This window comes from Miscanthus floridulus, chromosome 4 (assembly GCF_019320115.1).
Source record: "Miscanthus floridulus cultivar M001 chromosome 4, ASM1932011v1, whole genome shotgun sequence".
Lineage (NCBI taxonomy): Eukaryota > Viridiplantae > Streptophyta > Magnoliopsida > Poales > Poaceae > Miscanthus > Miscanthus floridulus.
The window spans coordinates 61,689,647-61,761,735 of NC_089583.1; the positions used below are offsets into that span (position 1 = coordinate 61,689,647).

The following is a 72,089-nucleotide window of genomic DNA, read 5'->3' on the forward strand; positions in this document are numbered from 1 at the left end:
TCGATAAAAATTAGTTTTCAACCCTACTTGACATAACCGGAGCTATTAAATCAATTTTTATTTAACATTTTTATTATTCATTTTAGATTACAAAAAATTTATCTACACACTCTATCACATGCATTATCACATAAACATGATGCTCGTGACATGATTTAGTAGTTTGTTTAGGACATAACACCGATGGTGTTACAAACACTGAGTTCACGACTTGATTTAATGTGATTCTTCGTATTTTCTTGGATTAATTCTAGAATTTAGCGACACTATCCTTTCAGTGATAGGTGGTGTGCTTGTTGACATCAATGTCTTAGGGCATGTATAACCCATAAACTCCTGTTGCTATATGAATTCTTTCCATCTCACCTAGACAACTGAGCATGCAACTTGTATAACGCAATTTTTATTTGACTGTATGTAAACTATTTATTGCTTGTATATAGCCATAATAAAATAAATATGATTCATGTCACCATTGTGTTGCTTCTTGATATAAAACAAATCAAGCACAAATTAGATGAACACAATTTCAATACCTTTTAGAATCATTAATATAAATATAAAATGGTATATTAATATACTTATATATATATTTGTACATATATAATGTAGGCAAATTTTGCTTTGGATCACTAAACAAAAATAGAATTGGCTAGTCCACATCACTAATATCAAAATTTGCTAGGTTACCATTATGATATTATTTCATGAGCATTTGTTGTGGGACACCATAATAATTATTTTATTGATTTTCTCAGATATGAGGAGAGCAAAGGTGGGAAAATATCGCTTTTGCCCTTGTCTTCGTCTAACATTTGTTATAGGACATCGCAACAATTATATTAAATTTTTCATATCAGAGGAGAGAGAAGGTGGAGAAATGTCGATTTTCCCTTCTGAGAAAATCAATAAAATAATCATTGCTGTGTCCTACATCAAATGATCACGATTTCATAAGGTACATAGCAAATTTTGACATTAACAGCCCGTGTACCGCCAATTCATCTTTGTTCAGTATCCTAGGGCACAATTTATATTTTATATATTTTTTTAAGTGCGTATACTTGCATTGCAACTACCCTTGCAAGTGGGGCGGGTTGTGGACAGCCACGAACCCGCAACATTTGCCGCAAATTAATCTAGCGGGTTTGCGGCTGTTCGTTTCTTCAACTGTGCGGCTCATATGTGTTTCGTGGACTTCATGGCTGATACATGCAAGCCCGCGTGACCCGCAAAGATCTGTGCTGCTGCTGTTGGACCACGCAGAATAGCGACTGCCCATAGATGCCGGGGGCCCGTGCCGCTCCTCGGAGGCTCGGACTCCTGCTCCCATCTTGCGAACCGGAAGCCACTCGTTTAGCGTATGGCGCCTCTCCTGCTTAGAGACATCGCGCATGGCCACAAAGTAAGAAAGTTCCAGTGCCTTTGCTTTTTCACTCTATTCCAAGCCTCCAACGACTGCAATGACGACATGAAGGCCAAAAGGCCATGTTTCTGAACCAAAACAAAGATTGAATTGTTGTGAGACTTTAAGGCCCCCCGTTCGCTGGTACGAAACTGACTGAAAACACTATTCTAGCCGAATTGTTGTGAGACAAAAATACTGTTCTAGCTGAAAAACAAGCCGAACAAGCCGAATATGGGATAAGCCGAACAGGGCTATCTCAAAATGTGATCAATCAGCAATCAGTGAAATCCAAACGGCTTTGAAGAAGACGAGCGGCAAGTACGACCACAACTCAAAACAAAAGCTTGGTTCAATCGCACACCTAGTCACCTTCACATATGATGGGGAAAGAAGATGTTCGCGATGGTTCGTCGGGATCCACCTCAAGGTAATATTGGCGAGGGCGGTGGCCGGTGGCCGACGGGAGCGAAGTAAGTCATCTCGCTGCCAGCTTCCGCCTCCAAGGAGTGCGATGCCGACAAGGGCGCGGCGGTGGTAGCCATGGGATTGGAGAGAGGGCGACGCGGATAGAAGCGGCGGCGATACTTGAAAGGATCTAGGATGTCGCCTAGAGGGGGTGAATAGGCGTTTCTGAAAAATCAACACCTTTAAGAGCGGAAACGATTAGTAATAGGAGTTTCCAAAATGGAAACTCCAAATCAAAGTAATACAACCCCTCACAAGTTAGTCACAAAGTATATAAAAGATACTAGATAAACCTAGGGAGCCAAACAACGGCAACCAAAGAGTTGAATCAAAATGCACTAGTCAGTTAATGTCAGAAGTCCCGACAGTTTGGGTCAGAACTTCCGACGTGTCAGAAGTCCTGACGTTTGGGTCAGAACTTCTGTCGTGTCAGAAGTCCTGATAGTTTGGGTCAGAACTTCCAACGCAAACTGTCAGCACTTCCGACCCCTACGGGAAATGAACTACAAGTGCTAAAATGAACTTTGTGATGCCGATAACTTACAAACCCACTTCCTAGTGGTAAGGTAAGGTGTTGGGTCACTCTCTTGACATTGATAAGCCACCACTCCATAGATCGAGGCCCAAACCCTAAGAAATAGCTAGAGAGAGGAAGATAACCAAATACATGTAAATTCGAGCAAATCACAACAACAACAAGCACGCGGGAGACAAGAATTTATCCCGAGGTTCGGTAGCCCCACAAAGGAGCTCCTACGTCCTCGTTGTTGAGGTGACCACTTTGGTCAGAGTCTCTTCCACCTCCTTGCCTCACTCAAGGATACCACAAAGGTCACTTGAGTTTCTTCACTAGAAAACAAAGGTAATACAAACTTCCCAAGGCTCTTCCACAAGATGGAAGCTCTTGGGCGACGTCTAGCCGGCTAGGGGAAAATCCCCAAGAGTAACAAATGCAAATCAAACCGGCTTGACGAAGAAATCAAGTGCTCAAGCTTGCTCAAAGTGTTTTTCTCACTCAATCCACTCTCCAATCACTCAAACCCTTTGGGAATCAAAGTTGGAAGCAAAGGAGTGAAGAGAGGGGAGCCTAGAATGCTTGGGGGCTATTTTGGCCGAGTGTTCATTGCAATGAAGTGAGTGGGCAACGGTTAGAAAGGAGGAGAGGGGTATATATAAGGCAAAAACTAACCGTTCAGATCTACGTCGGGAGTTCCAACGCAGATCTCGGGACTTCCGACGTATGAAGAAAACACTGTTCATGCGAGGTCAAAGTCCACCCGAGACAGCCAACGTCGGAACTTCCGACGAACGTCGGGACTTCCGACGTGCACAGTCAGTAGGTCAGTAGAACCATCGATGCCGGGACTCCTGGCTTGGGTCGGGACTTCCGACTGTCGGGACTTCCGACTCACGTCGGGACTTCCGACGTCCACAGTCATTGCACAGGCAATGACTGGGAGTCAGCACTTCCGGCAAGAGTCATGACTTCTGACTGTCGGGAGTTCTGGCTTACGTCGGGACTTTCGACACCGACAGTCACATAAAATTATTCTTTGTGCTCGTGAAGTGTTAGAGTGTCTCTCTTTTGATTTAATTATTATGCTTGAGCACTCTATCTTTCTTAGACCACCTAAACTTGCATCCCTCTTAATAGTACGGCATACCTATTAACTCAAGATCAAAAGAAAAACAAAATTAAACCTTTTGAGTTGATCTTCTTTAAATTGATGCCATGTCTTTCAATCTTCATCAAGTGAGGGTGCCAACATGTCAATATTGATCTTGTCACTTGAGCATAGCCATCTTGAGCACGTGACTTGATTCCATTCATCAAATATGAATAACTCCAAATGCATCAAGTCACTTTAATCAACTTGTCCAATATAGATTTGATCCTTCACATCAATATGACCATCTTAGCTTGATTAGTACCTCAACTAAATGCAAGTACTTTCTTTTTCACCCTAGCTAGGTTCTTCGGCCGCTAAGCCATCGCTTGCCCTTCACCCTTGCTTAGTACCTCGAAGCCTTTCCTTGCTATCTTCACCATCTCAAGCCATTAAGTCACATCTTGTGTTGAATCATCCATTCATATGTATTGTTATCTTTTTCATTTCAATTTAGCAAGTTTCAAATATGAGACCATTCCATATGCAATCCCTTATGTCTCATTAACTAATACTCACGAGCTTGCTTTCACATAGTACATGGAAATCCCACAATAAACAAGCATTTACATGAATTCTATTTGCATTGTTGTCTTGTGCTTGAACTAGATTGTTTATACAACAACACATCATTTTGGCTTTAATTAAGTACCTGTGAGATAACCTATTACCTGTCCACACTTAGCAAACGGGTTAGTTCTTTAATTACATTGTCATTCAATCATCCAAAACCCACTAAAGGGCTAGATGCACTTTCAATCTCCCCCTTTTTGGTGATTGATGACAACTTGATTAAAGCTTACAAAATGATATAAATATTTAAACTTTTGGGTTCAATGATTTATGAGAGGCTACCCCTTAATATGTGCTTATGATTAGAATTCACAAAATGACCTCAAATATCAATTGCACATACTAAAACATATAGGAGACTCCCCCTAAATCATTGCATCCGTGGGGTGCATGTGTGTGTGACAAAGTGAAACCATGATGCATATGACAAGATATATCACAAAAGAATAAATATAAAGGCATCACATCAAATATTTTCATTCTAGCATGCATAGTCCTTATAAAAATAAATATAACACATGTAATTCACACATAGCACTCATTATGCATTTTCTCAAGTCCACAAGCCACTAAAATATAAATAAAGATCATGTCTTCAAGAGATACATAGATAAAGCATAAGTAAGTCTCATCTCTCACATGATACAATCTATCTCAAATCCAAGATACATCAATGAAGCTCAAAAATAAGAAACGACAGCCTGCAGTACATATCTTCAGGTACAAAGATAAGCAAATGAAACTATCCTGAAGCTTTAATCAGTCTCTCTCCCCCTTTGTCATCTATCACCACAAAGGTCCAACAACGATATACTAAGGACAAAGGGGCTACAAGCTGTCACACAAAGCACAAAGGGTGCTTAAGGTTCAAACTTTGTACTAATCTCTCCCTTTGTATTAAACTCTCCCCCTTTGCCATCTTAAAGAGGTTGTACTTGTCACTTGTTTGCAATTCAAAATAGATCAAATACATTGGTTTACTAGCTCATGAACAAACTCATACACTAACCACTAGATTATATAATCATTCAAGCAATAGTGGTATTCTATGAGTCTAAAAATTTTCATTTGTAATGCATGATCCTATAAGCATGTACTATATGCACTAACCGCATATTAGTAAGGGATGAAAAATGATCATGCATAATACAATGATACCTTTGCTATATTGGAGAGGAAGATAGTCATATAGATTTCAATTCATTTCTCCAATAGCACCATAAAGTCCAATTATAAGCTTGGTGAAGACTAATAGATACCAATTCTTTGAATTCCTATTCTTCACCCATATGAATTGAGAATCACTAATGATCAAGTGCACTCTCCTTGTTGTGGTTGGCTTGCTTCTTCTTTGATCATTGCTTGCTTGAGAGTACTAAAAGATGCATCACTTGTAATACCACTTGAAATTTCATGATATCACTTGAAATTTTATGACTTGTTCTTTTTTTGGTGTTGCTTGCTTTCTAGACCAATCTCTTAATTTTCTTCAACCAAGTACCACAAATGTCCCTTTAGATTACCACTTTGATTTTAGCCATCCAAGCCTAGGGTGAAGTGACCTCTCTCCAAAGAACCATCCTTGATACTTACTTGAAATAACTTAAAAGAAAATCACTTGATCCACTTGAAAGATTTTGTTTGATTGATCCATATTGTTGGACTTAATTTGATGAATAACTTTGAATCCTTCTTTAAGTCCTTTTCTTTCTACTTATTTAAGTCCTTTTGTTTCTATTAAAAGATCTCCAATTATCACTAGAACTTAAACTTCATCTTCATCTTGATCTTGGTCTTGATCTCTAGCTTGAGTACCAAATGTGTACCAGATACACTCTTCAAACAAATTGTCTTGTACTCATTATTTGTCATGCTTCTATCACAAACCAAAACCAAAACATAGGTACCTCAATCACTTATAGATATGATTCTAATTTGAGGACCTTTGAATCTAAGTGACTTTTGATCAATCCAATAATTGTCACTTTCCTGGTAGATTCTGTACTCTTCAAAGAATAAATCATATCTCCCAAAGTACATATCCAAAAACCACAAAATTTGGTGAAGATGTGACACACTAAGCCTTCTAGTAGCTGTAAAAATTTTAGCTTCTTTTGACTTCTATATTGCTGCCAGATTTCATATCTTTCCACACTGCTACATGCTGAAAACTGCTGCACTATAGCTGACAAGATCTACTGTAAATCCGAAGTATCACTTATCCAAATCTCATGAAATTTGCACAGCAACTAATACCATAAGTGTAGAGCATGCAGACCGGATTTCAAGTCAATACAAATAGATTTGGTTACTCAAACATGTCTATGATCACTGCTACCTCAGATTTTCAATATTGGACATATTTCAATAATTGAGCTATTTTTCTCCAATTTGAACCAAACTTGAAATCAACTTGTTTGAATACTCTCATAAGACATATGTCCATTCAAACCACTTACTAGAAGAAATCTTATGAACATATTCAATCAAACCAACTTCAAACTTGATTACTTAAGCATTTAATCCATTCAAACATCTCATAGCAAGCAACATATGCATATATATCCAATTCAATTAACTCATATGCACCCAAATAAACTTTGATCAACAAGAGATGTACCTTGATAGCTTATGATCATCTTTGGAAGCTTCAACTCCACTTATTTGTAGGCCTTCAAATATATCAATAAATTCCCACAACTTGAATATGACACTTGTATATTGATAGCATATGGACTTCACTCAATTTTGACTTGGCATTGGGATAAAATTGCACTAGGCTTCAATACTTGACTCAACATAAGATGAACAATAATAATTCCATTAAATCAAGTCTCCAATGCCATGGTACCTACAAACGATCATCCACTTTTCGATAGTACCCCCAAACTAGTTTGGGTCCTCTCATGTTAGATGCAACATACTTAGGCATAGCCTTAGTATGAATAGCGGAATTTTTACAATACTAACCAATAAGGTACAATAACAAACCTTCCTAGGCATAATATTTGCATCAATTGAAATAGGCTTAGGATTCTCACTTAGGGGACATGAATTAGCCAAGAATTAATTTTCTCTTTTTCGAATATTTGGCAAATTTATGATTTTCAAAAACTTGAGAGAGATTTTAGACAGACATAGGGATTTTTATGGACTTGAGAGAACCATGTCACATGTGATTAGGCAAATAATCAACCAAGGGTAGCAATAATCACAATATGACATGACTAGGTCACAAAGACCCAAAAACCACATGATTTTCAAAAACCACATCACCTACACATGCTAGTTAGGGATTTTGAAAAACATCTATCCTATATCACACTAATGCACACACTAGCATATAAAGGGCCTTAGATGCACTTACAATGTATGTATGTAAATACATACCTTTGCCTTGAGCCCACAATATCACCACTGAGATAATACATGGCATGACAACATCATGTTGACCTCACTTGTCAAATAATCATACCATATATGAAATCAATTTTCATCCAAAGGACTACAAATAATACTAGATAAATTTGTTAGTCCACAGTATCACCACTGAGATAATACATGGCATTACAACATCATGTTGACCTTACTTGTCAAATAATCATACCATATATGAAATCAATTTTCATCTAAAGGACTATAAGTAATGCTAGATAAATTTGTTAGTCCACAATGGTGCAAAATAGAAACTGAGCTCCCCCTAAATAAGTACCACAAGTAATTTGAATGACTTTCAACAAGCACTTTATTCTTTTAAGAATTTGGGAGTCAATTTTCTATTTTGACCCACACAAAGTAATTTGCCATATTTAAATTTCATTGAGACATACTCACAACCCACTTAGGTTTGATAGATCACAAGCTTCTGAGCAAATTAAGGATATATGAAATCATATGGATCAAACCTCAATTGCATCCCAATTAGTGCTCTGGTTCCTACCATACCAGACACGTCCGGTAGACATACCAGACACGTCCGGCATGTGAAGAACATAAACACTTTTCCTTTCTGCCCTGGCCATACCGGACATGGCTAGTAGGCGCAAGACAGAAACAATTGAAGCGCTGCTTGTGATTCTTTGTTTTAGCTCTAGTACTTCTTGTATGCCTGTATCTGAACAAATGCATTGCTCTACTAGAGAGCCATTAAAAGCATCACATGGCAAATATGATAATGATTAAATAAAACTAATTAGTCACTTCCAATTCTTTCACAAATATACTTATTTGTGAGCCATTGAGCACTAAACACAAAGTGGCTATCCTATAAGGTCTTTAGTTACTTGTTACCAATGGTAGAGATGAAGTAAACAATATGGTCATTGATTTATCATCGGGTCAACCATATATGAGATTATGATAAGAATTGATTGATAGATTGAGTGAATATTTTCAATTTACTTGCTCAACCACCCCGAAGCTTTTATCTCACCACCAAGTACCTACATTATCAACCTAAGCACATTTTGGTACTCAACTCTTGTTGGGTCCTTTTGGGTTAGTCAACAAGTGCTTAGACACCCAAATGGCCTTAGTACTAGTTTGTGGTGAACACATCACCTTGCTAGTGCTAACTCCTTTTGTGGTCTTCCTAAGCATATTATCATAAACAAATGTGTTCGGCTTAGGGATGTTACCATTTGGGCAATCATAGCTTAGATGCCCCTTTCTTTTACAAGCATAGCATATGCGACCTTTGTTTGTTTTATGCTTGTTTTGCTTGTATGGACATCTATCAACCTTGTGGCCCATCTCATTGCATCCATAGCATCTTCTTGTTGCAACTTGGGCTACCTTTCTTGACTCTTGATATATTGGGCATTTCTTGGTAGGATGCCCCAATTTCTTGCTCATGAGACAAGCGCTTTGTCCATCACTCTTCACTTGCTTGGCCTCCTTGATTGAAGCCTTTTGAGTGGCGGCTTCAACCTTGTCGGCCCAATTCTTATGTGGACACATAGCCCACTCATGTCCATACAATCCACAACCATAGCACATACTTTTTCCATGTTTCTTGCTCTTGGTTGTGTTGGCCTTGCTTGAAATGTGATTCCTTTGTTGGGTTTTGAAGGAAGCAAGGTTTGAACCCTTCTCAAGCTTCTTCACCATGTTATCACGGTTATCTTGAGAAGGTTGTGCTTTCTCCTTACCTTTCAATCGAATCACATCTTTCTTTAATCTTTTCACCTCTTCTTTGAGCTCTATGTTTTCTATAAATTTTTGCTCAATCGAAGATTGGCTTGCTTGAGAAGCACACTCATTAGCACAAGAAATATTCAATTGAGATTGTGTACAAGTGAGTGTGTGAGTAGGAGGTTGAGATGATTTTACCGTTGTAATCACAACCTCATGAGCCACCTCAAGCATGATGCTTGATTCTACTAATTCTTCATGAGAGCACTTGAGATGAACATAGTTTGCTTGTAGCACATTATATTTGCTTGAGAGTTCATCTAATTTTGCCTTGAGCTCAAAGTTTTCCTTCTCTAGTTGTGAAACACTAGAAGAGGAGTTAGTAACTAAAGCATGCTCAATTGATAATTTTTCATACCTCTCATTTATGGCCTTTAGCTCTTGCAATTTGGAGATGAGAAACTTTTCTTGATTTTGAAGTGATTGCTCTTGTTTCTCATTCTCTTCCTCTAGCTCATCATTCTTCTCAACTAGCTTCATGAGAATGAGCTTGTCTTTGTTGCTTAGATGATCAAGAGTGTAGCTATCTTCAATTTTAATATCACTCTCTTCTTGATCATCTACTCGTGCTATCTCCTTGGCTTGATCTTTCTTGCTAGCCTTCTTCTTGCTTTTCTTGGCCATGAGACACAAGTGATGAGTATCATGAGATATTGAGGTTGACTCATCACTTGGCCGCCACCGAGCTTGAGCCTCATCATCATAGACTGCCTGCTGTCCGGCTGCCTCAGCCATACCGGACATGTTTGGCAGGGATACCGAACACGTCTGGTATGTGCTTGCAGATAGCGTAGTCGCCTCGGCTTGCACCTCTTGCTCTGGCTCGACGCTCTTGAGGTCTTGTGAGGCTTCTTCACCGCATGAAGACATAATGGACATATTTTTCATTGACTCGACCTCAAGTGCATCATCGCATTTGGATTTTCCATATACCTCAACGAGTTTGGTCCAAATGAGATGATCACTCTCAGGAGGTGGTTGTCCATTGAATATTGCCTCATCTTGAACCTCTACACTCAATGTACTCAAAATGATATTAATAGCTTGAGCATTGAGTTGCACGCATATTTCTTCCTCTTTTGATAAATTCTTAAAGTTGCTCCAATCAACTATAGGAAGAGGTATGCTTGCAAACATAATATGCTCAATAAGAGGACTAATATCTTTAAAAGCATTGAGTACATGAATTGACCAAGATAGAAAGTTTGAATCATCATTTTGGAGAAGCATCGGCTCCAACTCGATAGACGTCGACATCCTTTTCTCACGGTGGTGAAGCTTTAGGTGAGAACCTCGCTCTGATACCAATTGAAAGGATCTAGGATGTCGCCTAGAGGGGGGTGAATAAGCGTTTCTGAAAAATCAACACCTTTAAGAGCAGAAATGATTAGTAATAGGAGTTTCCAAAATGGAAACTCCAAATCAAAGTAATACAACCCCTCACAAGTTAGCCACAAAGTATATAAAAGATACTAGATAAACTTAGGGAGCCAAACAACGGCAACCAAAGAGTTGAATCAAAATGCACTAGTCAGTTAATGTCGGAAGTCCCGACAGTTTGGGTCAGAACTTCTGACGTGTCAGAAGTCCTGACGTTTGGGTCAGAACTTCCGATGTGTCAGAAGTCCTGACAGTTTGGGTCAGAACTTCCAACGCAAACTGTCAGCACTTCCGACCCCTATGGGAAATGAACTACAAGTGCTAAAATGAACTTTGTGATGCTGATAACTTACAAACCCACTTCCTAGTGGTAAGGTAAGATGTTGGGTCACTCTCTTGACGTTGATAAGCCACCACTCCGTAGATCGAGGCCCAAACCCTAAGAAATAGCTAGAGAGAGGAAGATAACCAAATACATATAAATTCGAGCAAATCACAACAACAACAAGCACGCGGGAGACAAGAATTTATCCCGAGGTTTGGCAGCCCCACAAAGGAGCTCCTACGTCCTCGTTGTTGAGGTGACCACTTTGGTCGGAGTCTCTTCCACCTCCTTGCCTCACTCAAGGATACCACAAAGGTCACTTGAGTTTCTTCACTAGAAAACAAAGGTAATACAAACTTCCCAAGGCTCTTCCACAAGATGGAAGCTCTTGGGCGACGTCTAGCCGGCTAGGGGAAAATCCCCAAGAGTAACAAATGCAAATCAAACCGGCTTGACGAAGAAATCAAGTGCTCAAGCTTGCTCAAAGTGTTTTTCTCACTCAATCCACTCTCCAATCACTCAAACCCTTTGGGAATCAAAGTTGGAAGCAAAGGAGTGAAGAGAGGGGAGCCTAGAATGCTTGGGGGCTATTTTGGCCGAGTGTTCGTTGCAATGAAGTGAGTGGGCAACGGTTAGAAAGATGGAGAGGGGTATATATACTCCAAGGCAAAAACTAACCATTCAGATCTACATCAGGAGTTCCGACGCAGATCTCGGGACTTCCGACGTATGAAGAAAACACTATTCATGCGAGGTCAAAGTCCACCTGAGACAACCAACGTCGGGACTTCCGACAAACGTCGGGACTTTCGACGTGCACAGTCAGCAGGTCAGTAGAACCATCGATGCCAGGACTCCCGGCTTGGGTCGGGACTTCCGACTGTCGGGAGTTCCAACGTCCACAGTCATCGCACAGGCAGTGACTGGGAGTCAGCACTTCCGGCAAGAGTCATGACTTCCGACTGTCGGGAGTTCTGGCTTACGTCGGGACTTCCGACACCGACAGTCATAGAAAATTATTCTTTGTGCTCGTGAAGTGTTAGAGTGTCTCTCTTTTGATTTAATTATTATGCTTAAGCACTCTATCTTCCTCAGACCACCTAAACTTGCATCCCTCTTAATAGTACGGCATACCTATTAACTCAAGATCAAAAGAAAAACGAAATTAAACCTTTTGAGTTGATCTTCTTTAAATTGATGCTGTGTCTTTCAATATTCATCAAGTGAGGGTGCCAACATGTCAATATTAATCTTATCACTTGAGCATAGCCATCTTAAGCACGTGACTTGATTCCATTCATCAAATATGAATAACTCCAAATGCATCAAGTCACTTTAATCAACTTGTCCAATATAGATTTGATCCTTCACATCAATATGACCATCTTAGTTTGATTAGTACCTCAACTAAATGCAAGTACTTTCTTCTTCATCCTAGCTAGGTTCTTCGGCCGCCAAGCCGTCGCTTGCCCTTCACCCTTGCTTAGTACCTCTAAGCCTTTCCTTGCTATCTTCACCATCTCAAGCTATTAAGTCACATCTTGTGTTGAATCATCCATTCATATGTATTGTTATCTTTTTCATTTCAATTTAGCAAGTTTCAAATATGAGACCATTCCATATGCAATCCCTTATGTCTCATTAACTAATACTCACGAGCTTGCTTTCACATAGTACATGGAAATTCCACAATAAACAAGCATTTGCATGAATTCCATTTGCATTGTTGTCTTGTGCTTGAACTAGATTGTTTATACAACAACACATCATTTTGGCTTTAATTAAGTACCTGTGAGATAACCTATTACTTGTCCACACTTAGCAAACGGGTTAATTCTTTAATCACGTTGTCATTCAATCATCCAAAACCCACTAAAGGGCTAGATGCACTTTCAATACTTTTTGCGGATCTCGCGGGTTTGCGTGGAAATTCACTTGTGTCCAACGGGCTGAATGTTAACTCACTTTTGGCATGACAATAGTGGTCCGCAATCAATTGGCAGCTGGTCCGCAACAGCCGCATACAACTATTTTGCGGGGCAGGGCGAGTGGGTAGCGTTAAGAACCCACCCTGTCTGCATTCTTAATTGCAACACTATGGGCTATGGCTCATAGGAGTATGCCCTTATCGTTACATGGTCACTTGGTCAGTATGTGTGCATGTGTCAGTCAAAAAACACTGTGGCATTTGACCTCACACAACTTAACCACAAAACAAGTTCACGGGTCCTTCTCTGTGCACATAAACAAAAGAAAATGCACTGCTCATTCGAGAGGAGACACCTGGTTGGCTATAGTACATCACACGAAGGCCGAAGAACTTCAACTTAAGAGACTTCGTTTTCAATCGTGTCTCTCGCAATTTAAACATCAAGCTTGACCATTTCTCTCTCTACAAAGACGTAATCATAATAATGGACAAAACACATCAAATTTGCAGCCCGTTCTTCGGGACTGATGACTTTTCTTTCTGTTGGTTAGAACAAGACAAGCACGAAAGCTTGCCGAACAATCGAATCAAAGCATCGAACAGCAACAACATCTAGCACGAAGCACCGGCGTTGTACGCATCCAGGAATCGCGGGCCCACCACTGCCCGCAGGCCCCCGCATTCGCCCCGTCGCGGCGTCGGCCCCTTCTGCCCCTCCCCCCCGAGCCGAGCCGTCCACGAACCACCCGCGCTACCTCCGATTCTTCACGAGACCCCGGGGCCTTCTTTCTAGAACCTCCTCCGCTCCGACCAATCCCTTGACCGGGCCACGCCCGAGCGAGACTAGCGGCCGGCGGGGGACATGGCGCTGGAGCTGAGCCTGGCCTCGGCTTCGCCGCCGGCGGGCGGCGGCTTGGCGCAGCCGCCGCCCGGGAAGGAGCAGCAGGTGGCCGGGGTGGGGATTCTGCTGCAGATCTCCATGCTCGTGCTCTCCTTCGTCCTCGGACACGTCCTGCGCCGCCACCGCTTCTACTACCTCCCCGAGGCCAGCGCCTCGCTCCTCATCGGTACATACGCACCACCATGCCTTACCTACCTCCCTGGCCGCCCTCCTACGGCGTGTGAATTTGGAAGCAAGGAGTCCCAATGGGACACGGGAGTTATTTCAGGGAAGTAGGATGGTCGAAGGGATCCATCACTTTTGTGCACCTGCACCAGTAGGAACTCAGGGGTATTCTGGGCTGAAATGTTAGGCGTAGACGCATGGTGGCCACTCACTGTGGTACGCTGTGGCTGTGGGCGATGCATTTAGGGCGATGATTTTAGATGCTACAAGTCTTCGTTCTCAAGTTCATTTAGTATGCTTCGTCGAGTTTCTTACAAAATTGGAGCGTGTCCATGTCGGAAAACTTATAAAAAACATAATGGTTAGTTCATCATTGCTTTTGTTCCTTGACATGTTGACTATCATCAGCACCTATCCGAACAGCTTTTAAGTCAGTGGCCTGTATCCTCAGGATGCAATGCCTGCGTTCAGTTCAGTTTCACATCTCTAGTCTCCTCTTTTTTTCAAGCAATCATCTCTAGGATCCTTGCTCCTTGACACACTGACGAAAATAACGGCTGAATGTTAACTCACTTTTGACTTGGATAAAGGAGATTTCTGTTTTGTTGCTACCATTTCTATTTGAAATCCCTATTTGCGATGTCATGCTAAAAGATGTTGATAGTGCAAGTTTATTTGAGGGTAAATGGTTATGGTAATCCCCTTGAAGAAAGTTATCCAAAATGTGCCCTCTAGCTAGGCAATGTGAGTCATTGAACTATCTCTAAAGTATGGAAATAAGAACCTTTGGTTGAGTGAAAAGATGAAAAATAATCTTTGTGGGGTATGTAATCTTGATTACTGAAATTTATTGCAGTAATACACATTGAGTTGTACCTTTGAAAGAAAAAAAATTCTTCTATTGAAGCCTATGGCTCTGTCATGGTTTTCTGTTGACTGATGTCATAAGGTAGCTTGTGTTAAATGGTACATGATGACTAGATTATATCAGAATCATCTTTTTCGTTCATCCTCATATCAACAAATGGGGTGATGGGATATTGCCTAACTTGAATGGGGTGCTAGTGCTCATTAGGGAGGAATTACAGCTCTGGTGTTTGGCTAGGGCTCAACGGGTTTCTTATCTCCTTGCTCTTGCACCAACTGACAGTTGATTTGTTGGTTGAGGTCGTTTTTTGACTTGCGATTATTTTTAGTGGCGAGCATGTATAAACGGTGTGTGGTGTCTGTATGGGTTCTAAACCATTTTCTTCTTCTTAATATAATCATATGCGTCTCTCATGTTTGACCAAGAAAAAAATTATGTCAACAAATGCATACTTGTAGCTGTAGGGTAAAGCATGCTGGGAGGTTATATCCATTGCAGTCAAGCAAAATTGCTTCCCAAAACATCACACAAGAGGACTTAAAAAGGTTTTTTTGGTATTTATTATGGACTGACAAATTTCAACACCCAAGTTTGATCACCAGAAAAAAAAAATTAAATGCACAATTCCATGTAGTGATTCACAATAGCTTCTGTTGTTTGATCAATGAGAACCACCAGAAAAAGTAGGCTTCTTGTATGTAAAGTGTGCTTCTGTGAAGCCAATTACTCAGGTCACAGGTCAGCCAATCAGAATCAGTAAAAAGAATGTAGGGAGAAACAATTGGGTGCTTTCCATTATTCTTGTTGTTATTGTACTTTCTTAAATTGGTGCTTCCCTCAAGGTCTATTTATTTGATTTTTGGCTCATGCATAGTGCAGTCATTCTTTAACTGTGGAACTTCAATGTTTCTATTGCAGGCTTAGTTGTTGGTGGCCTGGCTAATATTTCAAATACAGAGACCAACACAAGGTTTGCATTGTTTTTGCAATTTTATTTGTTATACATCTTCAATATCTGTTCGTTCATTGTGATTTAAATTTGCACAAGATTTGAGCATGCTACGATTGATTATGTCCTGTTTACTTCAATTTGCAGGACATGGTTCAACTTCCATGAAGAGTTCTTCTTCTTGTTCTTATTACCTCCGATAATATTATATCCTTTTTTGCAATTATTTTCTCCTATCACTTGGATTTTCTTGATGAAAAGAAAGGTCTACTACCTACCATAATGCTTATCCATAGCATCCGTACTGGAGTACTTTCAAATATTAAATTTGTATTCCTTGACTTCAATATACCCAGTCGGGATTCAGCTTATCTCCGGTTAGTACTTCACCATGGATACATTTTTCTTTATCTAAGCTACCTTTTGAAATCTCTTAATTGGTTTACAGAAACCATTCTTTGCAAACTTTGGGGCTATCGTAACTTTTGCAATTCTTGGGACATTCATTGCTTCTGTTGTAACAGGAGTTCTTGTGTAAGCAATTAACAAACTCTATTGACGAGATTTGCTGAAATATTTTGTTTCCTGAGTCTATTCTTTATTATACTGCAGCTATCTTGGTGGGCTGACGTTTCTAATGTACAAACTTCCACTGGTTGAATGCCTTATGTTTGGTGCTCTTATATCTGCAACTGATCCAGTCACAGTGCTATCAATATTCCAGGTGCCTGGATTTGTTTTTGTTGTAATTCTTGAATTTGTAGTTCGATATCATCTTCAACACCATTTTATTGAAATGTTTTGCCTTATCCCTATGTTTCTTATCTATGAAATTAATGCAAATTTTGGCCAGGAACTCACCAGTTAATAATTAAAGTTGTCTCTGTTCTTCGAAGAAGCTCCAGTGTTCTAGTTTCTCATTTATGAAACATTACATGCTATGGTTTATTGATACTTTAGTTGTTAGTGATTTTAAGTATGCTCTTTAGCCTAGGTTTATTGTAACTATCAGTAAATCATACCTTACACATTAAGTTGGGGATTTGAAAGAGAGATGCGGAATTTATTTTGATCATCCCCGCCTTGTAGCATTTTTAAACCTAACTGGCGCAATTATGCAGCCTATTATTCATTTGTTCAAAATAGAAAGCTAGTCATAGAAAGTTTTGCTGACTACTAAAATAAATATTAGCTTATGCAGTTGCATGTCAGATAGTAACCTAAGCTGCAATAGGAAATGAACAATAGATGGCTTGATACTATCTGGAACTTAAGGTTATCTGGAAAGGAAAAGGCTCATTCCCACTATCTGATAAAAAGTGAATACAAAATCTTAGTGCCATTGTTTTCTCATAGAGTTATGACTGTTTATGGTAGCTGTAAGTTTCAAAATGAAAATCCATGATAATCAGTATATACTGATGATTCATCAGAACAGATGTCGTCTTTAGCTGTAAAGTTAATGTACATTTCATCAGTTTAGTGAAGTTGTGCTAAGCAACCATTCTTACATGCTCTATTAGACGTCCTTCCTCCTTAGCCTTTCATTAAACAGATTCTGTTCCATTGCTAACCATGGTCCAGATTTAAGTACACATTAGGCTGGGAAAATGTCTGATTCTGAAGATGTTGTCCAAAGACTGATAATATACAACTCTTTGAATTTGTTTCTGTACAGGAACTGGGCTCTGATGTTAACTTGTATGCTTTGGTGTTTGGAGAATCTGTTTTGAATGATGCGGTCTGTTTTCACTTCTTTCCAGTTTACGTAAGAATAGTCCATACTTGTACTTATGACTAACTTGCCTGTGTCCCTGTTTGGAATGGACAGATGGCAATTTCTCTTTACAGGTCTGCCCTGGCTCTGAGCTGATGCGTATTTTTTCAAAACCATATGCTTCTTGCTTACATACATTTCTTCAGGACAATGTCATCAGTCAGAAGTCATGCAGCAGGTGGCGAGAACCTTTTTATGACGATTCTCCAATTTCTTGAGACCTTTGTTGGTTCAATGTCATCAGGTTGCACTTTTGCTCCACATTCAGTTGCACATGGCTCTAAAGTTTACAAAATTTTGTCCTCTACTATCGTGTGCATATGGAATTTGGCACTTCACGTATTGCAAGTTTTAGTACTGGGGAATTTCCATTTCTACCATTTTTTAAAATCTAAGGCTTTGTCTCTTGCTGAACCTATAAATAGGCAATATACAAATGTTCTAGGTGCAATTTTGTTTCAACTGAATCTGCTGCAGCGTTTGCCTGTTTGGTTGTTTTTACATCTACAGTCTTACAATAAGCATTGGTAAAATATCATGTCACCAATCTAACATCTAGTTGAATACTGGGCTACTCTTTTACCTAAAGGTACACGGTCTCACAGAAGCATGTTGTTCCTGTTCGCTTTCTTTAAACTGTCCTGGGTCAGTTTCCTATTTTTAGCTTCCTATCATATTTATTTGCACCTTCACTTTTGGAAACAATATCGATTTGAACAGTGAGTGACAGTATCATGTTGAGCTGCTGGACCTTGCAGTATCATGGAGTAGTTTTGTTTTAATGTTTCAAGTCTTTGGTGATCAGTTATTTTAACTACAACAAATGCATATCATTTCCTTATTTTTCTTCTGTCATTCTTGAAACAACAAACCAAGAGAGACTCTCTTGCTTAAATGATATTTGTTGCATGTCTCTTTTGATTCAGGGATGGATTTTTTCTGGGAATAAGCATACTTTTCACTCATAAAGTTTCTCTGATTTTTGTATGTTTTCCCTGTCCTTATTCATTCACGAGCTTATATAACCATTCCATATCCTGTTTGCAGGTGTGGGAGTTGGATTTATCTCTGCTCTTATATCCTTTTTCCCGAGTCTTAAATACAAAAGTTTGTTTCTATTATTTCTATCATACGAATGAATAGCTATACACACCTATTACAATTGATCTGTTGATCTAATGTAATGTGCTTTTAATTTTTTTGTTAGATGTATGGTGGAGCATATTTTGATGAACTCAATATATTTTGTCTTTTAGCCAACTTACACAGCAAATTTGTTGGCAACTTGGCATACCTTTTTTTTTTTACTATGTTCTTGCCTAATACATGTAGTAGTTAGTGAATCTGTAGTGTTGATTTCTAGAAAGCTTGATGCAAACTTGGAGCATTTTATTTGCTATTGTACGCCAACTGCTTGCTCTACTGCGCATTGAGTTACTATATGATCTTGTGAGCCCTTGACCACTCAATACCTATTCAAATATGCTGGATTGGACGTTGATAAGTAAGTCACCATGCTGCCTGTTTTCACTTTTCAGTATTTCTTTTGTTTCTACTGACTGATATATGTTAATTTATTTACTGATCTGCTTACTCTTTCAGTCTGCAGAACTTGGAGTGCTGCCTTTTTGTTCTCTTTCCATACTTTTCGTAAGAATACTTCTAAACTTCAATGTATTTTCCCTTTTGGGAGATCTATTTCAGTGGAACTTTGTGAACTATATACAGGTACATGTTAGCAGAAGGACTCGGCTTGTCAGGGATTGTTTCTATATTATTCACAGGGATGGTAAGTGCTATTGCCATTCACCATATTGTATCATTCATGCTTGTACTGTGGCTACAGCTGACACATTTCATATTTATCCTCAGGTTATGAAGCATTACACATATTCCAATCTGTCAGACAACTCACAGCGCTTTGTTTCCGCCTTTTTCCATTTACTGTCATCTTTAGCTGAAACATTTGTGTAAGCATCAGGAGCACTTTTAGTTGAGTAATTGCCTAATTGGAAAATATAACCATGCACTTTGTTCCTTATTTGCTGTTCCTTTTCTTTTAGGTTCATTTATATGGGATTCGATATTGCCATGGAAGAGCATAGCTGGTCACATGTTGGCTTCATCTTCTTCTCAATTGTATCCTTAAAAATCATTTCATCTTTTTAACTAAGAACAATTACTGGTTGTGGACTTTCAATTGTTTAGCTTAACTTTGGTTCCTTGACTTATTCAAAAAACAGATATTCATAGTTGTTGCAAGGTACTGCTACGATATCCCTTTACAACTGTAGTAGTTACTAGATTAAATAGCCACATATCTATGTTTGTTCCTCTATAGTTTGTAGCAGTGCTTATCTTGGGACTTACATGAATTTTATCATTGTGCAATGCCTATACTGAGATTTGAGGTGTTTGGTTTGAGGAATCGGGTGATCCATCACCTTCTTGCTTCTTATTTTCATGTTTGCTTTGAGGAATAGAATTGGTTGATCCGTGAACACTTCATCCTTGACAAGATCTATTTTATGTTTGCTTTGAGGAATAGAAGCATGCGGATGGAGTCATCATTGTGTGTCTATGGCAGTAAAGTACTCTAGAAAAAATGATCTATTCCTAAATCTATTCCAAAAATTTGATCTATTTTATCCAAGTTAAGCCTCAGTGCATGTGACAATCTGCTGCATTCTTACTGCTTTCATTTGTTGGAGGAATTTATATCCAATATGCCATGTTTTTTTTTATTTTGCTTTGCTTCAAGATAAACTTATGCATCTTTTTAATGTGTAGGGCTGCAAATGTCTTTTCTTGTGCATACTTGGTTAACATGTCTCGGCCACAACATCGGCGTATACCTCTAAAGCATCAAAAAGCACTCTGGTTCAGCGGTAAGTGCAATAATAGTTATGATTTGTACTGTAAACTGACACTATGAATCTCATTGCTATTTTTTTTGGCAAACAGGTCTTAGAGGGGCCATGGCTTTTGCACTTGCTCTCCAATCTGTGCATGAGCTTCCTGAAGGACATGGAAAAACGATATTCACCACTACCACAGCCATTGTTGTTTTGACGGTAATTACTTAGTTTTGACACTTCGTTTTGGCCACAGCACACCTCACATAAAACAGTGCCATATGTGATTAAACGCACCAGTGTCTTTGTTACAGCTTGGTAACATACATGTTGATAGGAACCCTAGTCCTATCGGGAACTGATCTCAGGTTGTATGAGTGGGAGGGGGGGAAGTCGAGGCTTGAGCGAGCGAGGAAGACGGCGCGGAGGCGCCGTGGCTGCGCAGGCGCGAGAAGGCAGAGGGCGGAGGTGCTACAGTACCGCCACTACAGTACCGCGGTACTGTTCACGGAAGGAAGAAGAAAGAAGGCGGCTAGGGTTTCTCTCGGCTCCCTGAGGAAGCCGGAAACAATAATTGTTTCTGCTTAATTAATCCCAAAGGGTGTTTACAATATATATAAGCCTCTCTAATAAATAATAGGAAATTATCTCTAAAATACTATAAAATAGAATAACTATGGGCTTTTAGCCCCCTCTGACCGGCAGCCTCCCTAGCCACTGTTGGGCCTGCGCCTATAGGGAATGCCGGTCATAACATCTCTCCCCGCCTGGACAAACAGCTCGTCCTCGAGGCTCGAGCTGGAACTTCGGGTAGGCCATCTTGAACTCAGCGACCGACTCCCAAGTGGCGTCCTCAACAGGCAGGCCACGCCACTGAATCAAAACCTTCCAGACACCGCGGCGCTGCTGGGCGCGCAACGCATGCTTCGGAGCAGGAAGGATGCGGCCATCCTGAGTCGGCAGAAGAGCACCGGGCGCTGCAGGCGGGTCGCCGCGGTGCTGCTTCAGCAAGCTGACGTGGAAGACATCATGGAAACGCGCACCATCCGGAAGCTGTAGGCGATACGCCACGCGCCTGATACGTTCGAGGACGCGGAAGGGGCCAGCCCACCGTGGCCCCAGCTTCTGCTTGGCGCGAGGGTCCAGGGACTGCGCGGTACGGTGAAGAAGGCGCAGCCAGACCCAAGCACCGACGTCGAACTCCACCTCTCTGATGAGCGTCGTAGTAGCGCTTGGTGAGCTGTTGAGCTTGGACGAGACGCTGCCGGACTTCGGCCAACATCTCATCCCGGCCACGGAGAAGAGCATCGGCCGCCTCTGTACGGGCAGTCTCCGGCCGGTAAGGCAGAATCGGCGGCGGGGGACGCCCGTACACCACCTCGAAGGGTGTCGCGCGAAGAGCCGTATGGAACGAAGTATTATAGCAATACTCCGCCCATGACAGCCAGTCCACCCATGCGCGAGGCCGATCACCTGTCACACAGCGTAGGTACATAGCAATCACCTTGTTGACCACCTCCGACTGGCCGTCCGTCTGAGGATGGAATGCTGTGCTCATACGAAGAGTCACGCCCGCCATTTTGAAGAGATCACGCTAGACGTGACCGGTAAACACGGGGTCCCGATCGCTGACAATGGATGTCGGGAACCCGTGGAGGCGGACGACGCCGTCGAAGAAGGCGCGGGCGACGGTAGCAGCCGTGTAGGGATGCCCGAGCGCAATAAAATGCGCATACATGGAGAAGCGGTCCACGACGGTGAGGATGACGGACTTGCCGCTGACCTTGGGCAAGCCCTCGATAAAGTCCATGGAGATGTCCGCCCATACTTGGGACGGCACCTCCAGGGGCTGCAGCAGCCCCGCTGGGCGCATGGCGTCGGTCTTGTTGCGCTGGCACACCTCGCAGGCGCGCACCCAGTCTTGGACAAGTGCGCCATCGCCGGGGATATAGAAATCCGAGCGAAGGCGGTGCAAGGTCTTCTGGATGCCCTCATGGCCGGCCCCATGGGCAAGCTGGACGGCCTGATGGCGAAGGTCGCTGGCGTCGGGGATGAAGATGGGGCGGCCGTGCAGCAGGAGACCGGCGTCCACACGCCAAGGAGCAGACAGCTCCCCCGCTGCCAAGCGTTCCTGCAATAAAACGGCGTCTGGGGCAGCAGCAGTGGCTCGGCGGACGTCGTCGAGGAAGGCGAACGAAGGCCCCGACGTGGCAGCCGCGGTCGCTGAAGCATCACGCGCCGTGGTCGGGTCAGCGTCGTGGCGGGACAGCGCGTCCGCCACTGTGTTCAGGCGCCCCGGCCGGTACTCCACGGCAAAGTCGAAGCCAAATAGCTTGCTGACCCACTGGTGCTGAGGCACGGTCGACAAGCGCTGATCCAGAAGGTACTTGAGGCTGTAGTGATCCGTTCGCACAACGAAGTGGCGACCCCAAAGATACGGCCGCCAATGCCGCACCGCCTGCACGAGCCCAATAAGCTCACGCTCATAGGCAGCTAGCTTGAGATGACGCGCCACAAACGGCTGGCTGAAGAACGCGAGGGGACCGGCGCCCTGGTGAAGGACGGCGCCGAACCCCGCACCCGAAGCGTCGTTGTCGACCATGAACACCTTGTTGAAGTCGGGCATCTGCAAAACCGGCTCGGTGGTGAGGGCGCTCTTGAGTGCCGAGAAGGCCGCCTGGGCCTCGTCGTCCCAGGAGAACGCGTCACGGTGCAAGAGGCGCGTCAGTGGCGCCGCGACGACGCCGAAGTCCCGGATGAACTTCCGGTAGTAGCCGGCGAGGCCGAGGAAGCCACGCAAGGCACGGGCGGACTGCGGGGTAGGCCAGGAAGCGACCGCCGCAATCTTTTCCGCATCCATGGCGACCCCCTCGGCGGAGATGACGTGGCCGAGGTACGCCACCGACGTCGCCCCAAATGAGCACTTAGAGCGCTTCAGGTGAAGTCGATGGGCGCGAAGAGCGTTGAGGACGACGCCGACGTGCTGCAGGTGCTCCGCCCAGGATGAGCTGTAAATCAAGATGTCATCGAAAAACACCAGCACGAACCTTCGAAGGTACGGGCGAAGAACATCGTTCATTAGGGCCTGGAATGTTGCCGGGGCGTTGGAGAGCCCAAATGGCATGACCAGGAACTCGTAGTGACCCTGATGGGTACGGAAGGCCGTCTTGCTGATGTCATCAGGGTGCATCCGCACCTGGTGATAGCCGGACCGCAGATCCAGCTTGGTGAAGAAGCGAGCGCCATGCAGCTCGTCTAGGAGCTCGTCCACCACCGGTATAGGAAACTTGTCCTTGGAGGTCTTCGCGTTAAGGGCGCGGTAGTCGATGCAGAACCTCCAGGAGTTGTCCGCCTTGCGAACAAGGAGGACCGGGGCGGAGAACGGCGAGGTGCTGGGCCGAATAATGCCCTGGGCCAGCGTCTCAGCACACTGACGTTCGAGCTCATCCTTCTGCAATTGCGGGTAGCGGTAGGGGCGCACCGCCATCGGCGCAGTCCCGGGAAGCAGGTGGATGCGGTGGTCGTACGGGCGCTGCGGAGGGAGCCCCGTGGGCTCGGCGAAGATGTCGTCGTACTGCAGGAGGAGACGGTCCAGCAGCGGCAGTCGCGGGTCAGCCGCGACCGCGGCCACAACCTGCTGGGGGGTGGGCGCCCTCGGCCCGGGCACCCCCTGCCACATGACGCGGCGTCCGTTCCGCCAGAACGACAGCGTGAGAGCGTCGCAATCCCACAGCACGGGCCCCAGTGTCCGGATGAAGTCGAAGCCAAGGATGAAGTCGAAGGCACCCAAGCTGAGGCCGACGCAGGTGATGGCGAGGTCCTCGTCGCCGATGCGGATGGGCACGTCACGTGCGATCCCTTCGCACGCCAGGCGATCACCATTGGCCACGGTGACACGTAGATGCTCGCCACCAGTGGGAGAGAGACCGAGGCGGCGCATCGCAGCCCCTTGGACGAAGTTGTGCGTCGAGCCGGTGTCGAGGAGGGCGAGGAAGTGCGCGCCCTTGACGGCGACCGGCAGCAGCATGGCGTTCGGTGGCTGGATACCAGCAACGGCGTGGAGGGACACCACAAGGGCGTTAGCCGTGCCCGAGGTGTCGTGGTCAGCCGCCAGCTCCTCCGCATGGGCGGCTGTAGGGCCGTCCGCAGCCGCTGCGTCGCCCGACTCGTCGTCGATGTAGTCGGTCGTCTCGAGGAAGAAGAGACGTTTGCACACGTGGCCGCGCACAAACGGCTCGTCGCGATTGAAGCACAGTCCTTGGCGACGACGTTCCGCCTGTTCGGCCGGTGAGAGACGACGGATCATGCGCGGCTGGCCGGGAATAGCAGGGGCAGCCGGCTGGGCCGGGGCCAGGGCAGCCGGCGTCGTCGGCGCGGGGCGTGGGCCGCGGCCCCCCTGCTGCTGCAACTGCTGGAGGGCAGGGAGGAATGCCGCCGTGCGACGCTCGAAAGCCCACGCGTAGTACATCGCCGTTTGCAGGTCTTGCGGGTGGTGCATCTCCACATCGCACTTGATGTGCTCGGGAAGGCCCCCCACATACAGCTGGGCCTTCTGGCGGGCGTTGAGCTCGGGTTCATGACAAAGGATGGCGTTGTAGCGTTCGGAGTAGTCCGCCACCGTAGAAGTGAAGGGCAGCCGGGCAAGCTCCGCCAAGCGGGTGCCCTGCGTTGGAGGACCGAAACAGAGCCGGCACAGCTCGCGAAACCGCTCCCAGGCCGGCATGCCTTCATCCTGTTCGAGGGCGTAGTACCAGGTCTGTGCCGCCCCACGGAGATGGTACGACGCCAGCCACGTGCGATCCGAGGCGAGAGTACGCTGGCCGCGGAAAAATTGCTCACACTGGTTGAGCCAGTTGAGCGGATCGACGCCCCCATCGTAGGTGGCGAACTCCAGTTTGTAGAACCGCGGCGGAGCGTGGGCGTCGGGGTGGCCGCTGCCCCCAGCGGCAGACGAGGCAGGAGCGCCGCCGTAGAGCAGGGACCCGTCGGTGCCCCCGTAGAACGTCCCGGACGCCGTGGCCGAAGGCACGACGGTGGTGGACACGGCTGACGGCGTCACGGTGGTAGCCGACGTGTAGACTGGCGGCGTCGTGCCCATCAGTGCCCACGACGGGATGGGCGACGGTGAGGCTGGCCACCGCAGTTGACGCAGGGGAACCCCCTGGCTGCCCTGCGGCATGCCGAGGGAGAAACTCGTGGGAAGGGACGTCATCGGCGCAGGCGGTGGCGGGGGCGGCTGCGACGCGGGCGGTGGAGGGGGCGGCGGAAGGAGGCCCGCCACAGATTGCTGCAGGGTGGAGACGTTGAGGCTGAGGGCATCCACCGTACGGCCGATCTGATCCATGTTGCGGGCAAATTGTTCCATCACACCGGCTAAACCCTCGAGGGTGAGAGCGGTGCCAGAGGTCTCCGAGAGTTCGGAGGACGCGGACGGCAGCGGAACGGACGACACCGGCGTCGGCAGGACGCCGGAGGATTGCGGAGCTGTGGACATCGTCCTGGAAATCTCTGATACCAAGGTGATAGGAACCCTAGTCCTATTGGGAACTGATCTCAGGTTGTATGAGTGGGAGGGGGGAAGTCGAGGCTTGAGCGAGCGAGGAAGACGGCGCGGAGGCGCGAGAAGGCAGAGGGTGGAGGCGCTACAGTACCGCCGCTACAGTGCTGAGGTACTGTTCATGGAAGGAAGAAGAAAGAAGGCGGCTAGGGTTTCTCCCGGCTCCCTGAGGAAGCCGGAAACAATAATTGTTTCTGCTTAATTAATCCCAAAGGGTGTTTACAATATATATAAGCCTCTCTCTAATAAATAATAGAAAATTATCTCTAAAATACTATAAAATAGAATAACTATGGGCTTTTAGCCCCCTCTGACCGGCAGGCTCCCTAGCCACTGTTGGGCCTGCGCCTATAGGGAATGCCGGTCATAACACATGTAGATTGCAGTTCCATGAGATAATGGACTAGGGTTGTAATTCAGTTACAATTACAACTGTCACAGTGCTTGTAGTTTGGTGCACTCGTAGCATTTGCTGGTTGCCTATTGCAAAGCTAAAATGTAAATTCTGCGAAGTCATATATATTAAATTTAGTAGCATGCACATTCTGTTTCTGTCAAGCAAACATGTTTTCTTTGTAAAAGGTTGAAATTATAGGCTTTCTGAAATGCCATATGTTATGGCCTCACCATCTGTGAATATGATGGTCAGGACGGTAACCGAAGAAAGTACCATCTGGTGTGCTGCTGGGCCAGGGATCTCAGGAACTTGGTTGTGGGACAAGCGTGGTTTCCCTCCCTGGTTTAGATTGTTGCTCACCTATCTTCTACCTGTGGCGTGATTTTTCTAATTAACTAGTATGTGTGAACATGTTGCTTTCATATTTTTATTCCTTCTTTAATAAAATGACACTCTACTGTCCTGCATGTTCAAAGACAAAAAAATGCTATATGTTGGAATGATACACAACATAACCATTATATCTTTACAAGTCTACTTTATTGCTTTTTTTTTGAAATCTCTACTTTATTGCTGTGATCAACTATGACTAATCACCCAGGTACTTCTCATTGGAGGGTCGACAGGAACTATGCTTGAAGCTTTGGATGTTGTTGGAGATGAAAACACATCAATAGAAGTAAGACTTGCTTATCTTATAGCTTACTTGTATGACACGTGTGACTATGGCCATTATATGGTATTTGGAATATCTAGTGGAATTCACATTTTGGTATGAGTTCATAGACATTCAATTTCCCTACCGAGTTACTTGTATTTTAATATTTAATAAATGGAAGAATCTGCCTTCTAGTCTCCACTAGAATGGGCACTGGTAAACTTCTGTGCAGTTTGCTACAGCACACTCTGGCTATTGTACTACAATAACTTTAGTTTATGACATGGTTGAGGGGAGGGGGCTATTCTTTTAATATTGTGGCGTCTGAGTGAGACAGGGAGAATACCATAAAGGTAGCCAAAATATTAAAATTACAGTACCAAAATTTGGCTATTTTGTTAAGGGTTTATTGGTACTGCTCCGGACAGACCTAGACTATGCTTAGTGGAAGTGTGGTTGATTATCCACCTTTACTCACACATTTAAATGATTTTAGGTTATTTTACTCTTTTGTGTCATACTATTTCCTTGCTTTTAACACATATGAGGCCCTTAAAAAAACGTCTGAGGCTACTTTAACATTTCTATTTTCACCATTCTTAGAATTACGAGGACAATGGTTATATGCCTCCAAGTTATGAAGAAGGTACATCATCTGGGGGAGGATTGAGAATGAAACTCAAACAGCTCCACAAAAGGTATTTGTTCTGTGTTTTCATTTGCTTACAGATCGTGTCACAGAAACAATAGCTTATCCTTTTCTAATGATGATGCAGCACGACATCATTCACTGCCCTTGACAAGAACTATCTCACTCCATTTTTCACGAGTCAAACAGATGGCGACGACGACGACTTCAGTGAGTGACTTATTTGTTTAACAATTGTGCAGTAAATGATGTCACCAAACTATGGAAATTGATAGTTTGTGTGCTACTTATGATTACTTGTGTATCATAATTATCTCTGTCCTCTACACTAAATCTTGTCAGTTTACTTAGCAATTCATGATGAGCAATTAGTTCTATCTACAAACACTGATTCTCCCACTTATTTCTGAGATTGTTTGGTCTCTAATTCATTGTGGCAGGTCAGCAACCCCAAAACCGAAGGATAGCGTTTTATGATCAATAGTAGAATTTGACACTCTACATATCAAGCTAAATACACGGAGCAGAACTGACGTGCATGACAGCGTGTGTGAGATTTGGTTGAACAAAATATAGCAGGAGCATACTTAGTTGAGTAGCATATGGCAGAGCATATCTGTATACTGTAGGACAGAAATCATAAGGCTCGAATCAGTTGTTCCCCTAGGGGATGAGGATGGTGATAGCCAGTCAGCATGTATATATTCTAGGCCGCCTTGAGAATTTAGTGGGACTCAAGATGAAAAGCAGTGTGTTGTTGGAACTTTGTCTGGTTATACCTTGTGTTAGGTTGACCATTGTTCAATATGTCGGTTATTATGCGCTTGTTGTAAAGTGACGCGTTGCATGCACCAGTTGTCTGGCTGGTTGCGGACTACAATGGTGCCATGGCTGAAAGTACGCTGAGTTTAAGCAAAATTATTTTGGCGTTAACATTTGCTCCTACTTCAACAAAGTAAATGGTTGGCGTTGTTAAGCTGGAACTGGAAATTTAGCTCAGGTATTGCAATTAGCATATACCTACTGAGCTAAGCTAGTGAGCTGGAGCCGATGATGGAGGCTCCGGAAAGTTGTCCCCTACCATTCTCTACCATTCTTCTTGCGACAGGAAGGGGCAACATGGTACGTACATAGATTGTGAAAACATTTTGAAATTGCTAAGATCAATATAATAGAATCGAAAATACAGCTATCTAAATTTGCTAAATATATACAAGGTTCACCATGGAAGGGATACGAGAATAATGTAATAGATGTACTCTCGCAATAGTAGTGAACTCCTAGCTAGTATCTGAACTGTAATGTATACAGGGTCGATAGATCTAAGATCATATATATAAACATATAAGCGCTATAGCTACTTGACAAATTTCTCCACTTCGCTTATGTCAACAAACTCGTTCAGTCCACTTGCCAGCAAAAGCCTAGAATCGAGAAGCACAAAATTAATAATTTCTAAAAGTTAATTGAGGATAATTAATTAGGATCTGCTCAGGGTTATATATGTGTCTGTAGTCTGTACCTCTGATGAAGATCCTTTGCCATGGATTTGCAGCCACCAGGAACATAGGACTGCATGTTTAGTGCTATATTGGGGTTATGCACACTTTGACGAAGGTGGACCATGCCTATTGCTCTCTGCTGATTCTCGTCGTAAAGTTTCGCTCTGCTTTCACAAAATATATAGTAAGTAAAGCATCCGATAGTCATCGTGATGGCAATGCATGGGGACGACTTGTGGTGAGTGGTGAAACATGTATGCATGTAGATGATACCTGTACATGTATGCATCAACATCGATGGGCCGATCATTTGAGTCCTCAAGGCATCCCTCGGCAACTGAGCAATCCCCGCAGTCATCCAGCACCCAACCGGAAAGTTTGTCCTCCTAATATGCATATTCATTAATTAATTAACATTCTACTCCATCGACTGATCGACTACGAGAATTAATTTACGGTGAAATTAATTCTTGCAAAAACTTTAATAAAATATATAAAATCGGGGGATGATTATGTTATACTCCATTGCCGGAGTTGAATTACCTGGATGTATTTCTTGAAAGCCTCCACTGCCTGTGTAGCCCTTTCTTTGGCATGCTTGGGTTCACCCAGGACGTCCATCCTGAGGAGCACGGACTCGGCGGGCTCCTGCAGATCCGCGATGAGGCTCCCTACCCCTCCGTCCTACCCCTGCCAACTTCATCCGGACCATCTCAATGATGATCTTTACCACCATGTAGGCGCCGTCGTCGAGGAAGTAGTTCTCCCTGAGCGCGCCGTGCCCGGTGGTCTCCATCATCAGGTGCGTCTCCACGCCGTCGGCGTTGAGCTGCACGCCCTTGTCGATGACGTTGCGGTAGCCGACGCGGTACAGGCAGTGGCGGCCTCCCCTGGACTCGATGAACCTCGTGAGCCCGTCGCTGGCGCGCGCGTCCGTGACGACCATGGTGCCCGGGTGCTCGTCCAGCACGATGGCCGACATGAGCGCGATGAGCCGGTCGCCGTTGATGGCGGCGCCCCCGGCGTCCACGACGCCGCTGCGGTCCACGTCCGTGTCGAAGACGACGCCCAGGTCCGCGCCCTGCGCCAGCACGGCGCCGCGGGTGAGCGACATGGCCGTGGCGTCCTCCGGGTTGGGCATGTGGTTGGGGAACCGCCCGTCGGGGTCCAGGTGGAGGCTGCCCGTGGTGTCGGCGCCCAGCTTCTCCAGCACGTCCCAGGTGAAGAAGCCGCCGCAGCCATTGCCGGCGTTCACCACCACCTTGAAGCCCCTCAGCGGGGTGTCGTAGTGCTCCGGGTGCGCCACGCGCTGCTTGATGATGTCGCGGAGGTGCTGCGCGTAGGCGCTCATCAGGTCCACGCGCATGACCACCGGCGGCGTGCCGCTGCCGCCGACTCCGAGGCCCATGTTCCGCGCCACGTACTTCTGCGCCGCGCGGTCGCAGATGGTCTCGACGTCGCCCGAGGTGAGCCCGCCGCGCTTGGTGAAGAACTTGAGGCCGTTGCGGGTGTAGGGGAGGTGTGACGCCGTCATCTGCATGCATGCAACGGTAAACGCCCGTGACATGCATGACACAAACGTAGTCAAGCGTTAGTATTAGTTTATTATTACCATAATAGAGGCGTCATAGTTGAAGCGTGGCAGTATGGTGCTCATGAAGCAGGCCGGCGTGGTGGCGAGCCCCATGTCGAAGACGGAGCAGCCGGCCCTGGCGAGCCCCGCGAAGAGCGACGCGCCGAGCCGCGGGCCCGACAGCCGAGGGTCGCGGCCGACGGACACCCGCAGCTGCTGGGGCTCCTGCTCCTCGCCCCGGAGCCGGAGCTCCTCGCGCAGCCACTCCCCGAAGCTCTCGGCGATGACCTCGACCGCCAGCGGCGTCAGGTCCACGGCACGGCCTTTCTCGCCCTTCAGCGCGACGCCCCGCACGTCCGGCCCGTTCTGCAGCCGCCGGATACTGTCGCCCTCCTCCCCGACGGCAACACCCGCGACGCCCATGGTGGGCTGCCCACGGGAGCTCGCCGCCGTGGCCCTTGTCGTCGTTACCTGCTGCTGGCCGCTGCTTCGTCTCTTCCACGACAGCAGAGGAGGAGGAGGAGGAGGAGGGCAGCATCGTGCCGCGCCGCTGCTCGTGGGCTTGCATGATGATGATGGCTGTAGAGTGGCCGGCGAAGTGGTGACCATGGCCATAGCCTGCAGCAACGAGTCAGAAATGGCACAATGCCAATGCATGAATCATCGGACACCGGAGAAGATATACGCGTCGCTCGGCCTGGCCGTGGAAATATCTCGGCAAGAAAGTAAAGAGATATTATTTAGCAAGCAGGTCGACTCGCCTCGCCGGCGGAGGGATATGGATATTTTGGCCGGGTGCAGTCCAGGCCAGCAGGGAGGGAGTTCTTCGTCGTCGGGATGCTGCGGACTTGATGATAGAGCGTGTGGGGTGGAGGCGTGTGATAGCCTTTTGTTTTTTGAGAAAGAGGCGTGTGATAGCTAGTTCTGTGGTGCTGAGAGATAGTAGCTATATAGCTGCATTAGAATGCCCAAGCTAGGCGCCAATCTGCCACGTCCCACGCGTGGGCGAAAGGAGTTTTTTTTTTTGGATGCAAGATACCTCTGCTTATATTGAAAGCGATTAAAGGTTAAAAGCTGGAGATACTAGCGCAATCAGAAAGCGAAAGTGCAAGGATAAAGCAGCTATCGGGCTTCCCCAACGCAAGGATGTGGCGTACTACCCTAGATTTTATGTTGGCGCAAAGCATCCACGTCAGCCTCACAGTGCGCAGAGTGACCTGCAGAAGCAATAGTGGTCTCGTCAGTCCAACAACAGCTGAAGCTACTACCAGAGATGCATTGGGTGAGAGAGGCTTTTGTGCTGTTCAGTATCCGACGAAACAACTCTTCTCCAGCAGCTTGCGTTGTGAAAGTATTTGTCTCAAATACTCCGCTGTGAACATGGCATCTTTTTGGGTAAAACTACTGGAGTATTAGCCTCCATTGGTCCTGCCCTTACAAGTCTACTAGGCAGGATCAGATTTCTCCAATATCTGAAACATTGCTCTTTGAGGGGAACAAAGTCATGCCGCCACTTCACCGGCTGCTCCACATCAGCTGATCCAAAGTTCTTAGCTCTGTATAGAAATGTCTTATTGGGGGGAAATAAACACGTTCAATAGCCATTTTATTACGATTGTTTCAAATGGCCCATGTAAAACCTGCAAAAATGAACAAGCAAAGATTTTGCAAGGCTTTAAACTTGTTTATTAACCATCTGTCCCAAAACTCTGCACAAGATACTGGGCACCCATTCCAGTGTAGAATGTCCCCAAGGCAGCACCAGAGTACCCTTACAATGGTACAGTGAAAGAAAATATGATCCAGATCCACTGGCTCTATATTCCCACATAAACAGCATACTTCTTTACCCTATTCCAGCCCCTCTTTAAAGTAGCTGCCGTCGGCTTTTTATTGTGTAACATTTGCCAGAGAAAAATTCTGATTTTTAACGGAACCCTGCATGTCCAAATGATTGTAGCATGACAGTCAATAACTCCTCCATGAGATAGAAACCTGTACAAAGATTTAGTCGTGAACCTGTTTGACTTATCCATGTGAAATGGGGTATTCAAGATTACAAGAGATATACTCTGCAACAGCCTAACAAACATCTACTTGAAAAAGTACAAGATATGTCTAACGCCTAACAACCTAGCACTATCGGAGGCGGCTTCTTTGCCGAGGCAAAGGCCGATATACATTCGGCAAAGCCTTTGAGTTTATCGGCAAAGACCTCTTTGCCGAGTGCACTTTATCGGGCACTCGACAAGGCTTTGTCGAGTGCCAATCCGACACTCGGCAAAGAAAAGTGGCCGTGACGGCGAGCGCCACCGTGACGGCGACTTTGCCGAGTGTCAAGGTCAAGCACTCGGCAAAGGTACCCGATTTGCCGAGCGCCATTGACTTAGACACTCGGCAAAGGTGGTCACTTTGCCGAGTGTCGCCGACAAGGCACTCGACAAATCTGTGATGTTTGCCGAGTGCCTGGACCGTGGCACTCGACAAATCTGTGATGTTTGCCGAGTGCAATGGCCATTGCACTCGGCAAAGCATGTTCCCAGGTAGTTCCCAGATGGTCACTTTGCCGAGTGTCATGGCCATTGCACTCGGCAAAGTGACTGAAAATAGCCTTTTTATTTATTTTTTATATCCCATCCAAACAAACAGAAATTATATATAACAAACATCACCAACATCACATATATATCATCAACATTACATATATATCACCAACACCACATATATATATTACAAACGTCACATATATATCACAAACGTCACATGTCTCACAATATATCACAAATAAGTTCACAAGCAATCCAAGTGCTCCATCATCGTCAACCACAATTGCAAATAGAAGTATCATTAACAACCACAAGTATCATCACTGATTTGGTGAAGGATTCGCTGAAGCATGAGGATCGTTCGATGCCGCCGATTGATTCTACACAAAGGAGAAAAGATTGCATGTGTGAGACAAGATAAATATATACCATACATGAATAAAACTTTCATACTCCACTAGGTTTGACCGTAAGCATGAACATACAAACTAAAACATTTATACTCACAGGAGTAGAATGGTGAGGAGGTGGAGGTGGAGCGAATCGCGAAGGTGGCGAAGCTACACCCGTAGTGGCGGCAAGACTTTGCATGTACTGAAGAATCTCCGCCATCCTCCGCTGCTCGGTCTCCCACTCAGCCTCCACCCTCTCCATCTTCGCCTGTATCTGCTCCCGTATTCTCCTCTCTTGTTCCAGCTGGGCCTACAATATATTCACCCCAATGTTACAATAATGCAAAGAAAATATATGAAAAAACCAATGAATGACGAATAAACTAGAAATAACCTCGAGTGCCTCCACCCTGTGGTGTGAAGTGTCTTGCCGAGGTTGTATGGCTGAGCTCCTGCTCGTGCTGCTTGCTCGAATCTGGGAGAGACTGGGAGTAGCGGCCGAGTCGATTGCGCCGTCGCCAATCCAGTACCGCCCATGCTTCTTGCCTCCTCCCACCCTCATGACGACTTCTCCATCAAGGTCCTCGGTGCTCGGATCGTACTCTGACCCATAGACCTCCCTTACCATTGATGTGTACTTACTGAGGCGGTTGTGGACGGTCGCATTGCTGTACGCCTTGGGCCCATCCTCCGGGTTGTAGTCGACATCGGACGTCGCCTTGCCCTTGTGGGCCATAGCAAATGCCTTGAAGATGGAGCAAGGCTGGCCACTATGTGACGCCGACTACAAGAAAAAATGCAAGATGATTAGAAATCATGCAGAATTGAGCGTTAGAATAAATAAATGAATTTGCGTACCCATGTTTCTGCGTATCCGCTAAGGCTGTGGCTGCCTTGATGGTGTGCTACACCTGGCATCATCAAACGCCGCTCCTGGCACAAGTTGTGAGTCTCCTCCCACTCGCGTGAGCACCACCTATCCACCATCTGTTCCTAGCACTGGGGATGCGCGACGCACCAATAAGGAATCATCTGCAGGTACTGGTCCCGAGTCAGCATCATGGATCTTGCGTCCCTTTTGGTGACCTTCATTCTAAGGACGGTCCCGTGGTAAGTTACGACAGCCTGGATACACGCCTCGTAATGCATGTCCACGACGAGTTTTTTGTAGCATTTGGTAGCCACCGTATCCGCCCTGGCCTCATGTCTGTCCTGGCATCTAAAGAAATCCTGCATACAAACATGATGTATCCATTCATTATTTCAAGAATGTATTGAGCAATGTAGTGCGAGGAAGGCTTATCCACAGCTCTTGCTTCACTCGCTCCGCCTTGTTGTTGAATACCTTGTGGGCCTGATCTGCAGCATTGGGGGCGGCGGCATAGTGGTCAAACGAGTAGACCGGCCCTATCACTCCGGCGTACTCAACCAGGCTAGGGAAGTGCTCCTTGCACAGAAGACCGAGGATGCCATTGACTTGGCATGTGTGACCACCTCCACTCGCCACAATCGTCCAGTTCCTACCCAAGTGATTAAGAAAAATTATTAATTTCTATTTTGATTTTCAACATATCATATAAAGTAGTGATAACATCTAAAGTTACTTACTTTTCCCCCTCGGGTCGAATCAGCGGGCGTTTCTCACGAGGTATCGGTCGTTGAGGGAGGCTCGTGGGACCTCACAAGTAGACACTCGATGAACTAGAGGAAGCAGAACCCCCCGCTGTCGCCTCGTCCTTGTCATCCTCCTACGCCTCCTCCTCGTCCTCCTATGCGTCCTCCTACGCCTTCTTGGCATCCTCCTAGGGCACTTGCTCCTCCTCCTCACGCGATAGGGTGGCAGGCGACGACTCCCTCCTACGGCTGCTCCTCCTCCTACTCTCCCCCAGTGCAGCGGTCCTTGTCCTTCGGTACAAGGACGTTAGCTTCCTCATCCCACCGCCCACCATCTTTGTTCAATCACCTGCAATTAAAAAGAGTAAACTAATAAGCACAGATAAACAAGAAGTACTTAGAAATAGATGCAAAATAAACAAAACATAATTACAAAATAACATAGTATTACATGTATTAGAAATAATCTTCATGATCGGGATTAGCTGGATCATAAGTCTCATCATCACTATCAATCATGTCAAAATAATCAACACTATCCAAATGAGCAATGTTGTTATTGTCATTGTCTAAATGTAATCGCTCAAGCATTTGTAAGTCCTTCACATTTTGCACCTCATCTCCAGCGTCCTCTTCAATAACCATTTCATTGTCTACTTCCATTCCGATCGTTTCGGTTAAGTCTATCTCAAACCTCCCTTCTAGTCCCTCTTCTTGAAAGAACTCTCCGCCATGTGTTTAGGTCTAAGTTGTAATCTTCATTGTTTGGGTCAGACACTTTACCATGTGGCAGGGTCGATGCAGTGGCGAGGCGACACGGTGTAGGCAGACCCGCAGCGGTGAGGAAGGCGATCGGGGTCACCGAGGTACTCCGGCTCCGCTCCGACGAGCTCTTCTCTACAAAAAAAAAAAGAAACATAAAACTGTCAATACAAAATTTTGGCAGCACCTCCCCTGCACGGTGAGGTTTTCAAAACCTGCAAGAAAACCAACGGCACAATGGCCGACATGCATATATATATGAACGGCATGATGGCCGACATGCACAAGATTATATCCAACCACATATATATAACAATGTCACAACCACTCCTACGACTACCACCACTGCTACTCTACCACTACTACTACCGCAACTACTAGTAATACTATGATGACGACGATGGTAGGGCATACCTAGTGGGCGTCGTGGGGCAGCGGTGGTGAAGGGGACAGGGCGCCGGTGGACAAGGCGATGACTGGGGAAGAGGCCGACTTCGGTTTGCAAGCATCGTACGTGACAACTTGCGCAAAACCTCCTCAAATTTTTATCACAGCCTCCACATATGATATCTTGACAAGTTTCATAATTTTCGGACTTCGTTTGCTTTTTTATGGAATTTAAAAACAACTCGACCGCAAGTTCATGGTCATGTTTCATGAACAAGATGTTCGAAATTGGTGGTCTGTTCCTGGATATGGCCTCACATTATACTAAATAACATGAATATCATTTTCCATTCATTTTTTTCATTATTCGAATAACTAGCAGTTATAATTTGAATTATCCAAGAAAATTCAATTAAATGAAATAAATTAAAGAAATATAGAAAAAGTTCGAGAAATGTGCCACATTGGAACATGGAGTACCAGGTATTGTCTGAGGACTGCGGAAAAAGTTTGGAGGTCAAAAGTGAAAAAATATGGTTTGCCGAGTGTTAAAAAATGACACTTGACAAAGGAGCCTCTTAGTCGAGTGTCAGGAGAAGACACCCGGCAAAGAATTAACGGCGGCTGCCGGCCGTTAACGGCGACAACCCTTTGTCGAGTGTTATTGTCTAACACTCGGCAAACCTGGTCTTTGCCGAGTGTTATTCTTTGCCGAGTGTTCGGCACTCGGCAAACCACCTTTTTGCCGAGTGATTTCTCTCTGGCACTCGGCAAACAACCTCTTTACCGAGTGCCCGATAAAAAACACTCAACAAAGTCTGGGACACTTGGCAAAGAAGCCATCTCCGGTAGTGTAGACGCCTAGATGTGTATAGGTTCATCCACCACGTACACACGTGCGCATAACAACCTGCGAGGAATGAATAAACCGAATATCAGGCAACCTTTGCGCCACCGTTTCTCTGACAAAATGGAAGTATATTTCAATATGCTTCGTACGTGCATGAAACACTGGATTTGCAGCAAGATAGGTAGCTCCAATATTGTCACACCACAGAACCCCCAACTCATCAAGTAGTTTATGTATCCACATAATTTCTATTGTTGCATTGGCTAAGGACTTGTACTCAGCTTCAGTACTTGACCATGAGACCGTGGCTTGTTTCTTGGCACACCAGGAAATCAAATTCGAACCAAGGAAAACAGCAAAGCCATCGGTTGACCTCTGATCATCAGGACATCCAGCCCAGTCCGCGTCAGAAAAGATGCTCACCAACATAGACTATGACCGGCCTATCTTGAGTCCCAGATTCAGCGTCCCCTAGACAAATCGCAAGATCCTTTTCACAGCACTCCAATGCACGGTTGTAGGCTCTTGAAGGAACTGATAGACTTTGTTCATAGAGAATGGGATATTAGGTCTTGTCAAAGTGAGGTATTGTAATGCCCCCACTAGCTGTCTATATTTTGTGGAGTCTTCAGGCCCAAGTTTTCGTCCTTCATTAGCACTAAGCTTCTCGGTAGTGGAAAGAGGTGTGTTTATAGACTTACAGTTCTTCATCCCTGCTCGTTATATCACATCAACAGCATATCTTCCCTATGATAACCTCAATCCATCCCGAGATCTATTCACTTCTATTCCCAATAAGTAGTGTAAATCTCCCAGATCTTTTAGTGCAAACTCCTTCTCGAAATTTCTGAGCAATGCATCTGTAGCTTCCTAGGAAGAGCTCGCTACTATTCTATCATCCACATATACCAGAACAAGCATGGTGAGTTTACCTCTATGGAAATAGAATAGAGATGTGTCACCCTTAGAAGGAGTGAAACCCAATAATGGGAACAGGGGATCTCGATCTTCTATTAGGTAGTGATAACTATCGTTGTGGCAGAGAATGACACATCGATCCGGCTTCAGATTGAAAGATCGAACCCTATAATCTTAGCACCACAACTTCTCTGGTTATCAACCGAGACACGGATCCGGTTGATCTTGCTAAGAAGGCTAATCCCTGCCTGCGCAATGAAGAACACAAGCAAGAACAAGAAAGAAAGCAACCAAATTGTAGATGAATGATTAATCTCACGAAGTTGGGGTCTCACAAACCGATGAACGTTGAAACTGTTCTTGACAGATTAATCTAAGCAAAACCCAAAACCTAATGACGGCGGCAGCGTATGATTATAAAGGTCTTAGGGTCGTCGCCTACCCTAGACGCGCCCCCTAATGGGCCCAAACACGATACATGGTCCAACGGACCAAAAGACGGTGTCGCAGCACCCTGGCAGATTCTGGACGCTGACTTGTTTCAATGATTCCTGTTGATTTTGAAGGTCTTTTGATGTGAGACCACTTGGATTGACTTCCTTATCAAATTAGCTTTCCAACCATATGTGGATCGTAAAAAACGGAGTCTGGATGCGTCCTAGGTGACCAGTTTAAGGCAGGCTAGTCCTGAAGACCGAGACAGACTCGAACTTAAGTTGCTTTGGGCCTCCACCTCGGGGACTCAAACCAAATTAGCCTCGGGCCTCCTTCTTGACTTGGACACCATTGCTAGCCTCCTACCCCTCCATACCATGTGCCAAACATGGTCATATGCATGGGTGCCATGTCCTCATCATCTTCCCCTTCTTGACAAAAAGTCGTCCTCGGTGTCGATTATGCTTGAAACTGATCCCGCACAACATAAAGGAGAACGGGGTTGCGAAGACAAAGGGAACTGAAATAAGTGTGAGAAGAAACATGACCATGTTTCCAAGAAATTTCAGTAAGCATGTAAACTCCATGATCTGAATGCACACGATGTATGTCAACACTATCATACAAAAGATTAGAACTAACCAAAGACAATGCAGGAATAGATGGTCTAGTAGACATAGGTAGCCACCAATAATGCTCCCCTTCTTGGAAGTGAACTTGTTTCTTTGAGGAACATGAGACAATGTTTGTATTATTATGGCTGCCCTCTAAATGATCATAACCTTGTACAACAAAAGGAAAATTCATATTACTACGAATGTATACTCGATGTATCATATATTGTCCCTTGTTGTTATATTTGCCAATAACATGATATGTGTGTTTAGAAAACTAAGGCAAATCAGCATATTTTAAAAGTCTCTCCTCCAAACAATCTAGGTTATACAAAACATCAAATTCAATATAACCCAAAGTATGTAAAGAAGACAACAGTTTGAACTCATCAGTTTTATTAGCAATATGAATAAAATGTTTATTTTCAGCATAAGTGACTAGTTCCAAAACATGTAAAACTGAAGCATCATCAACCAATTCATCTTTATCACAAGGAACTTCACGTAGATTATCATGGGACAGAGATAAATTAAGAGAGGGTTCCACTAACAATTGCTCTATGATAGCATGGTTTATGGAAAAATTTAGGACATTAAAATATTTCTCACCTTCCGTGAGTGTAGCACCATGAGCATTACCTGTGTTCTCAACAGAAGTAATAGGTGCATTGTGAAGTGATGGTTTTGAATTTGCATATGTGGTTGTGAGCTCCTTATTTTCTTCCATGTCATCCTCTCGCTTATGGACATTATCCTGCAGAAGGTTAGTCATAGCAAGAGGAATAACAACATACTCTTCCTCTAAATGGTGCACCTCAGCATATGAAGTCAAAATAGGAGGTGGATTAACAAAGGTTTCTCGCATAAGGAGTTTCATATTATTCCAAGTTTGAGGTCTATTAGAAGGATCTAAAGACTCCCACTAAGATAAAGCAGAATATCGTAAAACACTAGCTGCATTTTTTACCTTCCTCCTTGGACATATAAAGCGAGTAGCAAATATGTTATCTATGGTAATTTCGCAGTCTATGTACTCATCAGCACCTATACCATCATAAGTCGGTGGATACGAACAACCTGTTATTGTTAGAAGACAGCAAAAGACAACACAAAAGTATTATCCCTATCAAATGACTACGTGGTTGTCGTGGTGTCACTTTTCACAGCAAGTGGAAGCATCTTACTAAACTCTTACAAAGTTCTTACCAACGCAAGCAGTGGGCGGTACAACTAGTGGCTGGTTCGTGATACCTATGAGACAGTAGTACCGAGATTGCAAGACCCTTTTTCTGTACTGATCCAAAGAGTTTGTAGAGCTTGGAAGGCACATAAAAAATAATATGTATATCTGACACACAAGTCAGTAACAGAAAGTAATGCTGAATTATAGTCCAAAGTACTTGTTCTTGTTGCTGGTCTAAAATATTTTAAGTACCAAGTGTGATAAATAAGTATGGTGGATAGCAAGTTGACAGGTGTGTGAAAAACAAGTATGGTGGATAGCAACAGCAACACAAACAAGAACAAGATAGCACACGCTAACACAACTCACTTTGGTATAACACCCCAAAATTTGCCACTTTTGAAAATAGAGTTAAAATGATTTATTTGTGAATTGTTGTGCACATGAAAACATAGGAAAATAAAAATTATCATTAATTTAAAATTTATCATAAGGTAGAAACATGTTTGTTGCATTCATGCCTGGTCGCACCTCGTGTTTCTATGTGCAAAATGTGTGTTTTTTATACATTTAGGTGACGAATATCTATCTCTAGGAATTTTCTAGCTTCTTTTTAGAATATAATTCCTACCTCCTTCATCTTAATCTTTATGTTCTAAGTTCCCAACAATAGTTCTATGAGCTCCAAATACTTTATTTGGGTTCATCATGTTCCAAAGTGGCTCTGGGAATTTTCCCCTAAATTTGTGGAGGTCTCGGAGTATTTTTCATGGCTTAAATATCAATTCTGGACTTTTCTAGAATTATTTTATCAACGAAATTAATTAATTTCAAAAATAATAAATCTCTCATTTTTCCTAACGCTCAAAGCCATGTGCAATAATCCTAATAAATCCTAAAGGCCCATGGATTTATTTACTAATGGACTTTAATGATTATTTAGGCCCATTAGTAAATGTGGAGGATGTAACATCAATTAATACCATATCGCTAGTTGACGTGGATATGGGGAGTTTTTTTCCCTATATAGCCCCTAGTTTGGGAAATACCTCGTGTAGTAAATTATATTTTTCTCCTCTTTCTCTCGCCGTTGCCGTCGCCGTCATCGTCGCCGCTGCGCTGTCCGTGCTGCCGACGAGCTGTCCGCTGTGCCAAGCTCTATGCCGCCTTTGCTTGCTCCACGCCACCGCAATCCTTCGTAGTAAGTTCGTCATCTCCTCCTCTATCCTTTCGTGTCCTCTCCATCGAAAACCATGCACCATAGGGTCGTTTTTGAGTTTTGCCGTCGAGCTCTGTCGCCGGCCATGGCACCACCAGCCGTGAGCCTACATGCGTTGCGTTGCTAGCTTGCCTGATGACATCATATGAGGTCATGCATGAGTTTTGAGGCCGTTTTCCTTTACAAAAACAAATCCAGAAATACAATAGAAATACACATCATCCTGGGCCGTCCGTTTTTAGATCAATAGGCCCAGATTAGAACTTGCCCCTTCGCCTGGCATATTTTCTAAAGAGTCCCTCAGTTTATTCAAAATAAACCCGCAGTCCAAAACATATTTACATATTTTGTTTTCTTCATTTGAAAGCGTATTTTATTTCGGTGAAGTCTAAAATACGTTTTCAGCTATTTACAGATTTGCCACTGATTTTGTTTTAGCCATAACTTCTCCGTTTTAACTCTGATTTGATCCGTTCAAATTACGTTAGGTTTGTAATTTCATAATCTACATGTTAATACTATTGTTAAGTAGGTTTTCAACTTTTAAAATTCGTGATTAGATTTAATCTATTATTTTAATAAAGGAAATCTTATTTATTTCATATCTTCTACGTTTTAACTCCGTTTTAGTCCATTCAAGTTGCGTTAGATTTATAGCGACGAGATCTACGCATTAGTAACCGTGTTTATCATGTTACTATTTTTGGAATTTCATGGTTTAAACTCTAATTTGAATAATAATTATGCAACTAGATTTTATAAATAAAATATGGTTTGTTTTACTTTAGTTTTATAATTCAAATCTAAAATTGACTTAATTTATATTATCTATAAAATATTTTATATATGATTTTACATAATTAAACCACATGAAGTTAATAGTTTTATGAGTAGATCTCTCGGTAGTTGTATCTTTTCAACCGTAGCTCCGATTAGCGTGCTTTTCGCGTCTCTATGTTCGTAGCGAGACGTAGATTCGTTTTACAAACTTTTCATCTTGATTTTATATTTGGTGTACTGTTCTAATTTAGATCTATTGTTTACTTCACGTATGATTGTATGAATGCTTGTGTGGTGCTTTATGATTAAGTCCAGTCGGTGAGATATACGTGGTGATCAAGAAGAAAAAGAAGAAGAACATTGAAGATTAAAGCTTACCGAAGGATCGGTGTTTAAGGCAAGTATAGCATGGGATCATCCTTGTTGTCCTATACACCTTTAATCATTTAATTCATATTGCATGTGTCTACCTTGACTACCACTAAGGATATCCTAGTCTTTTGTACTTGTACCTTGACTCCTATGGGGTATTGCACTTGGGTAGCTTTGCTAGTGCTCAACTACAACCATGATCTTGTAACTTGACTAATGGTATATGCAATAAACAATTAAAAGATGATTTTTAGCAACATGGAACTAGGGGGCTAGAGCATTGGGCTATTTTTATGGTGCTCTAGATTTCTCTTCCTAAGGACTTATCTATAAGTGATCATCCGGGACTTACAGTACAGCTGTGAGGGCTACATGGCTTTAGCTTTAGCTCAGTATGAGGACTTTTTCTAGCTTGTTAGTGGTTACCTTTATTGGCATAAGAATGGCTTGCCGAATCGGGTATAGTGCGGCCTCTGTCCCCTTATGTATAGGCTGCACATCATTATGCCATCGGGAAGGGGGGCTCTACATCTGTTTGCCGAGTGAATCTAATGGCCCTAACTTGTTAGATGAACCTTTGAAAGGCTTCATAGTGAACCCTGTCAACCTTCCTTGGTAGTGGGTCAAGAGGCTGATCACCTCGTGCGAAAGGATAAATCATGACTCACAGTGAAAGTGTATAACCTCTGCAGAGTATAAAACTGGTATATCAGCCGTGCTCACGGTCACGAGCGGCCTTGGAACCCTTATGGAATAGATGATGGACACTAATGATATGGATGATGAAGATGCTCACTAATGGTTAATTGTTTATGCTATTCATTATTCATGTTTACCTGATCATGTGTTTATAGGCTTGTGATAAACTTGTAGCTACTCAATTGCTAAGAGATGACTCATTAAAAGCTAATCGCAGTTAAACTAGTGTCATCCTTTTGAGCCTCATGAACCCCATGTTATATTTGTTGAGTACAACATGTACTTACGCTTGCTTTATTTTCAATTATTTGGATAAAAATCCTGGATGGGTACCAGATTGTTAGAGTATGGAGGAATTAGGCTTGTGTTCAACCAGTCAGTTGTCCCTGTGAATTTAGAGTCTTCACCTAAAGATCGGAGTTATCTTTCCACTGTCCATACTCTGAGGTTATAATCTTTATTCTAATACGCTATGTATTTAAGCATTGTCTTTTGATATTACCCTTATTTGTAGCTATATGTGAGATTTGACTTTCTGGGCTCACATATGGTGTGTATCTGGTTTTGTTCTTAAAATCGGGTGGGACAGGGTGGTATCAGAGCAATGATGACTGTAGGACGCAAGCCTAATAGAAACTGGTCGTCTTAAGGTTTTGAAATTGCTATAAAATCCTTGCTCTATGAACCCTAATATTTTCTTCTCTACTATATATCTATCCTTGATATTTATCTCCTCCTTGATGCTTATTTTAAAGTCTTTGTTCTCATCTTCACTTCTTGGTTTGATATGCTTTTAGAACTATTCCTCATCACCTTCTTGCGTAATCTAAAGATGAGTCTTAGGATTGTTATCCCTGGTACAATGAGGACGATAGTATCGCAAGTTGAGTCAATAATTGAGTTGTGCACCTTTAATGTTTGTTGAATTGTCATTATGCTTATGATTGTTTTGAATCTTTGTAATAATTGTAATAATCTTGTTGGGTGTTCTCACAATTTCATTTAGTTTATAGTCCTAAGGTCTAAGGATCATTGCAATAAATAGTTGGGTTATGGTATTCTTCTGTTTCCTCTATCCTGTCTTTTCGGAGCAGTCTGTACTCTTCAGCTTATATCTCTAATCTTGAATGACCTAAAATCATGAGGAAATTCTGGACAATAGTAGACTTCAATATCTTTCTCTGAGCGCAAGAATCAGCCTTATAGCTATTTTGGTTATGGAGATACGAAAATCACAAGGTGATGCATTTGTGCTGTTTGGAATCTGGAGTAGTTTCTGCTGTATCCTGTTTTCTACCAAGTTAATGACAGAATTTGGAAAAGTGTTCTGTAAGAAAAGTGTGGAGAATTTTATAAGCTTTCCAATGGTATAAGCTATAATATCATTGGATTAACAGAATGAGAGTTACAACCATTTTACGCCGCTGCTATTTTTCTCTTCGTGAGGAATTCCAGATTTCTTGTTCTTGCCCATACACAGGAGTATATTGGGATGACAGAACATCTTGATACTAGTTAACTCATCTAGAAGGAGGTTCAAGCTATACTTTGGTGCCCCCTAGTTTATATTTTCTTAAGGGGGGTAGCCAAGTTAAAAAATATGCAAGATGTAGTGTCCTACGTTCTAGTTTGCGCAGCAGAAGCGTGGTGGTACACAAAGATGTGAAAGAAGTTTAGAGTCTAAATGAGGTTTGATTAAAGGTTCAAGGAAAATTTATCCAAGATCATCAAGATTTTGGTAGAGCTACCGGAGAAGTTTTCAAGTTAGTTTGGATCAAGAGACCTCATGTAAATGTTTGAAGGAACCCAAGAAGAGGTTGGAGTAAAACTTAAGTATTAGCTTTGCTAGATCCATTCGAGAGTTTCATATCTACAATGATGGACCTTGTCAAGGTGTGGAATGTGTCCTTATACGAGAAGCAAAGTAGTGGCTAGTTCATTAAGTCGACTAAGGAAGCGTGAGTTGAAGTACCTAACATGCATCTAGAGTTATCCATTATGGAGCATGGAAGTAATATCTTCTTGGAAGTAAAAGTGATATCTCCGTGGATCACAAGAATCTACAGGACATCTTCACTAAGGTGGTCTTGAGCTTGTGAAATCCTCATTGGAATGGAATTGATTATGACTTGAAAATGTGCTATCACTTGGAGAAGCAAAAAGTCATGGCCGGTGCCCTTAGCAACGGAGAATTATGCTAAGAAGGTTCAGGTGACACCAAGGATTAAGAGTTGTATTCCCAGATCGAGCAACTTAGCCAAAAACATTAATGTTTTAAGGATTGGTAATAGAATTTCTTTCTATCCAAGAGATTCGTCAGGCTTCGTTGGAAGGTGAATATTTTAAGAAGAAGAATTGATATTATGGACTGAAAAGGGAAGGTGGCCTAGTGATTGGAGTTACCTGAGTATTGTTGGAGTTACCTAAGTATTGTTGGAGTTACCTAAGTATTGTTGGAGTAACTGTCAGAATCTTGGAATCCATTTAGCAAGTTATTTGGAGTAAGATTAACAGGTATGCAAAGAAAAGTGGAATCCTTATCAAGATGATAGAACTTCATGAGGAAGTAAAAAAGAATCTAAAGATGAAGTATCTCTATCTCCTAGTCGACGTCATTCGAATCTCGAGGACGAGATTCATCTTAAGGGGTAGAATTATAACACCCCAAAATTTACCACTTTTAAAAATAGAGTTAAAATGATTTATTTGTGAATTGTTGTGCACATGAAAACATAGGGAAATAAAAATTTTCATTAATTTAAAATTTATCATAAGGTAGAAACATATTTGTTGCATTCATGCCGGTCGCACCTCGTGTTTCTATGTGCAAAATGTGTGTTTTTATACGTTTAGGAGACGAATATCTATCTCTAAGAATTTTCTAGCTTCTTTCTGGAATTTAATTCCTACCTCCTTCACCTTAATCTTTATGTTCCAAGTTCCCAACAATAGTGTTATGAGCTCCAAATACTTTATTTGGGTTCATCATGTTCCAAAGTGGCTCTGGGAATTTTCCCCAAATTTGTGGAGGTCTCGTAGTATTTTTCGTGGCTTAAATATTAATTATGGACTTTTCTAGAATTATTTTATCGACAAAATTAATTAATTCCAAAAATAATAAATCTCTCATTTTTTCCCAACGCTAAAAGCCCATGTGCAATAATCCTAATAAATCCTAAAGGCCCATGCATTTATTTACTAATGAGCTTTAATGATTATTTAGGCCCATTAGTAAATGTAGAGGGTGTAACATCAATTAGTACCATATCACTAGTTGACGTGGATGTGGGGAGTTTTTCTCCCTATATATATCAACTAACTCTTTGGGCAAAGCACACCAAAACTATCATAAGGGGAGCCTCTAGTTTGGGAAATACCTCGTGTAGTAAATTATATTTTTCTCCTCTTTCTCTTGCCATTGCCGTCGTCGTCGCCGCGCTGTCCGTGCCGCCGACGAGCTGTTCGCTGTGCTAAGCTCTGCGTCGCCTTCGCTTGCTCCACGCCGCCGCAATCCTTCATAGTAAGTTCACCATCTCCTCCTCTGTCCTTCTGTGTCTTCTCCATAAAAAACCATGCACTATAGGGTCGCTTTTGAGTTTTGCCGCCGAGCTCCATCGCCGGCCATGGCACCACTGGCCGTGAGCCTGCATGCGTTGCACTATTCCAATCTGCTAGCTAGCCTGATGACATCATATGAGGTCATGCATGAGTTTTGTGGCCGTTTTCCTTTACAAAAACAAATCCAGAAATACAATAGAAATACACATCATCCTGGGCCATCCGTTTTTAGATCAATGGCCCAGATTAGAACTTACCCCTTCGCCAGGCATATTTTCTAAAGAGTCTCTCGGTTTATTCAAAATAAACCTGCAGTCCAAAACATGTTTACAGATTTTGTTTTCTTCATTTGAAAGCGTATTTTATTTCGGTTAAGTCTAAAATACGTTTTAAGCTATTTACAGATTTGCCACTGATTTTGTTTTAGCCATAACTTCTCCGTTTTAACTCCGATTTGATCCGTTCAAATTGCGTTAGGTTCATAATTTCATAATCTACATGTTAATACTACTGTTAAGTAGGTTTTCAACTTTTAAAATTCATGATTAGATTTAATCTATTATTTTAATAAAGGAAATCTTGTTTATTTCATATCTTCTACGTTTTAACTCTGTTTTAGTCCATTCAAGTTGCGTTAGATTCATAGCGACGAGATCTATGCATTAGTAATAGTGTTTATCATGTTACTATTTCTAGAATTTCATGGTTTAAACTCTAATTTGAATAATAATTATGCAACTAGATTTTATAAATAAAATATGGTTTGTTTTACTTTAGTTTTATAATTCAAATCTAAATTTGACTTAATTTATATTATCTATAAAATATTTTATATATGATTTTATATAATTAAACCACATGAAGTTAATAGTTTTATGAGTAGATCTCTCGGTAGTTGTATCTTTTCAACCGTAGCTCCGATTAGTGTGCTTTTCGCGTCTCTGTGTTCGTAGCGAGACGTAGATTCGTTTTACAAACTTTTCATCTTGATTTTATGTTTGGTGTACTGTTCTAATTTAGATCTATTGTTTGCTTCATGTATGATTGTATGAATGCTTGTGTGGTGCTTTATGATTAAGTCCAGTCGGTGAGATATACGTGGTGATCAAGAAGAAAAAGAAGAAGAACATTGAAGATTAAAGCTTACCGAAGGATCGGTGTTTAAGGCAAGTATAGCATGTGATCATCCTTGTTGTCCTATACACCTTTAATCATTTAATTCATATTGCATGTGTCTACCTTGACTACCACTAAGGATATCCTAGTCTTTTGTACTTGTACCTTGACTCCTATGGGGTATTGCATTGGGTAGCTTTGTTAGTGCTCAACTACAACCATGATCTTGTAACTTAACTAATGGTATATGCAATTAACATTTAAAAGATGATTTTTAGCAACATGGAACTAGGGGGCTAGAGCATTGGGCTATTTTTATGGTGCTCTAGATTTCTCTCCCTAAGGACTTATCTATAAGTGATCATTCAGGACTTACAGTACAGCTGTGAGGGCTACATGGCTCTGGCTTTAGCTCAGTATGAGGACCTTTTCTAGCTTGTTAGTGGTGACCTTTATTGGCATAAGAATGGCTTGCCGAATCAGGTATAGTGCGGCCTCTGTCCCCTTGTCTATAGGCTGCGCATCATTGTGCCATCGGGAAGGGGGCTCTACATCTATTTGTCGAGTGAATCTAATAGCCCTAACTTGTTAGATGAACCTTTGAAAGGCTTCGTAGTGAACCCTGCCAAGCTTCCTTGGTAGTGGGTCAAGAGGTTGATCACCTCTGGCGAAAGGGTAAATCATGACTCACAGTGAAAGTGTACAACCTCTGCAGAGTGTAAAACTGGTATATCAGCCGTGCTCATGGTCACGAGCGGCCTTGGAACCCTTATAGAATAGATGATGGACACTAATGGTATGGATGATGAAGATGCTCACTAATGGTTAATTGTTTGTGCTATTTATTATTCATGTTTACCTGATCATGTGTTTATGGGCTTGTGATAAACTTGTTGCTACTCAATTACTAAGAGATGACTCATTAAAAGCTAATCGCAGTTAAACCAGTGTTAGCCTTTTGAGCCTCATGAATCCCATGTTATATTTGTTGAGTACGACATGTATTTACGCTTGCTTTATTTTTAATTATTTGGATAAAAATCCCAGATGGATTCCAGATTGCTAGAGTATGGAGGAATTAGGCTTTGATCAACCGGTCAGTTGTCCCTATGAATTTGGAGTCTTCGCCTGAAGATCGAAGTTGTCTTTCCACTATCCATACTCTGAGGTTATAATCTTTATTCTAATACGCTATGTATTTAAGTATTGTCTTTTGATATTACCCTTATTTGTAGCTATATGTGAGATTTGACTTCCTAGGCTCACATATGGTGTGTATCTGGTTTTGTTCTTAAAACCGGGTGTGACATTTGGCCTTCTCTATGTGCTCCTCTAGATATTGTTCCTCTTTTGCCCCTCTCTTTTTTCTATTTTTTGGGTTGTCGTTGTTTTTTGGGAAATTTTGACTTTTTCTTTTTAATCTTTTGATATTTTTCCTTCACTTAGGAGCACAAAAAAAGTTACCACAGAAAATATGAGCTTAAACAAGTGAACGATGTGGCCTGTGGAAATTTCAGAAGACGTACTCAAAATCGACAAAAAGCTTGTGACCACGAAAAGAGGATCTTGTGACCAGTTTTTGACCAAATTAAAATTTTCCAACCCCAGTAGCATCAGGAATGGATGGATCCAAATTTTTTTTCTGATGAATTTTGATATATGGAACGTCGAAATCCGAGTTCGTATGCGAAAACTAGACCAGTTTTAAGAACGGACTCCGAATTAGAGGACAAAACAGGAACAATGCGCGCAAAATTGGTCAAGATAGCAAGGATTTGATGGAAACGATGGGGGAAAACACACGAAATGGACTCTAACATGACCTAACCAGCAACAAGACCTCGACCAGGACACAAACTCAACACGACGGACTCTGAAACTGAAATATGCAAAGGCTATGGCGTGAAAGGTTCTAGGATAATAAAAAAACATGTCTCTAGACTATGGGACGAATGTGAAACACTCAAAACTATAGGATAAATGTGAACCTAATGGTATACCTAGCTCTGATTACCACTTAATGGGAACAGGGATCCCGATCTTCTGTCAGGTAGTGATAACTATCGTTGTGGCGGAGAATGACACACCGATCTGGCTTCAGATCAAAAGATCGAATCCTGCAATCTTAGCACCACAACTCCTCTGGTTATCAACTGAGACACGGATCTGGTAGACCTCACCAAGAAGGCTAATCCCTGCCTGCGCAATGAAGAACACTAGCAAGAACAAGAAAGAAAGCAACCAAATTACAGATGAATGATTAATCTCACGAAGTTGGGGTCTCACAAACCGATGAACGGTGAAACTGTTCTTGACAGATTAATCTAAGCAAAACCCAAAACCTAATGATAGTGGTGATGTATGATTATAAAGGTCTTAGGGTCGTCGCCTACCCTAGACGCGCCCCCTAATGGGCCCAAACATGATACACGGTCCAACGAACCAAAAGACGGTGTCACAGCACCCTAGCAGATTCTGGATGCTAACTTGTTTTGATGATTTCTATTGATTTTGAAAGTCTTTTGACATGATACCACTTGGATTGGCTTCCTTATCAAATCAGCTTTCCAACCATATGTGGATCGTTGAAAACGGAGTCCTGATGCGTCCTGGGTGACCAGTTTAAGATAGACTGGTCCTAAAGGCCGAGGCAGACTTGAACTTGAGTTGCTTTGGGCCTCCACCTCGGTGACTCAAACCGAATTAGTGTTGGGCCTCCTTCTTGACTTGGACACCCTTGCTGGCCTCCTACCCCTCCATACCATGTGCCAAACATGGTCATATGCATGGGTGTCATGTCCTCATCACCCAAGGCCTCTAATTTCCCACACAAGCGAGCATACCATGCCCGCGGCGCTTGTTTGAGGCCATAGCTCACCTTGTCAAGCTTGCAAATATAACTCGGCTATGCCTTATCTGCATATCTAGGTGGTTGTCTCATGTACACTTCCTCTTCCAATATTCCATGAAGGAAAGCATTCTGTACGTCTAGCTGACGAAGTGACCAACCTTTTGACACCGCAATAGACACTATCAACTGAATTGTAGCAGCCTTGACAACCGAACTAAACATATCTTCATAGTCTATCCCATACCGTTGCCTAAAACCTTTTGCAACAAGTCGAGCCTTGTATCTATCAATGGTGCCATCTGCCTTTCTTTTAATTTTGTACACCCACTTGCAATCAATAATGTTTCTACCTTTTGGAGGAGGCACCAAATGCCATGTCTTGTTATGCATCAATGCCTTGTATTCACTATTCATAGCCGACACCCATTTAGGATCTTGAAGAGCTTCATTTACTAAATTTGGTTCTTCAGATGTAGAGGTCATCATGCACCACCGAACAGTCCCATCTGTACAGGTCCTAGGCTTGGTGATGCTTCACTACAACCTGGTCACAGGGCCAGTTGGAGAAGCCACCGCTATTGACATAGGAGAGGTGGCCATAGAAGATCTAGGGGAAGAGATCTATGCCGCCTGCTCAACTAGCGGTGACAGTGGTGCATGAGATGAGTGGGGAATGGGGAGCGACAAGCGACAGATGATCTACCCCCCTTCACCATGATCGTTGTGCATAGCCACACCGGCATCATCATGCGGAAGAAGCGCTGGTGCCATAGAAGATCCCACCCTAGACCGCAGTGGGTTGGCTAGGCGCGACAGTCGACCGGGCACCGATCCTGAGCTGGATATGCCACCAAAGCTAGGATGTGGCAGTGCATCATCCTCTAAATCTACGCCAGATCTGCTCCCTGGCTAGGGGCACATAAAATGATGCCCTATGAATTGTAAATTACTGGCCAAATTTCCACCAAAACCAGCCGAATTTTCTTGAGCAGCACTTGTAGGCAAAACAGAACCACATGTTCTTGATGCAGGGTTAGTAGGGGCAGAGATAGAGTCATGCTGATCATGCAAAAATTGCATCCCCAAAACTAGACGATGGATTGAGAAGAACATCAGGAAGAATGGAAAGCTCAGCCCACAATCTAGCACCAGCGTTGGGATACAGTTGTGAGAAGGGAAATACATGTTCATCAAACATCACATCTCTAGAAATATACACATGCCCTTCTATAGGATCTAGACACTTAAATCCTTTATGAAGGTTGCTATAACCAAGAAATACACACCGGCGAGAATGAAATTGATGTTTTCTAGTGTTGTATGGTCGAAGATTTGGCCAACAAGCACACCCAAAGGTGCAGAGAATGGTGTAGTCTGGTTGCTGCCCACAAAAGCATTCACAGGGTGTTTCATTATTTATGACTTTGGAAAGGAACCAATTGATGAGAAAAACAGCAATAACAAAAGCTTCATCCCAAAATTTAAGGGGCATAGATGCATGAGCAAGCAAAGATAAAGGCTGACTTCAACAATATGCTGGTGTTTGCATTCAGTGAAACCATTTTGTTGGTGGGCCAGTGGACAAGAAACATGATGTTCTATTCCTATGCGTTTAAAAAAGGAATTAAGAGATTGGTATTCTCCACCCAAATCAGTTTGGACAACATGAATTTTTCGACCAAATTGTCATTCTACAAGGTTTTGGAAATCATGAAAGCGCTAAAAAACTTTAGATTTATGGCACAAGAGATAAATCCATGTAAATTTACTAAAATCATGAATAAAACTCACATAATAATTGTTTCAACCAATTGAAGTTGGAGCAGGGCCCATACATTAAAAAAACAAGATCCATTGGACTAGTCGACACACTAGTGGATCATGGGTAAGGCAACTGATGGCTCTTTCCCCTTTGGCATGCACTGCAAACAACTTGTTTATTGGAATCTTTAATGAAAGAAAGTTTGTGGTGGCCCTAGAACCTCCTAGACTACTGGAGTGGAAGCATGGCCTAGCCTAGAGTGCCACAAAGATGCAGATGGCTTGATGGTGCCAAGCACTTGTTTATTTGATGACGGTTTCAGAGGATAGAGCCCCCCTTCACACTACCTCCGAGGAGGGTCCTCTTGGTCCCCTGTTCCTTGGTAAGAAAATGATGCGGATGAAATTCAAGGAAAGCATTGTTATCACATGCTAAGTGATTGACAGAAATGAGGCTTTTGCTTGCTTGCGAAACATGTAAAACATTATTATGATGAATCTAACTAGTTGGGGAATACAAAGTGCTATGACCAACGTGACTTATCTCCATACCTGCCCCATTGGCAGTGTGGACTTGATCGTTGCCGCCATACTTGTCACGGATCATCAGCTTCTCAAGGTCGCCCATGATGTGATCCATGGCATCGGAGTCCATATACCAATTGGTATCGACTTCGTACAAGGCAATGGCTGATGCAGCAGTCTTCTATTGAGGACCGGTGATGGACGCATCAAATTGCTTGAAGCAGTGGAGGATGGTGTGCCCATCCTTGCCATAGAGCTTGCAGGTGACTTGAGAAGATGCGGAGCCCTAGGAGTGGCCACCACCACCATGTCCTCCCTTCTGGTTGTGTCCACCGCTACCACCATGGCCAATACTGCCATGGCCATGAGGGTTCTTGCCGCCACCACGACCACTACGGGACGCCATGTTTGTGGAGGTTTAAGAACCCCTGCCGTGCAGCTCCATTCTCTGCTCAAAGCTAACCAATTGAGTATATGTTGGTGTTTTGTCAATTGGACTAGTAGATTTATACGATTGCCGCACTGCTTTAGGAAGACGATGGTAGTATCCAAAAGACACAAGGATTTATACTAGTTTAGACCGGAGCCCTACATCTCGTCTTAGAGATGATTGAGTGCGTGTTCCTCACTTGAATGCTCTAAAGTTCTTACAATGGGGGTGCAAGAATGGTGAAAGGGGTAGGAGATGTAGCTGCCCGAATGAGTGTTTTGGGAGTCCAGAGATGATGAAGATGAGGTGCCCTGGTGTCATGGGGTTGAAACCGCTACATGCATGTTGCTTGAGTTGGTGTCAGAGTATGGGGTCTCCGGTGGCTTGGGTGGACTCAGGAACACAAGAATCATGCAGAGAAGGCGCAACGATTTATCTTGGTTCGGGCCAATTTGGTCCCTACGTCTAGCAGTAGATGATCATTATACTCAAGAGCACCCAAAATCTAGGGATTACAACAGAGTATAGAGGAAGAGAAGTTTGGTAAGGGGTTAGCTCGGTGCTAATCCTAAGGACGCCTTGGCGCCGGTGGAGTCGGCAGCGTATGATTATAAAGGTCTTAGGGTGCGTCGCCTACCAGACGCTCGCCCTAATGGGCCAAACACGATACATGTCGCAACGGACAAAAGACGGTGTCGCAGCACCCCTTGGCATAATTCTGGACGCTGACTTGTTTCAATGATTCCTGTTGATTTTGAAGGTCTTTTGATGTGAGACCACTTGGATTGACTTCCTTATCAAATTAGCTTTCCAACCATATGTGGATCGTAAAAAACGGAGTCTGGATGCGTCCTAGGTGACCAGTTTAAGGCAGGCTAGTCCTGAAGACCGAGACAGACTCGAACTTAAGTTGCTTTGGGCCTCCACCTCGGGGACTCAAACCAAATTAGCCTCGGGCCTCCTTCTTGACTTGGACACCATTGCTAGCCTCCTACCCCTCCATACCATGTGCCAAACATGGTCATATGCATGGGTGCCATGTCCTCATCATCTTCCCCTTCTTGACAAAAAGTCGTCCTCGGTGTCGATTATGCTTGAAACTGATCCCGCACAACATAAAGGAGAACGGGGTTGCGAAGACAAAGGGAACTGAAATAAGTGTGAGAAGAAACATGACCATGTTTCCAAGAAATTTCAGTAAGCATGTAAACTCCATGATCTGAATGCACACGATGTATGTCAACACTATCATACAAAAGATTAGAACTAACCAAAGACAATGCAGGAATAGATGGTCTAGTAGACATAGGTAGCCACCAATAATGCTCCCCTTCTTGGAAGTGAACTTGTTTCTTTGAGGAACATGAGACAATGTTTGTATTATTATGGCTGCCCTCTAAATGATCATAACCTTGTACAACAAAAGGAAAATTCATATTACTGAATGTATACTCGATGTATCATATATTGTCCCTTGTTGTTATATTTGCCAATAACATGATATGTGTGTTTAGAAAACTAAGGCAAATCAGCATATTTTAAAAGTCTCTCCTCCAAACAATCTAGGTTATACAAAACATCAAATTCAATATAACCCAAAGTATGTAAAGAAGACAACAGTTTGAACTCATCAGTTTTATTAGCAATATGAATAAAATGTTTATTTTCAGCACAAGTGACTAGTTCCAAAAACATGTAAAACTGAAGCATCATCAAACCAATTTCATCTTTATCACAAGGAACTTCACGTAGATTATCATGGGACAGAGATAATTAAGAGAGGGTTCCACTAACAATTGCTCTATGATAGCAGGTTTATGGAAAAATTTAGGACATTAAAATATTTCTCACCTTCCGTGAGTGTAGCCACCATGAGCAGATACCTGTGTTCTCAACAGGAGTAATAGGTGCATGTGAAGTGATGGTTTTGAATTTGCATATGTGGTGTGAGCTCCTATTTTCTTCCATGTCATCCCTCTCGCTTATGGACATTATCCTGCAGAAGGTTAGTCATAGCAAGAGGAATAACAACATACTCTTCCTCTAAATGGTTTGCACCTCAGCATATGAAGGTCAAAATAGGAGGTGGATAACAAAGGTTTCTCGCATAAGGAGTTTCATATTATTCCAAGTTTGAGGTCTATTAGAAGGATCTAAAGACTCCCACCAAGATAAAGCAGAATATCGTAAAACACTAGCTGCATTTTTTACCTTCCTCCTTGGACATATAAAGCGAAGTAGCAAATATGTTATCTATGGTAATTTCGCAGTCTATGTACTCATCAGCACCTATACCATCATAAGTCAGTGGATACAAACAACCTGTTATTGTTAGAAGACAGCAAAAGACAACACAAAAGTATTATCCCTATCAAATGACTACGTGGTTGTCGTGGTGTCACTTTTCACAGCAAGTGGAAGCATCTTACCAAACTCTTACAAAGTTCTTACCAACGCAAACAGTGGGCGGTACAACTAGTGGCTGGTTCGTGATACCTATGAGACAGTAGTACCGAGATTGCAAGACCCTTTTTCTGTACTGATCCAAAGAGTTTGTAGAGCTTGGAAGGCACATAAAAAATAATATGTATATCTGACACACAAGTCAGTAACAGAAAGTAATGCTGAATTATAGTCCAAAGTACTTGTTCTTGTTGCTGGTCTAAAATATTTTAAGTACCAAGTGTGACAAATAAGTATGGTGGATAGCAAGTTGACAGGTGTGTGAAAAACAAGTATGGTGGATAGCAACAGCAACACAAACAAGAACAAGATAGCACACGCTAACACAACTCACTTTGGTATAACACCCCAAAATTTGCCACTTTTGAAAATAGAGTTAAAATGATTTATTTGTGAATTGTTGTGCACATGAAAACATAGGAAAATAAAATTATCATTAATTTAAATTTATCATAAGGTAGAAACATGTTTGTTGCATTCATGCTGGTCGCACCTCGTGTTTCTATGTGCAAAATGTGTGTTTTTTATACATTTAGGAGACGAATATCTATCTCTAGGAATTTTCTAGCTTCTTTTTAGAATATAATTCCTACCTCCTTCATCTTAATCTTTATGTTCTAAGTTCCCAACAATAGTTCTATGAGCTCCAAATACTTTATTTGGGTTCATCATGTTCCAAAGTGGCTCTGGGAATTTTCCCTAAATTTGTGGAGGTCTCGGAGTATTTTTCATGGCTTAAATATCAATTCTGGACTTTTCTAGAATTATTTTATTAACGAAATTAATTAATTTCAAAAATAATAAATCTCTCATTTTTCCTAACGCTCAAAGCCATGTGCAATAATCCTAATAAATCCTAAAGGCCCATGGATTTATTTACTAATGGACTTTAATGATTATTTAGGCCCATTAGTAAATGTGGAGGGTGTAACATCAATTAATACCATATCGCTAGTTGACGTGGATATGGGGACTTTTTTCCCTATATAGCCCCTAGTTTGGGAAAATACCTCGTGTAGTAAATTATATTTTTCTCCTCTTTCTCTCGCCGTTGCCGTCGCCGTCATCGTCGCCGCTAGCGCTGTCCGTGCTGCCGACGAGCTGTCCGCTGTTGCCAAGCTCTATGCCGCCTTTGCTTGCTTCCACGCCACCCGCAATCCTTCGTAGTAAGTTCGTCATCTCCTCCCTCTATCCTTTCGTGTCCTCTCCATCGAAAACCATGCACCATAGGGTCGTTTTTGAGTTTTGCCGTCGAGCTCCGTCGCCGGCCATGGCACCACCAGCCGTGAGCCTACATGCGTTGCATTGCTAGCTTGCCTGATGACATCATATGAGGTCATGCATGAGTTTTGAGGCCGTTTTCCTTTACAAAAACAAATCCAGAAATACAATAGAAATACACATCATCCTGGGCCGTCCGTTTTTAGATCAATAGCCCAGATTAGAACTTGCCCCTTCGCCTGGCATATTTTCTAAAGAGTCCCCCAGTTTATTCAAAATAAACCCGCAGTCCAAAACATGTTTACATATTTTGTTTTCTTCATTTGAAAGCGTATTTTATTTCGGTGAAGTCTAAAATACGTTTTCAGCTATTTACAGATTTGCCACTGATTTTGTTTTAGCCATAACTTCTCCGTTTTAACTCTGATTTGATCCGTTCAAATTACGTTAGGTTTGTAATTTCATAATCTACATGTTAATACTATTGTTAAGTAGGTTTTCAACTTTTAAAATTCGTGATTAGATTTAATCTATTATTTTAATAAAGGAAATCTTATTTATTTCATATCTTCTACGTTTTTAACTCCGTTTTAGTCCATTCAAGTTACGTTAGATTTATAGCGACGAGATCTACGCATTAGTAACCGTGTTTATCATGTTACTATTTTTGGAATTTCATGGTTTAAACTCTAATTTGAATAATAATTATGCAACTAGATTTTATAAATAAAATATGGTTTGTTTTACTTTAGTTTTATAATTCAAATCTAAAATTGACTTAATTTATATTATCTATAAAATATTTTATATATGATTTTACATAATTAAACCACATGAAGTTAATAGTTTTATGAGTAGATCTCTCGGTAGTTGTATCTTTTCAACCATAGCTCCGATTAGCGTGCTTTTCGCGTCTCTATGTTCGTAGCGAGACGTAGATTCGTTTTACAAACTTTTCATCTTGATTTTATGTTTGGTGTACTGTTCTAATTTAGATCTATTGTTTACTTCACGTATGATTGTATGAATGCTTGTGTGGTGCTTTATGATTAAGTCCAGTCGGTGAGATATACGTGGTGATCAAGAAGAAAAAGAAGAAGAACATTGAAGATTAAAGCTTACCGAAGGATCGGTGTTTAAGGCAAGTATAGCATGGGATCATCCTTGTTGTCCTATACACCTTTAATCATTTAATTCATATTGCATGTGTCTACCTTGACTACCACTAAGGATATCCTAGTCTTTTGTACTTGTACCTTGACTCCTATGGGGTATTGCATTGGGTAGCTTTGCTAGTGCTCAACTACAACCATGATCTTGTAACTTGACTAATGGTATATGCAATAAACAATTAAAAGTTGATTTTTAGCAACATGGAACTAGGGGGCTAGAGCATTGGGCTATTTTTATGGTGCTCTAGATTTCTCTCCCTAAGGACTTATCTATAAGTGATCATCCGGGACTTACAGTACAGCTGTGAGGGCTACATGGCTCTAGCTTTAGCTCAGTATGAGGACTTTTTCTAGCTTGTTAGTGGTTACCTTTATTGGCGTAAGAATGGCTTGCCGAATCGGATATAGTGCGGCCTCTGTCCTCTTATGTATAGGCTGCACGTCATTATGCCATCGGGAAGGGGGGCTCTACATCTGTTTGCCGAGTGAATCTAATGGCCCTAACTTGTTAGATGAACCTTTGAAAGGCTTCATAGTGAACCCTGTCGACCTTCCTTGGTAGTGGGTCAAGAGGCTGATCACCTCATGCGAAAGGATAAATCATGACTCACAGTGAAAGTGTATAACCTCTGCAGAGTATAAAACTGGTATATCAGCCGTGCTCACGGTCATGAGCGGCCTTGGAACCCTTATGGAATAGATGATGGACACTAATGATATGGATGATGAAGATGCTCACTAATGGTTAATTGTTTATGCTATTCATTATTCATGTTTACCTGATCATGTGTTTATAGGCTTGTGATAAACTTGTAGCTACTCAATTGCTAAGAGATGACTCATTAAAAGCTAATCGCAGTTAAACCTAGTGTCATCCTTTTGAGCCTCATGAACCCCATGTTATATTTGTTGAGTACAACATGTACTTACGCTTGCTTTATTTTCAATTATTTGGATAAAAATCCTGGATGGGTACCAGATTGTTAGAGTATGGAGGAATTAGGCTTGTGTTCAACTAGTCAGTTGTCCCTGTGAATTTAGAGTCTTCACCTAAAGATTGGAGTTATCTTTCCACTGTCCATACTCTGAGGTTATAATCTTTATTCTAATACGCTATGTATTTAAGCATTGTCTTTTGATATTACCCTTATTTGTAGCTATATGTGAGATTTGACTTTCTGGGCTCACATATGGTGTGTATCTGGTTTTGTTCTTAAAATCGGGTGGGACAGGGTGGTATCAGAGCAATGATGACTGTAGGACGCAAGCCTAATAGAAACTGGTCGTCTTAAGGTTTTGAAATTGCTATAAAATCCTTGCTCTATGAACCCTAATATTTTCTTCTCTACTATATATCTATCCTTGATATTTATCTCCTCCTTGATGCTTATTTTAAAGTCTTTGTTCTCATCTTCACTTCTTGGTTTGATATGCTTTTAGAACTATTCCTCATCACCTTCTTGCGTAATCTAAAGATGAGTCTTAGGATTGTTATCCCTGGTACAATGAGGACGATAGTATCGCAAGTTGAGTCAATAATTGAGTTGTGCACCTTTAATGTTTGTTGAATTGTCATTATGCTTATGATTGTTTTGAATCTTTGTAATAATTGTAATAATCTTGTTGGGTGTTCTCACAATTTCATTTAGTTTATAGTCCTAAGGTCTAAGGATCATTGCAATAAATAGTTGGGTTATGGTATTCTTCTGTTTCCTCTATCCTGTCTTTTCGGAGCAGTCTGTACTCTTCAGCTTATATCTCTAATCTTGAATGACCTAAAATCATGAGGAAATTCTGGACAATAGTAGACTTCAATATCTTTCTCTGAGCGCAAGAATCAGCCTTATAGCTATTTTGGTTATGGAGATACGAAAATCACAAGGTGATGCATTTGTGCTGTTTGGAATCTGGAGTAGTTTCTGCTGTATCCTGTTTTCTACCAAGTTAATGACAGAATTTGGAAAAGTGTTCTGTAAGAAAAGTGTGGAGAATTTTATAAGCTTTCCAATGGTATAAGCTATAATATCATTGGATTAACAGAATGAGAGTTACAACCATTTTACGCCGCTGCTATTTTTCTCTTCGTGAGGAATTCCAGATTTCTTGTTCTTGCCCATACACAGGAGTATATTGGGATGACAGAACATCTTGATACTAGTTAACTCATCTAGAAGGAGGTTCAAGCTATACTTTGGTGCCCCCTAGTTTATATTTTCTTAAGGGGGGTAGCCAAGTTAAAAAATATGCAAGATGTAGTGTCCTACGTTCTAGTTTGCGCAGCAGAAGCGTGGTGGTACACAAAGATGTGAAAGAAGTTTAGAGTCTAAATGAGGTTTGATTAAAGGTTCAAGGAAAATTTATCCAAGATCATCAAGATTTTGGTAGAGCTACCGGAGAAGTTTTCAAGTTAGTTTGGATCAAGAGACCTCATGTAAATGTTTGAAGGAACCCAAGAAGAGGTTGGAAGTAAAACTTAAGTATTAGCTTTGCTAGATCCATTTCGAGAGTTTCATATCTACAATGATGGACCTTGTCAAGGTGTGGAATGTGTCCTTATACGAGAAGCAAAGTAGTGGCTAGTTCATTAAGTCGACTAAGGAAGCGTGAGTTGAAGTACCTAACATGCATCTAGAGTTATCCATTATGGAGCATGGAAGTAATATCTTCTTGGAAGTAAAAGTGATATCTCCGTGGATCACAAGAATCTACAGGACATCTTCACTAAGGTGGTCTTGAGCTTGTGAAATCCTCATTGGAATGGAATTGATTATGACTTGAAAATGTGCTATCACTTGGAGAAGCAAAAAGTCATGGCCGGTGCCCTTAGCAACGGAGAATTATGCTAAGAAGGTTCAGGTGACACCAAGGATTAAGAGTTGTATTCCCAGATCGAGCAACTTAGCCAAAAACATTAATGTTTTAAGGATTGGTAATAGAATTTCTTTCTATCCAAGAGATTCAGTCAGGCTTCGTTGGAAGGTGAATATTTTAAGAAGAAGAATTGATATTATGGACTGAAAAGGGAAGGTGGCCTAGTGATTGGAGTTACCTGAGTATTGTTGGAGTTACCTAAGTATTGTTGGAGTTACCTAAGTATTGTTGGAGTAACTGTCAGAATCTTGGAATCCATTTAGCAAGTTATTTGGAGTAAGATTAACAGGTATGCAAAGAAAAGTGGAATCCTTATCAAGATGATAGAACTTCATGAGGAAGTAAAAAGAATCTAAAGATGAAGTATCTCTATCTCCTAGTCGACGTCATTCGAATCTCGAGGACGAGATTCATCTTAAGGGGTAGAATTATAACACCCCAAAATTTACCACTTTTAAAATAGAGTTAAAATGATTTATTTGTGAATTGTTGTGCACATGAAAACATAGGGAAATAAAAATTTTCATTAATTTAAAATTTATCATAAGGTAGAAACATATTTGTTGCATTCATGCCGGTCGCACCTCGTGTTTCTATGTGCAAAATGTGTGTTTTTATACGTTTAGGAGACGAATATCTATCTCTAAGAATTTTCTAGCTTCTTTCTGGAATTTAATTCCTACCTCCTTCACCTTAATCTTTATGTTCCAAGTTCCCAACAATAGTGTTATGAGCTCCAAATACTTTATTTGGGTTCATCATGTTCCAAAGTGGCTCTGGGAATTTTCCCCAAATTTGTGGAGGTCTCGTAGTATTTTTCGTGGCTTAAATATTAATTATGGACTTTTCTAGAATTATTTTATCGACAAAATTAATTAATTCCAAAAATAATAAATCTCTCATTTTTTCCCAACGCTAAAAGCCCATGTGCAATAATCCTAATAAATCCTAAAGGCCCATGCATTTATTTACTAATGAGCTTTAATGATTATTTAGGCCCATTAGTAAATGTAGAGGGTGTAACATCAATTAGTACCATATCACTAGTTGACGTGGATGTGGGGAGTTTTTCTCCCTATATATATCAACTAACTCTTTGGGCAAAGCACACCAAAACTATCATAAGGGGAGCCTCTAGTTTGGGAAATACCTCGTGTAGTAAATTATATTTTTCTCCTCTTTCTCTTGCCATTGCCGTCGTCGTCGCCGCGCTGTCCGTGCCGCCGACGAGCTGTTCGCTGTGCTAAGCTCTGCGTCGCCTTCGCTTGCTCCACGCCGCCGCAATCCTTCATAGTAAGTTCACCATCTCCTCCTCTGTCCTTCTGTGTCTTCTCCATAAAAAACCATGCACTATAGGGTCGCTTTTGAGTTTTGCCGCCGAGCTCCATCGCCGGCCATGGCACCACTGGCCGTGAGCCTGCATGCGTTGCACTATTCCAATCTGCTAGCTAGCCTGATGACATCATATGAGGTCATGCATGAGTTTTGTGGCCGTTTTCCTTTACAAAAACAAATCCAGAAATACAATAGAAATACACATCATCCTGGGCCATCCGTTTTTAGATCAATGGCCCAGATTAGAACTTACCCCTTCGCCAGGCATATTTTCTAAAGAGTCTCTCGGTTTATTCAAAATAAACCTGCAGTCCAAAACATGTTTACAGATTTTGTTTTCTTCATTTGAAAGCGTATTTTATTTCGGTTAAGTCTAAAATACGTTTTAAGCTATTTACAGATTTGCCACTGATTTTGTTTTAGCCATAACTTCTCCGTTTTAACTCCGATTTGATCCGTTCAAATTGCGTTAGGTTCATAATTTCATAATCTACATGTTAATACTACTGTTAAGTAGGTTTTCAACTTTTAAAATTCATGATTAGATTTAATCTATTATTTTAATAAAGGAAATCTTGTTTATTTCATATCTTCTACGTTTTAACTCTGTTTTAGTCCATTCAAGTTGCGTTAGATTCATAGCGACGAGATCTATGCATTAGTAATAGTGTTTATCATGTTACTATTTCTAGAATTTCATGGTTTAAACTCTAATTTGAATAATAATTATGCAACTAGATTTTATAAATAAAATATGGTTTGTTTTACTTTAGTTTTATAATTCAAATCTAAATTTGACTTAATTTATATTATCTATAAAATATTTTATATATGATTTTATATAATTAAACCACATGAAGTTAATAGTTTTATGAGTAGATCTCTCGGTAGTTGTATCTTTTCAACCGTAGCTCCGATTAGTGTGCTTTTCGCGTCTCTGTGTTCGTAGCGAGACGTAGATTCGTTTTACAAACTTTTCATCTTGATTTTATGTTTGGTGTACTGTTCTAATTTAGATCTATTGTTTGCTTCATGTATGATTGTATGAATGCTTGTGTGGTGCTTTATGATTAAGTCCAGTCGGTGAGATATACGTGGTGATCAAGAAGAAAAAGAAGAAGAACATTGAAGATTAAAGCTTACCGAAGGATCGGTGTTTAAGGCAAGTATAGCATGTGATCATCCTTGTTGTCCTATACACCTTTAATCATTTAATTCATATTGCATGTGTCTACCTTGACTACCACTAAGGATATCCTAGTCTTTTGTACTTGTACCTTGACTCCTATGGGGTATTGCATTGGGTAGCTTTGCTAGTGCTCAACTACAACCATGATCTTGTAACTTAACTAATGGTATATGCAATTAACATTTAAAAGATGATTTTTAGCAACATGGAACTAGGGGGCTAGAGCATTGGGCTATTTTTATGGTGCTCTAGATTTCTCTCCCTAAGGACTTATCTATAAGTGATCATTCAGGGACTTACAGTACAGCTGTGAGGGCTACATGGCTCTGGCTTTAGCTCAGTATGAGGACCTTTTCTAGCTTGTTAGTGGTGACCTTTATTGGCATAAGAATGGCTTGCCGAATCAGGTATAGTGCGGCCTCTGTCCCCTTGTCTATAGGCTGCGCATCATTGTGCCATCGGGAAGGGGGCTCTACATCTATTTGTCGAGTGAATCTAATAGCCCTAACTTGTTAGATGAACCTTTGAAAGGCTTCAGTAGTGAACCCTGCCAAGCTTCCTTGGTAGTGGGTCAAGAGGCTGATCACCTCTGGCGAAAGGGTAAATCATGACTCACAGTGAAAGTGTACAACCTCTGCAGAGTGTAAAACTGGTATATCAGCCGTGCTCATGGTCACGAGCGGCCTTGGAACCCTTATAGAATAGATGATGGACACTAATGGTATGGATGATGAAGATGCTCACTAATGGTTAATTGTTTGTGCTATTTATTATTCATGTTTACCTGATCATGTGTTTATGGGCTTGTGATAAACTTGTTGCTACTCAATTACTAAGAGATGACTCATTAAAAGCTAATCGCAGTTAAACCAGTGTTAGCCTTTTGAGCCTCATGAATCCCATGTTATATTTGTTGAGTACGACATGTATTTACGCTTGCTTTATTTTTAATTATTTGGATAAAAATCCCAGATGGATTCCAGATTGCTAGAGTATGGAGGAATTAGGCTTTGATCAACCGGTCAGTTGTCCCTATGAATTTGGAGTCTTCGCCTGAAGATCGAAGTTGTCTTTCCACTATCCATACTCTGAGGTTATAATCTTTATTCTAATACGCTATGTATTTAAGTATTGTCTTTTGATATTACCCTTATTTGTAGCTATATGTGAGATTTGACTTCCTAGGCTCACATATGGTGTGTATCTGGTTTTGTTCTTAAAACCGGGTGTGACATTTGGCCTTCTCTATGTGCTCCTCTAGATATTGTTCCTCTTTTGCCCCTCTCTTTTTTCTATTTTTTGGGTTGTCGTTGTTTTTTGGGAAATTTTGACTTTTTCTTTTTAATCTTTTGATATTTTTCCTTCACTTAGGAGCACAAAAAAAGTTACCACAGAAAATATGAGCTTAAACAAGTGAACGATGTGGCCTGTGGAAATTTCAGAAGACGTACTCAAAATCGACAAAAAGCTTGTGACCACGAAAAGAGGATCTTGTGACCAGTTTTTGACCAAATTAAAATTTTCCAACCCCAGTAGCATCAGGAATGGATGGATCCAAATTTTTTTTCTGATGAATTTTGATATATGGAACGTCGAAATCCGAGTTCGTATGCGAAAACTAGACCAGTTTTAAGAACGGACTCCGAATTAGAGGACAAAACAGGAACAATGCGCGCAAAATTGGTCAAGATAGCAAGGATTTGATGGAAACGATGGGGGAAAACACACGAAATGGACTCTAACATGACCTAACCAGCAACAAGACCTCGACCAGGACACAAACTCAACACGACGGACTCTGAAACTGAAATATGCAAAGGCTATGGCGTGAAAGGTTCTAGGATAATAAAAAAACATGTCTCTAGGACTATGGGACGAATGTGAAACACTCAAAACTATAGGATAAATGTGAACCTAATGGTATACCTAGCTCTGATTACCACTTAATGGGAACAGGGATCCCGATCTTCTGTCAGGTAGTGATAACTATCGTTGTGGCGGAGAATGACACACCGATCTGGCTTCAGATCAAAAGATCGAATCCTGCAATCTTAGCACCACAACTCCTCTGGTTATCAACTGAGACACGGATCTGGTAGACCTCACCAAGAAGGCTAATCCCTGCCTGCGCAATGAAGAACACTAGCAAGAACAAGAAAGAAAGCAACCAAATTACAGATGAATGATTAATCTCACGAAGTTGGGGTCTCACAAACCGATGAACGGTGAAACTGTTCTTGACAGATTAATCTAAGCAAAACCCAAAACCTAATGATAGTGGTGATGTATGATTATAAAGGTCTTAGGGTCGTCGCCTACCCTAGACGCGCCCCCTAATGGGCCCAAACATGATACACGGTCCAACGAACCAAAAGACGGTGTCACAGCACCCTAGCAGATTCTGGATGCTAACTTGTTTTGATGATTTCTATTGATTTTGAAAGTCTTTTGACATGATACCACTTGGATTGGCTTCCTTATCAAATCAGCTTTCCAACCATATGTGGATCGTTGAAAACGGAGTCCTGATGCGTCCTGGGTGACCAGTTTAAGATAGACTGGTCCTAAAGGCCGAGGCAGACTTGAACTTGAGTTGCTTTGGGCCTCCACCTCGGTGACTCAAACCGAATTAGCTGTTGGGCCTCCTTCTTGACTTGGACACCCTTGCTGGCCTCCTACCCCTCCATACCATGTGCCAAACATGGTCATATGCATGGGTGTCATGTCCTCATCACCCAAGGCCTCTAATTTCCCACACAAGCGAGCATACCATGCCCGCGAGCGCTTGTTTGAGGCCATAGCTCACCTTGTCAAGCTTGCAAATATAACTCGGCTATGCCTTATCTGCATATCTAGGTGGTTGTCTCATGTACACTTCCTCTTCCAATATTCCATGAAGGAAAGCATTCTGTACGTCTAGCTGACGAAGTGACCAACCTTTTGACACCGCAATAGACACTATCAACTGAATTGTAGCAGCCTTGACAACCGAACTAAACATATCTTCATAGTCTATCCCATACCGTTGCCTAAAACCTTTTGCAACAAGTCGAGCCTTGTATCTATCAATGGTGCCATCTGCCTTTCTTTTAATTTTGTACACCCACTTGCAATCAATAATGTTTCTACCTTTTGGAGGAGGCACCAAATGCCATGTCTTGTTATGCATCAATGCCTTGTATTCACTATTCATAGCCGACACCCATTTAGGATCTTGAAGAGCTTCATTTACTAAATTTGGTTCTTCAGATGTAGAGGTCATCATGCACCACCGAACAGTCCCATCTGTACAGGTCCTAGGCTTGGTGATGCTTCACTACAACCTGGTCACAGGGCCAGTTGGAGAAGCCACCGCTATTGACATAGGAGAGGTGGCCATAGAAGATCTAGGGGAAGAGATCTATGCCGCCTGCTCAACTAGCGGTGACAGTGGTGCATGAGATGAGTGGGGAATGGGGAGCGACAAGCGACAGATGATCTACCCCCCTTCACCATGATCGTTGTGCATAGCCACACCGGCATCATCATGCGGAAGAAGCGCTGGTGCCATAGAAGATCCCACCCTAGACCGCAGTGGGTTGGCTAGGCGCGACAGTCGACCGGGCACCGATCCTGAGCTGGATATGCCACCAAAGCTAGGATGTGGCAGTGCATCATCCTCTAAATCTACGCCAGATCTGCTCCCTGGCTAGGGGCACATAAAATGATGCCCTATGAATTGTAAATTACTGGCCAAATTTCCACCAAAACCAGCCGAATTTTCTTGAGCAGCACTTGTAGGCAAAACAGAACCACATGTTCTTGATGCAGGGTTAGTAGGGGCAGAGATAGAGTCATGCTGATCATGCAAAAATTGCATCCCCAAAACTAGACGATGGATTGAGAAGAACATCAGGAAGAATGGAAAGCTCAGCCCACAATCTAGCACCAGCGTTGGGATACAGTTGTGAGAAGGGAAATACATGTTCATCAAACATCACATCTCTAGAAATATACACATGCCCTTCTATAGGATCTAGACACTTAAATCCTTTATGAAGGTTGCTATAACCAAGAAATACACACCGGCGAGAATGAAATTGATGTTTTCTAGTGTTGTATGGTCGAAGATTTGGCCAACAAGCACACCCAAAGGTGCAGAGAATGGTGTAGTCTGGTTGCTGCCCACAAAAGCATTCACAGGGTGTTTCATTATTTATGACTTTGGAAAGGAACCAATTGATGAGAAAAACAGCAATAACAAAAGCTTCATCCCAAAATTTAAGGGGCATAGATGCATGAGCAAGCAAAGATAAAGGCTGACTTCAACAATATGCTGGTGTTTGCATTCAGTGAAACCATTTTGTTGGTGGGCCAGTGGACAAGAAACATGATGTTCTATTCCTATGCGTTTAAAAAAGGAATTAAGAGATTGGTATTCTCCACCCAAATCAGTTTGGACAACATGAATTTTTCGACCAAATTGTCATTCTACAAGGTTTTGGAAATCATGAAAGCGCTAAAAAACTTTAGATTTATGGCACAAGAGATAAATCCATGTAAATTTACTAAAATCATGAATAAAACTCACATAATAATTGTTTCAACCAATTGAAGTTGGAGCAGGGCCCATACATTAAAAAAACAAGATCCATTGGACTAGTCGACACACTAGTGGATCATGGGTAAGGCAACTGATGGCTCTTTCCCCTTTGGCATGCACTGCAAACAACTTGTTTATTGGAATCTTTAATGAAAGAAAGTTTGTGGTGGCCTAGAACCTCCTAGACTACTGGAGTGGAAGCATGGCCTAGCCTAGAGTGCCACAAAGATGCAGATGGCTTGATGGTGCCAAGCACTTGTTTATTTGATGACGGTTTCAGAGGATAGAGCCCCCCTTCACACTACCTCCGAGGAGGGTCCTCTTGGTCCCCTGTTCCTTGGTAAGAAAATGATGCGGATGAAATTCAAGGAAAGCATTGTTATCACATGCTAAGTGATTGACAGAAATGAGGCTTTTGCTTGCTTGCGAAACATGTAAAACATTATTATGATGAATCTAACTAGTTGGGGAATACAAAGTGCTATGACCAACGTGACTTATCTCCATACCTGCCCCATTGGCAGTGTGGACTTGATCGTTGCCGCCATACTTGTCACGGATCATCAGCTTCTCAAGGTCGCCCATGATGTGATCCATGGCATCGGAGTCCATATACCAATTGGTATCGACTTCGTACAAGGCAATGGCTGATGCAGCAGTCTTCTATTGAGGACCGGTGATGGACGCATCAAATTGCTTGAAGCAGTGGAGGATGGTGTGCCCATCCTTGCCATAGAGCTTGCAGGTGACCTTGAGAAGATGCGGAGCCCTAGGAGTGGCCACCACCACCATGTCCTCCCTTCTGGTTGTGTCCACCGCTACCACCATGGCCAATACTGCCATGGCCATGAGGGTTCTTGCCGCCACCACGACCACTACGGGACGCCATGTTTGTGGAGGTTTAAGAACCCCTGCCGTGCAGCTCCATTCTCTGCTCAAAGCTAACCAATTGAGTATATGTTGGTGTTTTGTCAATTGGACTAGTAGATTTATACGATTGCCGCACTGCTTTAGGAAGACGATGGTAGTATCCAAAAGACACAAGGATTTATACTAGTTTAGACCGGAGCCCTACATCTCGTCTTAGAGATGATTGAGTGCGTGTTCCTCACTTGAATGCTCTAAAGTTCTTACAATGGGGGTGCAAGAATGGTGAAAGGGGTAGGAGATGTAGCTGCCCGAATGAGTGTTTTGGGAGTCCAGAGATGATGAAGATGAGGTGCCCTGGTGTCATGGGGTTGAAACCGCTACATGCATGTTGCTTGAGTTGGTGTCAGAGTATGGGGTCTCCGGTGGCTTGGGTGGACTCAGGAACACAAGAATCATGCAGAGAAGGCGCAACGATTTATCTTGGTTCGGGCCAATTTGGTCCCTACGTCTAGCAGTAGATGATCATTATACTCAAGAGCACCCAAAATCTAGGGATTACAACAGAGTATAGAGGAAGAGAAGTTTGGTAAGGGGTTAGCTCGGTGCTAATCCTAAGGACGCCTTGGCGCCGGTGGAGTCTCCTCCTCGTTAGAGAGGATGGATATAGCAGGATGCAGTGGAGGAGAGGCTCTCGGTGCCTCTCTCTAGGTTGCCCCGCTCTCAGTGCAGAGCAGAGGCAGATGGAATGGAATGGAATGGAGTGTCTAGTGATCGAACTCGCATCCTCCCGCCTCTAGGTCCAACCTTATCACTTATATAACGAGATGGGTTGGGTACAAGGTGGTTTGGGAGTTATAGTCTATGGTCTACGTGAAAGGTCCTTGTTTGGTTTTGGTAATTGAGTGACAACCTAGGTGGACTAATTGTGTTTATGTGAGATACACAGGTAATTAGTCCATATGTACATGTGTGTGAGCAACATATGCCATGAAGGTGAAAATGGCTTGGAGATGTTGCAAAGCTCACACATGTGAAGATGAAGGAGCTTATTGCACATGGGACATGACATTGAGTCATGTGATCAAGGTGGAGAAGATCAAGACAAGACTTGGCTTGATGGACCGGTTACAAGCGTGAAGGGCAAGTCGGAGGCTTTGGAGCGATAGACCACGTGGCGGTGAAGCTTCAGCAAGACTTGGCGCTGATGGACAAAGGCAACGGTGAAAAGCAAGTGATGTCAAGATCGATGGACCAATATGATCACATGATGATATGAAGTGGATCATATCATTGTTGATCATGTTGGTGCATGTGTTGCATCAACATTGGAGGAGATGGAATGGAATGCGCAAGGTGAAGGTATAACCTAGGGCATTTTATTTCACCGGTCATAGGTGTGTAGAGAAGTTGATGACCAAGTTTAGGATAGATGGCCGTACTATCAAGAGGAGCAAACTTGTTTGCATATCGGTCATCTAGTGCCACTCGAGTGATCTAACTTTGCATCGTCGCTAGGATCGAGTGGTGTGGCAAGTTGAGTGGCTAATCCTTTGAAAAATGATTGTGAAAATGCTAACACACATACACATAGTGGTGCACACTAGGTGGTGTTGGCACATTTACAAAGGAGATGAAGTTGGAGTTGATGTGGATCAACTCGATGAAGAAATGGAGATGAGAAAGGTCCCACAGAGTGGACCGGACTCTGGTCACGCAGTGACCGGACGCTAAGGCTTAGCGTCCGGTCAGTAGTGGCAGTCAACATGCAGTGTCGATCTGTTGACCGGACGCTGCCTCTGAAAGTGACCGGACGCTAGAGGTAGTGTCCAGTCCTGTTGTCGGATGAAGCAGTGTTGCTGGAGAGTGACCGGATGCTGGGGCTGCGTCCGATCATGTCTGACCGGACGTGTCCGGTCAAGGTCGGTACCTTACTATAAACGACCGGACGCTGAGGGTCCAGCGTCCGGTCAGTTGAAGCTGCTATGTCCGGTCAAGAGATGACTGTTGAGATTAGAAGAATGCTTTTGAATGCAGGTGACACGTGGCTGTCATCGGGCGACCGGACGCTGAGGTCTAGCGTCCGGTCAACATGACCGGAGCGTCCGGTCGGCCCGATTTTTGCCCAGTGAAGGGGTAACGGCTAGTTTAGCCCTTGGGGCTATAAATGGAAGTGGCCTTTGGCCATGGCTGGTGCTGAGCACCTTCGGGGACTTTGTGTCCATGCTTGAGAGTGCTTAGGAGCCCTCCATCTCACATATACTTGATAGTGATCATCCAATTGTGTGAGTGAGCGATTCTAGTGCGATTGCATCATGAGGTTGCATCAAGTGGTACTAGGTGATAGAGTTGCAAGCCGGTGGTGCTTGTTACTCTTGGAGGTTGCCATGTCCTAGACGGACTTGGTGGTGGTCTCCGTCGAAGCCCACAAGAAGTTTGTGCGGCGCTCTGGAGAAGAGCTTATGAGGGGCATTGTGCTCGCCCCGCGGGAGTCACGAAGAGCAACTTTAGTAAAGCGGGTCATTGAGCTACCCTCACTTCTGGGGTAGGTTCTTGCGGCGCCTGACATGCGGGCTTGGCGGGTG

The 72,089-nt window shown here is 42.9% G+C and overlaps 2 protein-coding genes across 3 annotated transcripts; one reads left to right on the plus strand and one right to left on the minus strand.

Moving 5' to 3' along the window:
- Positions 1-13,448: 13,448 nt before the first annotated feature.
- LOC136549729 (sodium/hydrogen exchanger 6-like) lies at positions 13,449-28,650 on the plus strand. 2 transcript variants are annotated; one of them, XM_066541125.1, is made up of 22 exons: positions 13,453-14,008; positions 15,794-15,845; positions 15,972-16,031; positions 16,177-16,201; positions 16,273-16,358; positions 16,437-16,548; positions 17,503-17,565; positions 17,656-17,675; positions 17,748-17,845; positions 18,649-18,677; positions 19,074-19,105; positions 19,204-19,251; positions 19,330-19,390; positions 19,474-19,571; positions 19,665-19,740; positions 19,845-19,864; positions 20,392-20,489; positions 20,566-20,675; positions 27,012-27,089; positions 27,672-27,766; positions 27,845-27,927; positions 28,158-28,650. In XM_066541125.1, exons 1-22 carry the CDS (start codon positions 13,804-13,806, stop codon positions 28,199-28,201), a joined length of 1,593 nt encoding a protein of 530 aa, XP_066397222.1. In that variant the 5' UTR covers positions 13,453-13,803; the 3' UTR covers positions 28,202-28,650. The 2 variants fall into 2 exon arrangements, 1 of the variants encoding a protein (XP_066397222.1); XR_010782015.1 differs by lacking the exons at positions 27,845-27,927; positions 28,158-28,650 and adding an exon at positions 26,663-26,808 and having other exon boundaries at positions 13,449-14,008; positions 27,672-27,730.
- A 210-nt stretch (positions 28,651-28,860) lies between these two features.
- LOC136549728 (uncharacterized) lies at positions 28,861-31,579 on the minus strand. The gene is given in 6 exon segments (XM_066541124.1): positions 28,861-29,141; positions 29,240-29,383; positions 29,493-29,605; positions 29,763-29,903; positions 29,905-30,753; positions 30,832-31,579. Coding segments are annotated over 6 exon segments (1,932 nt in total). The 5' UTR covers positions 31,450-31,579; the 3' UTR covers positions 28,861-29,074.
- Positions 31,580-72,089: the final 40,510 nt, after the last annotated feature.

Coding starts and splice junctions, on each gene's coding strand:
- LOC136549729 (XM_066541125.1), top strand. CDS start 13,804: ATGGCGCTGGAGCTGAGCCTGGCCTCGGCTTCGCCGCCGGCGGGCGGC. Junction 16,202..16,272: donor CGGGATTCAGCTTATCTCCG/GTTAGTACTTCA, acceptor ATTGGTTTACAG/AAACCATTCTTTGCAAACTT. Junction 27,928..28,157: donor TGGCGACGACGACGACTTCA/GTGAGTGACTTA, acceptor TCATTGTGGCAG/GTCAGCAACCCCAAAACCGA.